Below are 69,263 nucleotides of genomic sequence, written 5' to 3' on the forward strand. Positions count from 1 at the left end.
TATGAGCAATCAAAATACGTACGTTATATCATGTTAATAAACTAATGATCAGCATGTGAAGTGGCCGAGAAAAGGACAACTCTAAGATAATGTAACGTAGGTTTAGGTATAGATATAAGCTTCACATTGGAACAAAATAATTATAATAACAATACAATGAGAAACACTAGGTATACAAGAAGGCACAAGATCTAATTTTCTGGGTACAGCAACTCCGAATATGCAGAGCCAGCTATATGCAGAGGAAAGCGCTCCCTTAAAATGATGACATATGGCACATCCATTTAAGTAAGTATGTAGTAACTATAAAACTTTCAAGCTAGTTATATTGCCTTTTCCTTCTCGCCATATAGTGGTTCGCTAGACATGAAACATGACAAGGTCAACCTTATTTTTCGAACTTTTCTCGATTGTTTCATCCTTTTTTTCAATCAAAGTATACACCATTTATATGATCTTCCATGTGGATGGTAACTTATTTATTCTACTGCTGTAGAAATCAGCGTACAGGGATCGATGAAATTTCAAAAAGTAACTTCGATATTATGTTGAAATTCGGATAAATTTCCTAGCAGTAAATCACTGTGATTTTTAGTAAAAAGAGGTAACTTGTAAGAGCAATGTCTGAGAGTATAGTATATGACAGAGCCCACAACCCCAAAGCCTGCGCTTCTGCCATCGTGATTCTTATGTCGTTGTCATGCGATAGGAGTGCTTTGCTTTCGTCTACTAATCTCGGATGCTTTACACGGATTTTTTTCATTCGTTTCCTTCAAAGGTTAACGCTAAATTTCCACCGTAATAGATAAAGTAAGACTCATAATGCTACACTGAATAACACCTGCATGATACCGCTAAAATGGTAAATTATATTTAGGGTGATGTCCTGTCGGGTCAGCTGTACCTATATTATGAAATAACCATCCGCGGCTATCGGGAAAGGTTTGTTTCTAATCATAAATTACAATTCGATGCACGAATGGATGGATCACTGTTATAACATGACAAGGATCAGAAACAAATTTTTCAGTGTCTTTGTTTTTAATTTTCGCTTAGATCATGCGGCACTCACTTTTTTAATTTATTTATTTTTATCTTATTATTACTTCAATAAAGATGAACGGATGGGGTATTGTCACATACACCAAACCTGAATGCTGACGCTCTTGCACTTTGAAATAGGTCAGCTTCAGCCACAGGTCTGAATACCTCGTTACTCACCTTTATTGGGGTTGTTTCATGGGACCCATTTTAAATGGTATTCTCGAATTTTTTCAATCGACGACTCATCGCCGTTCTAGCAGTAGGTGCTTAGTCGAACACAAGGTTTATGCGAGTTGTTTTTACCGCTGTGGTTTGAAGAAAGACTTCATATTCGTGGACCACTCGTTTTTATAATAAAGACCCGGGCGATGATATCCAAGTTAGCGGTCTCACACGCAAGCGTATCTTAAATTCAAAGAAAATATCATGAAGTCATAACGACCTGATAAAACAACAATATATATATATGTGCAGCTATTTCTAAAACTCCGCTGCTACTGTTCATTATCAGTGACAAACAAAGAACTCCAATCATAGCGTTTTTGACCGTTTCGCTTAGCTCTCAGTAGATCAGATTTTTTTTTATCGAGAGATCTTTCCCCGATTTGTTTCTGCACGCAACTTTCTTAGCTAGATTTGTCACCGACCGTCCGCTGTGGTTTTTTTTTTGCAGTGTGGAAATGAGGCTATCCTGCATTTCGAACGAACTGCTCTTCTGCCTTTATTCGTTAGTTTCTTTGTTTTCTTGCATTTTCTTTCTGTTAGCCCCCCTCAGTCCTCCTTCTCCCTTCTTATTGGCCTGCCGCTGAAGGATGAAACTTTTCATGGTCTTCACGCCGCTTAGCCCTTTGCGTTTCCCTGATTTTCCGCCGTTCCAGAACGTTGCCCTTATTTTCAGCAAATATGGACGAACAAATTCACCCATTTACCCTTGCCCATTCTTTTTTTCTGTTCCTCTTACGATGTACCAGCCGAAGAGCGACAAAAGGGCGAGAGAAGAAAAAAGCAATCACGTCGACAACGGCTTTAACTTAAACAGTAAAAAAACAAATCTTCAATGCCGACGCGTTGCCCTTGTCCTGGAGAAAGGGAGGAAAAAGAAAAGTGAAGGTGGCTAAGAAAAAAATGAATAAACGAACGGACGCATGTCAAGGGTATACGGGGACGAGAACGGAAGAGGTAGAGCGTTGAGGATAAGCAGCGAGCTTATGCAAACGAGGCAAGTGATTCGAACATGGGCGGCGGAGGAAGAAGGAAAGGGGGCGAATAGTTGGCGGTAGATATGGATATTTATGTGGGCATCAAGTAAGAGGAAGCGTACGGACCGGGCTTTGGGATCTTACTTTGAGACGCATAAAGGCTGGTTAGAGGGAGAAAACGAAATAGGCGCAAGGGGACGCGACTACGCGCTCTGAGTGCGACCCAAGTGTACGAAGCGGCGCGACGTTTGCTGCTGCTGTAGCCGTTGACGTCGGGCCAGAACATTTCTCTGTTTGAAATGCCGGCGGCAGCGATGAGGCTGACGGTAACTGGCAGGGCAAGAAAGAGCAGCGGCTGCGGAAATGACAGTGGTGAAAAACGCTGCACGATTTTCTTCTTTCTTAAATTATCCAGAGAACTTTGACAAATGGAGCGAATCGACACTCGGCTGTTCACTCTCTTCGCCATCGTGGGGATATTTAACCTCCATCTTCCGTTAGTTTCCGTTTCTTTTTACCGCCTTCGCGATCTCATTTCTGCCGCCACCACTTGAGACTGCTTCTTTTCCATCTTCATTGAAGCCGTCCTTTAATGAATTGATAAATTTTTCTAGGTCTATCTTTGTACTACGTCGCTGAGATTGATCCTACAGGATACGGTGGCATTGAACAGGTACGTCGTCATACCGATGCAGTAACATTTGAAGACGCTGAAATTATGAGGATCTAGTGAGGTTTTTCTTTATACTTGTTAAGAGACTTATGTTTTTTGTCGATAGATTGTTTTACTACAATTAGTTGCTTATTTCTTGTTCTTTTTCTTAGTAACTATGAAATCTTTATTAATAGACAACTTTAGAGCGGTCGGAAAGTTTTCTGGCTTGAGATTCGAATTGGTTGTACGTACGATGCAACCTAAAATGTTTAAGGTATATAAAAGAGGTGAATAATAATAATAGTGCGTGGGCTTTTTTATTTCATTTCAATAATGTATTTATTTAATTTAAATATTGCTATTCATGGAATGAGTAGGACATCATCTTTTGAAACGTAAGTTGTTTGATTTGTTCTTATGTCAAGTGTGACACAACATCTAGACAATGACACATTAAGCAAGGCACATAGTACACTAAAGGCCCAATCTTGCTCCTAGTATTATTTCATTAGCAACGCCTTTTCAAAGGTAACATGATAAACAAAAAGGCTGCCACCGTTACTGAATGGACTTTCCAATCGTTGTAATATGACTTGATTACAATCGAATGGCACAATATGACTATACTAAACTTCTTCAAATTATCGGATAGCATAATAACTATATCAATATTGCCTCTCGTGTGGAGGAATTGTCTGTATACCTTAAAATGTTATTACCTCTCGTAAGAGCGTATCTTCATGTTTTGAGTACGATTTTGTACCGATATGGCGAACATTTGAGAAGGAAGAAAGTCAGTGGCAGGCATACCGGGTGTGACACAGGCGACGGTCTTGGGGTACTGTCTCTGCGTAGGTTTAGCGTAGTACGGAGATCTTTTCGGTGGACCCCCTGTCGCGTCCTTCGTGCGCTTTCTTATTATCTTTAAAAAGCGTATAATGTTAATTCACTGTTTCACTCTAGATTATTCTCCTGGTTGGGTATTACTGGAGGGAGTGACACTGCGAATTGTTACCCTGATAGCTGGTTCATCTAGTGGATGCATTTACATCGTAAACTTTTTAAAGAGCATATTCTAGTTGCCTTTAACTGTAGTAACGCAAATTAACTTAAGTTGACACGAAATTAGGGGCGTCACTTTGCAAAGAGATGAAATTCAACGAGACACCAACCGTTTCTAGGCCTGTTTTAAGGAAATAGCTAAGAGAATTCAGTTATCACGTAGTACAATAGAAAATGTTCTGAGTGACTCTTAAATGGAGAACTTTGAAATATGTTTTTCTACATATTCGCTGTCCGGAATTATGCGAAAACGTCTGAACGGATCTTTGACAATATCTTGCGAGGGATTCTCAAATTAGCGTACAATTATGGAAGGACTATTATTTAAGTTTAAAAAATCAGGAGCTCAACGGATATCCGGTGTGAATGTCCCACTCCTTGAGGAATCCTATCTTGCACTGATCATTTTATTCTTAAATGTTGTACCATTATTTTTTTATTAGAATGTAAAAACAAATACAAAATATGAATGATTGTAATATCTTCCCATATTTAAGGAAAATGGCAGTTTTCAGAGTTGTTTTCAATTTTTCTCTTACTTATGACACGTATGAGCTGCGTTTTGCTGCTTCCTTCGGAACTCCCTTGTTCGTTTCGCTTTTCGCGTACTTGCTGCTGTTAAGCAAACCCTAGCTAACGTCGTAATTTCCCGCGACCTATCGATTAATTGACCTCCAACAACTTACAAATTGGCGAAAATTCGTTACTGTTATCTAGATTTAGGTCGTATTTGCTGATTGCCTTCAACTTTATATATTTTCTACTTTATCTAATCAAAATTCGATAGGACACACTATCAACTTGATGTCGCTGGTAATTTATTCGTACTCTATATCGGCAACTTCCACCATCATATGCACACAGTCACAGTTTAGTACCATTTCTAGAATAGCTATGCCTTTTTGTAGATAGGACACAGGGGTCGATTATTCATAGTCGATTTTACATAAATAGTATCTTTATGAGTCTTCCATATCAGTCGTAGCTGGTTTCACGTGAGACAGACATATCGAACTGGTATTTGCACAGGAACCGTCTCCACTGCTTAAGCAAAATGATTCAGGCTCGCGTGTACACATGAGAGCCCCACTTGTCAAATGGAGACCAGAGCCTTCTAACAGATCGCACAGGCTCAAGTAATTAATGCGGCTATCGGAGCTGACGATTGGCGTGTCGGCGAATTCGGTGTGAAAAATGACTTCGCACTTCAAAACGTTCGCATCAAAAGACGACACAAATGAAAACAACATGGCGGCAATAATAATAGTAGTAATAACAAAAAACCGGTAGAACATCGTGTCGGCGAAGTCACACAGCCGAAACACGAAAATAGCACTTCAAAAGCACAAATAATGACTGTGTTATTAATATTGCCGTGGTCGACTCTCTTCCAGGAGCAAGAGAGAGAGCTACGATAATGAAAATAATATCAAATAAAAAATAGAAATCGCAGATAAAACGAACGAAACATAATGTTTATAGGTGAGTTCCTGTATCTCGTTATTATGATAGAGATATGGAACGAGGTCGTTTAATTTGTGCTATATGATAATCCCTACGAATTTACCCTAGAAGGTAAACAGCTGACGTTTTAATCTATGATTTCAATCTACGTTAGAACATATATAAATTGGATATGAAGCAGATTACCTTATTGTATCGATCCCGGGTACCTACTCGAAATAAACTCTACGGTTGCTTCTCAGCAAAGGCCCTTTGCTGTTTTAACAATACTGCCTGGTGTCACATAATATTTCTCACTCAGACGGGATGAAAAACAGTGTTTAAATGGGATTTCTTAAAAAAAAAAAGAAAAAGTAATTTCTAGTAGTAAAAAAACATAAGAAATAAGGGAAAATAAAAATCATCTCTACACGCTTTGCGTTTTTTCGAAAATGAAATAAAGAAAAAGTATCTTTTGAACCATTCAGTATATCATCCGTGTGTTTGGGGGGGTCAACAAGCCTTAACCTTGCGTAAACCGTCTGCCGAATGCGACAAACGCACTGCTAACGTTAACCTTGACGCCCGTCATGAGTTACTACTGCTGGTGAATCATGCCCGTGCGAAATAGCGACAACTTGTATCAGGACAACAAAAGAAAAAAAAAAACTAACAGACAACTAAAATACTACGAACGATTGTTCGGTGACTGAAAAGACAATAATTCGATGCCCGGATGTATCCGGCGAGCCAATGAATTGGAGATACGGCGCTGGCGCAGCAAAAAAAAAACCCACTTTAATCCGTACAAATGAAAAAAGAAATTGGAGGATGGTTGCGTCCATGACGACGACGAGGATGACCGCGCGCTGCCGTGCTGATGACGAGGGCAACGAAACGCTCTTGCGCATTAACTAAACGAATAAGCCTGCACGTTTATGTCAAAGGCAAGTTTGACGGAAACTAACAGGAGCGATAGAGTTCAATTTACTCTGCCCATTTGTGTTTGTACGACTGTGAATGCTTCTGAATGTGTTTATATCCTTACTCGCATTCATTTGCTTAACAATTGGCCTGTTTCTATCTGTACACACGTAACAAAATCAACAAAAGGAAATTGCACCTATCATTATTATTACCGTTGATGTTATTACAATTACTTTATTCTACTCTTTTTTTTAATAGGCCAAAACAAAACCAAAGGAAGAATAATGAACGGATTTAACGAGAGAAGCGGAAATCGTTGCTACACATGTTTACCGACCTCTGTTTTAGCCGTAAAGCTTTTCCTGCAGCCCGAGGAGCCGATGCTAGTGTTGTTGGAACTCTCATTTCTCCATTCCCATTAAGCCATTATGAGTTCCTTCTATCAAAGCACATATCTATCCATGGATAGGTATTAAGAGTTGATTCGATACTGCTGCAACTTGTGTTGTCTGTGGGATAGTTTCTTCGGGTGGTAGTTTTCTTTGTTCGCCCTATTTTCGTCTAAGTACACTGTGAAACCATCGATGAGCAATGTTCTGTACAGGATGCCCTGTCTTAGCTCTACCTTCATTATTTCTCCTCGTAACTACGAGTGACTTAGGGGTGCCACGTACCATTTTTGATAGACTTATTTAGTTTTCGTAACACACTACTTTATATTAGGAAACTCGATTTAGTGTATTTTACGCTTCTTTTTCGTTTCATGGCAAGAGAGTTTGCCACCGAGAAACCCTGTGCCGCGTATCACGGCGTAGTGTCGTTTGTTGCAAGTTTACTGAAGGGACGTGTGGGGGTGAGTTTCGAAGATGTACATATTGAAACAGTGAGATGAACTGAGGCATCCGTGCCTGATCAGAAGAGCTGATCGACATTTTCGCGACTAAGTAAATATCGTTATTTCCATCGCAAGCGGCGAGGGCGGAAACGTTTGATTGGAGTTGTCCGCTCTTTTCCTTTGCCGGGTAGGTATAGAAGTAGTTGAGTAGATTGTGCCTGCGCCACATACTACTTGTGCTGCCGATGAACAGTCATCTTAAACAGAAACTTGTTCATTTCATAGCGAATCCTGCCATTGAACAAATAATAACAAACGCTGAAGCCGAAGGTTGTCAATAAGGGCATGCACACACGAGTTGTATGTACACCATTTCGATCTCCATAGAACTTCGTGGAAACTCAACGGTGTATGCACCCCAACTGCAATGCTGATGCTGCATTGTAACTACAGCATTTCTCGAATACTTCAAGTTGAGATGGATCGTGTTCCGAGTGAACTGGCACAAGTTTGCGTGACGAACTTTTTCATTGTTGTGTCACGATCGAATCGGCCTAGCCATGAGACAGGCTTTCTTCAGAAGCTTTTAGGATTGTTGACCTACTAATTATGCGGCAGTTTAACGTTATTTTTATTAGGGAATGGTACTGCGGTTTGTATCGCGACTAACGCATACACTCTACTTACGCAGTTACAGTTAACCGTCCTACCAATCACACTATTAGATATCTTTTATACCATATAAAACTAATGTGAGATGTGCATAAATAGATCAGAATACGAGTTCGTTTTGGTGTTTCCAGTTCTAGCGTCCATATATTTCCCCGAAATGGTAAGCAATTGATAGTTCTGTGATTGTTACCCAATGCAGTCATAAAATAACTGTCTCATCGGGTCACAATGAAATGCTACAAGGCCTCATTAGGCCTAGCTATTGTCAGTCACAAATCATTAGCTGCGTACCCGTCATTCCCTATCCAGCACAACCGTATGGCAAAGTTTGCAGCCCAAATAGACTTCGCTTGCGAAGAATATCATTGGGGTATGCCATCCTTTCGTTGTTGCATTAACCAATAAATGCTACTTCTTCAGGTAGGCAAGAACCTTTCAATCAATGGACTAGCAAGCAAACGATTGATCTGTGTAAAAACTATCGAGGTTGAAGACAATCATATCAGCTGAACGCTTTTCTACACCGGGATTCATCTATTGAACATATTATCCCTAATTTTAATAAGCAGTAACAAACGAACTCAGATCTAACATTAGAGGTTGATCTCGATTCTATTTTCTGTACGCGGCAAGGCGGCCTGACACAGAACGAATCGCAGCTAGTCTGCAGAAGCTCTGTTGCCGTCAGCAACTCGAATTTCGGTGCTCGATGTATGTATTACCTGTATGTATTACGTAGCTATCGTCTCCAATATTTGTTAAGATTATTTCTATTTATTGTATGTAAAAATAATCAATTTACTATTATTCTGCTACATTGCCCTTTAAATCTATCAATTATTGTTATAATATTCCTTCTGAACAACAGTACACGATTGACGTAAGCTAGAAAGGCCCGTTGCTTGGGACGCGACACTAGGCAACGTTGCGGGAACCTCGTTTCTTCATAAGCCTTGCCAGAAGAAAACATTGTTATACGACGTTTTTATTAAACTTGTGTGGTAGATACCTATATTCATAAGCGATCTATTTACGCACAACTATCCACGTATCGGTCGTTCAGCCATCCTGAAAAGAAACGTCAAATTTTCGTCGCTTCGTCATCATGGCTTGCATTCAACATGAAGGGAAGACAGATGATAGATTTGCTTCGCTGAAAACCCCCATGATTCCGCGTTATAGATATCACAGACCATGCTATACCTGAGAATCGCTTGCTTCAACACAGAAGAACGCGACGATTCCAGTGCTAAATTTCAAAAATCGTTAAAGATTTTTTGCGAGCTGGAATAACGCATTTTCAGAAGGCGGCGTTTAAGGTTTTGCATCACTGAACACAAGTGCTTATGAATTTAGGGCCCTGTATTTTTCGCTTAGGCTGTAACAACGCCCAGACGATTCTAAGACGTTTGATCAAAAAAAATCATGAGGGGAAAGTACACACTCTTGGATGGAGAGAAAAAAAAGTTCACTTTAATTTTAGCACTAGATATCATTTGTTTGGGAGTCGATTCAGAAAGTATAAACTCGCATGCTATTTTCGAGTACATGTGGAAAACGACCCCATTTATGAGAATGTGCCTGCGTACGCTAGGAATCAAATTATCTGATATCTGTGCAATGAGACTGTAATTTGAATAATTTTTTTATCTATTAAATTTACCTGTATAACTGAAAAACATCAGGTGGAAAAAAGGTAAATAAACATAAATATATAGTCACTCGAGTAACGGTTGCGTCTAATTAGGAACTCCCCAATTTCGATACAGAATAACAACACGACTATAGTTTTTTATATTTTACCTATAATATACTCGAAATTGCCTTTCTCTCCTTGCCAAAAGTAATATCAGCAATGTCGGAGTTATTGGCTCTTCTTCATAAACTTTTCGCTTCTCACTAGATCCCTCAACTACCTATGATTAAAAAGTTGATCATTGATAAATACATTTCGGTCCAAACTGGGCTTTTGTGTGTAGTTTTGAGTAGTAATATACAAATAAACGATGTGTACATGTCATCTTTAACGATTGTAACACTGGACACTATTTCCTATTAGTGTACATTTCAGACTCCTTTTTTTGATAAGCAAACGGATTTTGAAAAGGATGTCATATCATAATAACTACAGTTCAGGATATGATTCACCTACGTACGGTCGTTAGACGTTCAGTACATATATCATAAAACGGTAAGCGTTTAGCTAGCTATACGATAGGTTTGGAATCGGCAGCCGTTTAACAACCAGATGATACTATCGTTAACAGTCTGCTCTCTTGAAGTGATTTAGAAGAATATCCCTATCCCTCATAGCGACTGACTCGGCTGAGGTAATATTTAACCCAACATGGATGGGTAGCTAAGTAAATTCCTCGTGTCTTGCCTCCATCAGCCTAAACACACTAGTTGTTATGGCCAGCTATCCAGAAGCGGGCAGCCCAGTTGCTGGGATTCCAGCAATTAAGGGATTTTCGCCCTCGCTGCTGTTACTGTCTGAAGAATGTTCACTCATACGAACGAGTTCCAGCAAGTTACTATAACGTTTTAAATAAATAGTATATATCATGAGCGTGGTAATAAACTTAAATTCGTCCAGACTCTAAGCTGGCGGCGGCTTTTATAGCGTTTGATGTTCTGAATAGTTTCATCGTTTTGCTACTACGATTGACTTTACGGAAATTGTATTATAGCGCATAGTAACAATTACTTGGTATTAGTAACAATTATTAAGGTGGCGCAAGATGGCTCTAGTTCTGGGCCTATTCTGATTTGAGATAAGCGATTACCAGGAGCCAGTAATGACAAAAAAAAAAACACAAACTACGGCCGACCAGTCTCCTTTTATCCTTTCCATCGATGGGAGCCACGTGACACGCACGTATGATAAAATATATCGTCTAACTTAGTCAGTCGCTATGCTCTCGTCGTTGATTGATAAATATCGATGATTGATCTCAACGTATATTATTGTTGGGTTTCTCGTATTATGGTTACGGACCGTATCGTATTTTGTTACGCTATCGCACCTATGCCATATTTAAATATCTTCTCAGGGTTGAAATGACATCCGGGTAATAGTACAATAGACTAGTTTCAGCTAAAGCCAAACGTTACTGATAGTCACAGTCGGTTTGAAACGAGTTTCACAATCAAAGCCCATACGCAACGACGAAATCTGCTCGCGGAACCTTCTGCTGATACGTACACTATGACTATTTGTCTGTGAAGGATTGTTCGAAGAACAAGAGGATCGTCGTGTTTACGTTCACTGCTTGGGCTTTGCTAGCCGCGTTATGAGTGGGAGTTCGACAACCGGTTACAGACTGACCAGTTTGTCGCTTTTTGGTAATGTCGTCAATTTCACTTGGATATTCCCACTCATTTACTCATCCCCGCCGTAATGTACTTTTCGTCGTTAAGCGACGCGTCTCGCCAGCCGTACAGCGCGCAGAAGTTAGGCCCATCGTCAAAATTAATCGCTACACGTCAGGGTTTCTATCTAATTTCCGGCTTGTCGAGTAATTGTCACTTGTATAAGAGTCGTTCATAGTAGTAAATAGACAAAATGTTACCAAACGTAAAATAAAGCCCGCTGGTAAAAACCGACGTAGTTATTATATAGCGGTAAATACCTACCACCTATTACGAGCATCGTGGCTGTAGCGCTAGTAGCAATAGTAAACAATGGTGCCCATATTGAGAACGTATACCTATGAGTGTGATAAGAGCACAAATAACTTTCGATGAATCGATAGATCTCCCAGTATCCAATACGTATGACATTACGCAACTGGCAAAATCATAATAGTTAATGTGAAACGTAACAGGTATTGGTGGAAACATTTTTCGTGGCTGTCCAAATAGTGAATGGATAGAAGAATACAGGTTTAAGTGAAGGCCTTTTTTTTCGAGAACATATTGTTAGTAGGCGGGCGGGCGATCGACCACGAGCACGAAATGCCATTACAAGGTTTTGAGTTTCGTAAACGAAATCTACACTAGCTTCGATTGATGATCTTATATAGCAATTGCAGCTTTGAAGCGGTACGTATTTACGTAAACGAGAAGTGATTTTAGTTGCGAGAATAGTTGTATGCCACCGCGTGTTAGAGAAGGTTAGATTCAACAGGAAGGCACTGCTTCGTCGTAATGCTGAAAGTCGATGATCTCTGGAGCAGCCTCTAACGACAATACTGGATGTAAAACTTTCAATATCTATTACAAGTATGTTGGAACGTGATGATGATTCTAGCGCGCACGCACGCACTGCCACTAAGAAAAAGGACTATATTATACCATCGCTGCTGTTTATTGTAGAAAGTCTGACGAGAAAGAACGACAGTGACCAACTGGATAACATATATAAATAGCTTACCGGACCGCTTCTAAAGCGCATTGCATAAAGATGCGCTATCTCCCGTGTGTCTGTTAGGTTGCAAAATATTACATCACTTTATAACAAAAATGACCTCTGACCTGGCGGATTCTGTGAATTATATAGGAGCATTTCTCCCAACGAATTATTTAAAGCAAAAGAAAGATCTGGGTAACGTGTTGACCGGTGAGCATTTAATTGATTCGTCAATTGTTCCCGCGGCGGGTAACGTGACACAGCTTATAAAGCGCCCGCTCGTTGACTGCAGTTGGATCATCACTCCTTAATAAACGCCCGATATTAGCATCTGCACTGATCTTCAAGAATCCAAGTGATTCGATAGAATAGGCCTCCCTTAAAAGACAAATGATGAAAAAAACCCAGAAGATAATTTGTCACCTGTTCGCTTCGATTAGTCGTAAGATATTCACCCCCTTCCCGTCGTAATGATGACATTACAGAAACCTATTAGGCCTAAGTATATGACTCAATGATTGAGGTCGAATGGTTGCTCGTTCAGACGTTGAGGATCATCTAGGAGAGCTGTACCTAGGGCCGAATAAATTTGTCATATAGAAGTCAGGCAAGGAATATCGGTTTCAATCATACGTCGAAATGCAAAATTTATGGCGTAAATAAGAGCTTCCTCATTCACTTCATTATAATAGAACATTATAAAAGATTTCATTTGTTAGAGCAAAAAGGAGAATAAGAAAATATAATAAAAACTCTCAAACACGTTTCAGACACTGTCAAGAGAGTCCTGGTGCTGTCAGAGTGTATAGCTAAATACTATACTAACCTCAGCAGGTAGTAAAGTGTGTAACCTATCTACCATGTAATTATAATAGCTTTGATTTGTTTTTACAATATAATAACGAGCTACACTTGGGCATTTAATGAGCATACGCCATATTTTTTAACACCGTAATACGATTTTTTACATACGACATAAGCACTGCTTAAAAATGCAATTAGAAGCCAAATAACATATTTGGCGCTTGCTATAATAAAATGTATAGGTTTTCCCAAGACATCCTTGCAAGCTTACATATATACTTTTCTTTTATATAGCCGTTATAACTGTGCAGCGATGATCATCGTTTTGTGGATCCTTTTTGTGTCATTGCTTGAAACTAGGCTTTAAAGGCTACTTAATCAGGCCGTAAATTTGCTGCTATTGTTCGAATCCCGTATTCATAAGGGATTTGTTTTAAAAGAAAATTATATACTAGAATATCTAAGAGTGAACATTCTCAAAAGAGCTCATACTGAATCATGCTGGAGTACTAACTCTATTCAACGTCTTTAACGTTTCCATATTACTAGCAATCTTCCAGACCACAACATAAAGTCAATATCATGATTGTCTAGCAGTTCCTGATACTAAAGAGGGAACCCTATATGAAGAAGCTGCACGTAGATATGGCAAACTACACATATACATATTTTGCAGGACTGTGTTGGTAACTTTAGTCGACAAAAACGACGACAATTATTCAATTTAACTGTCCGAGTACGCGGAGCTCGGTAACGTCTACTGCAGTCATAATAATAACCGTGCTAAATTATCGACACGCAAACATCATTGTGCCTGATCTTCACAAAAGGAATCAAGAACGCGTATACTGTCCCTACCGTTTACTCAAAATCTTTCATACACCCCTTTAGCTTCTGTGCTCATCGACAGCTTGCACTCGCATTTCATTAGCTGATTAATGAGAAGAACAACACATTGACCGTGCGTTATGTCCTTTGCAACGGCCGTAGTAAAAGTGATTTAATAATGCTGTCAGTGATATATGCTCCGGCAGCACAAATAATAGCGTTAGAGCATATATAAAAAGATGAAGATGAAGAAATATAATGGCGGTGGCCATCCAACCTTTTCCGAGGACATCTGGCCTAATCTACTAAAGCATATTCTGTGCCCATTGGAACTCCTACTCTCACATCCCTGATCTGCCGACGAGGCTCGCTAAGCGTCTAGCTGCTGTGTCTTTGCTGGTAGCAGTCGGCCGCTGCTTATCTGCCGCCATTGTCCGTTCACTGCCAGCATGTTTGCGGTGAAGCTTCAGCGTAACTTTCTCTTTCGTGCGTACGTATTCAGATGGTCACACACACATCGATTTACACATTCACTCCCTGCAGCAGGAGCAGCCGCTGTCCGTCTGTGGTACGGCCAATGACGAGCATCTTGACAGACAGATAGACGGGCAGGCCCAAGGGAGCAAGCAGCTCACTGCTTAAACGCGATGCGCGATCGGTGCAGAGCAGAAGAGCTACGAGGGGTCGCCCCAGTCCAGCGAAACTCCGTCGTCTTCGTCGACAATCGCTGCGACGTTTGGTGCTTGTTCAGCGTTGTTCAAGCAGCGTTAGACCGTGTTCGCTACTGCGGCCGCGAGGCCGCAGGGTTCCAGCTGCAAGCACAACCGAGGGAGGATCGATTGGCCCCTTCTCCTTTCACTCCGCAGCTTCTTTTGGGCAGAATGCCAACCCTCTTTTGGATCGGGTCGTTGGACGACAGCTGCTCTGAGGTGCGGAGAGAAGGATCGAAGCCGCGGTGAGTGACAGTATGTGCGAACGAACATGTAAAGAAGCCTATCTTCCCCGTGGTGTGTCGGAACTAGACGCAGTGAAAGCGACGCTCCGGTATTCGGGCACCTCGATGGTAGCGGCGGCCGCAGCGGTGGCGCGAGCGAAAAAGGCACAGAAGCACGTTGCACCACATCGGGGCTACAGCACACGCCGTTAGGCAACGCAGCGCGCGGCCACAACGCCTTTTTACACGCGCAGCTAACCGGGCAGTGATTCTGACGAGAAGAGACGACAAGAACATCTTGGAATCACAACCGCTGCAGGCAAAGACATAAACTAAACACTTAAAGGCATATATGCACGAGTGATAAGTACTTCGCGCGTAGTGGTGATATCAGCGTATCTCGATATCGTTGTGCTCCTATCACAGAGGAAACTGTTGGAAAAATAGTGCGAAAGCTTGCGGACTTCCTAGCAATAAGCTCCTTGAAGGTGTACGCGATAGTACGAGGTACAGGATTGTGCAGGGACGTACCAAGCACACGATAACGCTCTTTGGGTAATTTGTGTCTTTCTAGTAACGGCTGTGTGTATCACGAGTTTTCGTGCGCTGTGTATTGCGATTAGTACCTGAAGTGCCGCTGGACATAAGGAAAAAAAAAAACATTTTACTTAGTTATTCGTTGATTTCAGTTTCCTTAACCTACGAAGACCTTTTCAACACTTTGATAGCCGTGTGCCGTTCGACCTTAATTAGATTGAGGATTCACAGATTGACCCGTTAATTTTGGTAAGTTAGCATTAAGACATAACGCTAAGACAAAGTAGAGAACGCATTCACTATGCATATATTCATATATACATATATAATATATACATATATATCTTCCTTACTAAATTGGCAGTTATGGAAAGTAAAGAACTTGGCAATATCAGCGCGGGCTTGGTATCCGTGTAACTTTCCGCATAAACTTACTGAGTCCTTAAGGACAGTAAAAGTCCTGTAAATATGCTTGACCGATATAAGCAGCATGAGGCAGACCTCTACGAGTTTTATTTAAATTGGACTCAATTTTACCGCGGTGAGTAAGGTCAAACATTTTAAGCCAACATAAAGTTGAAGATGCTTCAATTAAGGTGTCCCTCTTGGTTGCCCGTGTTAAAACTATTAAGTCGTACCTCTGCGGCCGACCATTGACAAAACAGTTGGCGGGTATACGTACGATTGAGTAAAAAAATGCCTTGCGATAATTGGTCCTGTAGAAACCTTCATTTTAAATTTCGAATTACGCGATATTTGGAGGTAATCAGATTTCTGGTTAAGCAATCGTTTTGTAAGATATGTCCTTCGCTGCATTTTATATATATATACTTTACAATCCTTCCCCTTTAGAGAGAATGGATAGGTTGCTGTTCAAATATAACTAATTACTAAATAAACTACCTTGTCCAACTCATGATATTTATTTACATAACAGTAACCTCCTTTCCAATCAATTTTTTTTCAACATTATAGAAATTAAGCTGAAGGAACATAAAATTGATTTAGGATGACTCTTAACCGTTAACTGTTGTGCGCTTACTTATTGAATTACAAAAAATGCTTAGTTAACTCAAACTTAAGAAAACAAATGAATTCTCGGTTTTTTTTTTTAATATTTGCCACTATTTACATGTTTCATGTGCCTTAATAAAAGTTCGGCCATATCAACTTTAACCAGGAAGTTGTATTCACTAAAGAATTATCAAACGTCAGCAATCGTTAGACCAAGATAGCGAGTGAGTGCACTTACGGGTGTTGAGATCCGCCAGCGTATTCAAACAAAATAACACGCAAATAATCCTGGACTATTTTCCTTTTTATTGTACTGAATCCCTTGCATTCATGCTCTACGCTAGATAAGTTCGTCTCGAAAGCACCCGTTACGCGTCCTTCTTGGTATGGAGACATTACGCATACATTATGCACAGCAGCCTGACCCGATCGTTGACCCGACAAGCAAAACGTTTGTTTAATGCCGTCAAAGTTACGCGAGCGATATTAGCGGGCCTAGATTTTATTGATTATTAAGTCAAGTTCGAAAGATAAAGAATGGATAGTATTATCTGTGCTTCTTCGGAGTGTGAGGAGTCTCAGGCTATGGCCATGGAAGACAGGTGGGATCTGTTGAACGCGCATCGCTCTATATAGACCTCGATGTTGACACAAACGTGGACGACATAGGCAGTTCATTCTTTTGTCGAGAGTGTTAAATGTTTATACACAATCTTTATTGTCGTTGTTTAGTATTCACTACGTACTTTTATTATGTTTTATTTAACATCGCGAGAACTGCTAATGTATGTCATTTGTAATTTCTTAAAAGTTTATTGTACTAACTTCTATAGTTCTAAAGACAATTGCCAAAAGTTGTTGTGTTGTAGTTCTTAGTCATTACTTCTTTCACTACGATGGAAGTTTACGGTCAACGCTGGTACAATACATTGTTGTCCTTAAGGACATGGCATTTCTGTTGTGTAAATTAGGCGTACCGATGGATTGAAGTACTGCAATTGTCCGATACAAAAACGCACAGTTTATGACTGGCCATAGCGAGCAGTATCCGACCCGGTGCGTCGCCATTAAACTGGGTAATCATAAATAAACCGCTACGCCATATATACCTGAAGCTTTTTTATGGCTCAAGCGTCCGTGGTATCTTCTCTAATCACGGTGGGTTAGATGGCCAACAACAGTAGCTCGTATCGCCAGAAGATATAAACCCGATTATCTCGTAGGAATGACAAAACATTAGTTGTTAGGTATGAAGAGACTTATGCGCCACACAGCGTCGAGTTTGTTGCTGTTGTTGCTGTCGATCGATTCGAACCTATCATAATAAGCATTGGACAACTTGACAGTCAGGCCAACTTGAATATTTCTACCATTAGTCTATGAAAACACCTAGTATGTTTCGCAGGTTCTGTCCATTTGTATGCGAACTTCAACCTACGTATTAAAGGATATACATCACTCTCTAACAGCTGAGTCTATCGTCATCACGATAATATGCGACTAATCAGATTTACCTAGATTTCATCTCTGTCTGTCATCTGTCAGTAAAAATGTATTTCCTTAGGTAACGATGATTCCAGTTGCATATTCTAGCTTGCTTTGTGACAGCAGTGAGGTATACCTCTGCTTTTGTCTGCTTACCGGGTCTGTGTGTTTGTATGGGTGTTATAAGATTAGCATAATGTGATGGTGCAATTGGAACTTTGCGCGCTAACTACTACTTTTTCGCAATTAGTAACAACTGTTCAGGCAAGCCTTGTCTCGTCAGATGCCAAACGCCCCAACTTAGCTTGTCTGTCTGTCTGTCCGTCCATTTCTCGTGTTGCAGGACCCGTTCCGGTGATATTTTATCTTGTTACGCGACGTCGATCGCACCGCTTTCGTGCGGCTGATGCCCACTTCTGCTTTTACTGTAGCTAATGCTGCCACTGCCAGTCTGGCCGTCGCTGCCACTGGTGTAGTTTTGCGATATTCGACCTTTTTCGTTACGTTTTTCAAACACCACCGGCAGCGGCATTACATATATTGGCCTTAGATGTCGGAATTAGGCGACTCGGGTAAGGGAGAGTTACATACGTACCAAGTCAGCTCATGTGGTTCGCAGAGTCGTCTGCCGCCGCCGCCGCCGCCGCTCAGCTGTCCGACCTTCCGTCAGCGTCTTACTTTGCTACCATCGCCGAAGCAATTGCCGTTGTCATTCCCTGCGAGTAAGTAGGCCACTGCCGCAGTGAATCGTTAAGCTTCCGAATGACATCAGACAACGCGTCTAATGCTAAGGCAGAAACAAGCAGCAGCAGTGGTACGTTAAGAACGCTCTAACCAATGCACGTGAGCCTATTTAGCTAGGTCCTACCATTGGTGCTATTGTTGTTGTTATTATCATAATTATAGTGACGTATCGGGCATAACAACAGCGATGGTAACGTGCGTACTTGTCTGTGACGCGCATTGTCGAATTGTGTTTCGGTGATGTTGACGCCTCGCCTGCGCGTTTACCATCAGGCTGCTTGTTTGTCAACCTATCAGCATATAGCGTCGTCAGTCACCACATGGCGTATATAACTATCATGGTGAAGAATTGGACGATAACTATTTTCAAAACCTTGCGTCGTGTTCGTGGCGTGATGCCCCCCATTTATAGCGGATGCATAGCACATAGTATTTAATTCACAGGTATTCTCTCAGCATATAAGCTCTAAACGTGGCCGCATCATGTGAACTTACTAAAGATAACAACGAACTTTCCTGCCAACTGATCGTACATGTCGGGGATGAAAAACAACTGTTGATGATGCGTGACGCCGAAAGAGGTCATGTCTTTTCTCTTAACGGTACAATGCACACCCCGCCGACTGTGGAAGCCTATTCTTTAATACGTACATACACTTCGTTAGACGAAATATCGTTTTGAAGTGGGTGTGCCGTATAGACCATTAAGAGGGTCTGACCGTATCGGCGATGCTTCAACAATATAATTAAGCCATGTAAGATCGACGATGGCTCCTGTAATGGCAAACAACTTTGCACACAACGAATCGAACCATCGATATAGAATCACACACAAACGCATTAAACGATACGTGGTACCGTATCAGAAAGTGACGCGCCGATTTGTGTAATGACAACTGCGGTGCCATTCATGCCTGACGACTTGTTGGTGTCGGTGCGTTTAGTTGGACGCTGACGGGCAAACAAATCCTTCGAAATGTTTACCTATTCATACGATTAGTCTTCATTCTTCAGCGGCCGGCTGGCTGGCTGGCTAGTTTAATTGAAGTCAAATATGAAACGGCATATATTTAGAAACGCTAGTTTCGAAAAAGCAACCACAAAAAAACATTGGCGATCGGTATACCAACTAAAACATAATTACTTCGCAGTGGTACAGTATTAACAGGCAAACGTTCAATATGGCTCCAAGCATTAACATTATCATATGTAATTCTTGTTTCAGCCCTTTTATCTTTTAGTATCAACAGTAGTATTATACCCCTGGGTGAGCGTGGAGTTTTGCCCCCAGTCACGTTCGTGACAGACACCTACACCGTTTTATCATCCATTCAGTTTCTCTTTTAACTTATAACCGCGCCACTAAAATGAGAGTCAATTACACCATTTTATAAAAATGTTCATGCATATTTCATCCTGGCCTACGTCGCCTGGTTCTAAAGAAGGACGGTAAAATTCGAAGTTGCTAGTGGACGGCTGAATGCTATCAGATGTTTATAGATCTGATAGTCATATGTATAGCTATCAATAGATTTCGTTCATTTTACGAAAGACAAGCTCTGCCAATACAATATAACAGGATGTTAGTCAAATCATCATTAGCGTCATGTTCACATTACCCCTGAACTTGACGAGCCTTCGCATTGAGCATCTGTTACCTAATAATTATGCAACGATCTGATGCCGCCAGAGATCTGCTGAATTCTATATGGCTATAGTTTATTAGTGACGTATCAGGAACACGTAACGCAGTGCTCCCGCAAATAATATTTTAATGAATAATGAAGCTCAATGTTTTTGGAAGGTGGAAGAACGGCCACATTTTGTTTTTCGAGGATTAGACGACAGCTAACGACGAACTAACTTCCGCCCAAAATGCTTAATAAATTTGCATAGGGAGCATGGAACAGTGGGATTAAACCATAGCTTTTCTTTGCATCCCAAGCGAACTAACCTGAGCAATTGAAACAAAGTTAAGAACCTATTCAAGTGCTAGCTTTAATCACGTGGGCTACAGCCCGCCGTTTTAGCGGCGATGATTAGAAAAATTGGCCGGAGAATCGCAGATAGAGATAACACTGTCTTTCTCAGTTGTATCACAACAAATCATCGCGATCAGATGATACGATCATGTGGGTCGATCTATATGAGGAGGAAACACTTGCACATGCCAAAGCAGGTGAACAGAAGTTCGAGATGACAAACTTTGCAATGGATTGCATACGACGCTATTATATATATATATATATATTCTGCTAGACTGTTACAAGCGTTATTTTGTTGATTAACGTTACAAAATTTGTACGTAGAATTCATCTCGAACTAGTCTGGAGTCAACTAACGGCACTCATTTTTTACCCAGTTTCCGCATTTTCGGTATTTGGGTTACAATGTGAAATGCTAGCCCTGGCAGATAGAACCTCTGGGCTAGAACTCTGCTTTTGCGAAAAACCTCTTTGGTTGCGGCAATACTGTCTTGTCCTTCGCGTTTTTACACCTGGTTACCTTCTCGATGGTCTTCAACTCTCTAGTCTTCATTCTTAAAATGTTTATACCATTCACGCGCTGTCAGCTTTTGCTCCGAACTTTCTTGCTCATATTCTCATTAATCTTCGATGAGTTCCCATGCTATTGTGGCCTTAAAGGAATCAAACAATGACCAATTTAGCGCTGATTTTTGAGATCATAAAATATTTTTTTCTGAACTCATTTCTTCTCGAGTAAATTGACAAGTGCCTAGAAGAGTATGCATTTATTAGCCAAACTTCGTTTGTTACTGGCGCCTAGTTAAAAAGTTATTCAGTTTCAAAATTCACCGGATTCGCTTGTAACAGGCTAATATTATAACGTGCATCGTGCAAATAGATCGATGATAGTCACATTGCCGTACCTCGAAAATTGTAAGTAGTATGATATATCTCGACTTGAGAGGAGCCTTTAGTACTAGAACATTTACTTGAACACATTAACTAAGAATCACCATTAACGTGGCAACTTTTTTATGTAAACAGGTCGAAGTTGAACTCGTAGTTATATGGAACTATTCTGTTTGAAAGTTTTCAATAAGTTTACGTTGAGACATATTTTCATCTAAGGGATGCTTTCGTGGACTGATAGTCAAGTGCCTATTTAGCAGAGAAAGACGGTCAATCTAATTAACACGTGTGCTGTCTATTGCATCTTCCACTTTTGTAATGGCAGTGGGTATATATATTGATGCCAAAGCCACACTTATTATGGCATTCTAACGCTAATGAAAAAATAAACTTACATTGCCAATAATAAGTTAAGCGCGTCACAAGCTTTGTCACAAGGGCCTTATCGACTGAGCAACCGTGGGACTGGATTTGATTATAAATTTGGTCCTATGATTTGCTGTTAGTCAAGTGGCTATTTTCCTTGCTCTTTTCCTTTGTCTTCCTGTTCCGCTCAGTCCGACAACCTAAACAGCTCATAATTAATCGTCTAATTATCTTTCTACTACTATTAACTGTGTTGTGGATGTTGTTGTTAACAGCGGATCGCTCTGAGGTAACACAGTGACGCACAGACGACCGCTAGTCAGCAGACAAACAGAAGTAACGCCCAGGCCTGCAAAGGCAAAGGAACGTAGAAAAGACTTGACCGATTTTTTGGTTCCTTGTAACGATCTGCAGAATTATCTCTATTGTTCCGTTTATCACCATCGCTGACCGTCACCACAAACGTTGGGAACTATTTATCATAACATGACGTAGCGTGAAAACAATATTTGCACTAATCCGATCGGCAACAAGGGTTAGTGTTTGTCGGAGCTGGGGCTTGCGGCTTGATTGGACCGCCCGCCGAAACGTCGTGCAGATTCCTATCATTATGTAATTGAATCAATCATTATGTCATTAATATGAAGTAAATATAATTGAATACTGATAAGGGCACGTTCCTCCTGCCTTCGTTCTAACAAACCTCAATATTTGCATATTTCAGTTCCATGAATATTTAGTAACAAGCCAGTATAATTATATAATAACGCAAATAGCTGCCACTTAAATTATCTTTTTGTGTGCTAAGAAAAAAAAGATTTAAAATTGCCTTTAACTTATTTGGAAAGAGACAACTTACGACTAACTAAACCCAATGTCGAACCCAGTGAATGTTGTCGATTGTGCACTGTTTTAACTCGTTGACAAAGAAGAAAAAGCACACCCCGCAGCTATGACTCGAAAGGTAACACCACATGGAATGTTTCAGCGATACTGCTTCTACCTACATGGTTTGCCCGAAAACAATTCAACTGAGCTTGTATCTTGCCCCTTCTAGTCTGAACATTCTTACATATATTTAAAGCGTATCGTAACCTATATGAACTACTTTTAAACGCATACCATATGTTAGTATGTCGTATGCGTTATTTAGATGCATCCCTACGTATCTGCTACTGAAAGAATGGTCACAACCTGGGACGTCCAAAGCAATTTATTTTGTTTACTGTTAAAAGTATCCATAAAAATGACGGCATCCGTTTACCAAATAGGTCGCGAGTACGGCCATGCCATGAGGATTCTCCACATAAATCTATTATATACGGTGATGAAGGTTTGATGCCATAGAATGATCAGCCAGAAGGTGCTATTTCCTTGACGGCTGCTTGTTTGCATTGATAAACACAATTGCCCTGCTCTTCCAATCGTGGCTATTAAACTGATTAATCAGAAGACAACGTGGCATCTTATTTTATCAATTTGTTATTCGTGCGTGTGAGTATACGAGTGAGGCTATTTTAAAGGGCCTCTTGTTAAACAGTGTGCCCTTTTGACATGAATGATGCGCAAGGAGTGCCGCTCCTTAGAGCGACGCACAGGAGGGCGTCAGAGGGGCGTGGGAGTGTTTGTTCTCGTGTACTCTAGAAGGGCACGCGAAATGCACGTCAGGAACACAATTTGTGTGCAGTAAGCGGGTGGGCGGGCGAGCGAGCGAGCGAGCGAGCGAAGAATTCGCAGACATTTCCTCTTGACTTCACTAAGTACCATAATCTGAATTGCATAAATGTTTGAATCTGTAAAAGCTCAAATTTAATTAACTGATCTAATATTTTTGACGTATATATTAGGGATCAGAGTAGGGTTTTAAAGAATAATTGCAAGATATATCGCACTTTGCCGTTTTCCATTCGTCACAGCTGAACGAAGTGGATAAATATGCAACCATCACAACTTAATAACACTTTTATATGAACGTATTTCAAACGCTATCTCAAAATGTTTATTTGCACAATAATAAGCAATTTTATAATTGGATTGTTTTCTAAAATTCTAATAATTAGAGAAATAAGATGTAACCAATGAAGGATAAATTTAGAGCATCTATAGGCGACTTCTTTGGAGTGCTGATATTATCCCCGTTCACAGTATACATGCTTGCATGCGTTTTTCTTTTCACCATATAATGGCACGTGAAATCTCTAGCGATTAGATGATTTTACAGATCAATAAACGGACGATCAATCAGTCGACCCGTCGTTCACTCATTTCAGGGTCCTGCGGCTGTGCGTGTCAGTCTGCCTTCGGTGTGAATTCACGATAACACGCGGATACAGAGAAAAAAACACCGAACGTCATTACTAAATAATCTGGCTTCGTAATTTGCTTTCATCGTGGTCGCTGTGCTACCGCTATTGAAGCGAGCGTCCGCATATACTGCCGGCCATCTTGTTCTAGCTGGTGACCACAGGCAAAGATCTTTTTTTTGCGTTAGCCCTGATAAGGGCAAAGCGACGCAATCGTCGTCCTGCTGTTGTGGTCACCTATAATTTGATTTTTTCGAATTATGTATAACAGATAACTAGATATATAGGTTGCTTGTTCACTCACACATCTCAATGGGCAATACTCGCAATATCATGGGTGGACGGACTCAGGTAGTTTACAGATATGGCTATGGATGTTACATATATATAAGTGACTTCTATATCGCTGTGATCAGAGTAAAGGGGATTGTAGCAAAGAAGCATCGATCTATTTTCGTTCTGTCGTTGTCTCAAGTAAAAGAAATCGTAGCATAACTGTAAACAAGGCACACATTTTCGAAAAAAAAATCGATTGAAATCGAATTTGATAATATTATTATTACTATTACGGTTATTACAATGCTTAGCCAATATACATTTGGCAAATTAGCGTCTTGATGCGAGTGACTGCGCCCGCCGGTGAGGGCATATATGTTTATATGCCAGCGGCTACGTTCGCTCTGTGCATGTCTGTGAGTGATCTGCTGGATTTAGGTGGACGACAACCGAACAAACAACCTTGTTGCGTGTAAATGACAATGAGGTGTAAGGGGGGTGCTTGGAAATGGGGGGGGGGGGGGGCGGACATCAAACTGCTGAAGTCGTGAACCTGGCGCCTTGAAGCGCCACGAAGACGACACATTATTCTATTTTGGCTCAATACCCCGTGCTTCATGCGCTTCCTAACTAGCTTGGTCCGTATCAAGGTAGATCGCTCTCACTCAGCCCCTCTCTATTCCTTTATAAGAGACTACTCATACAAACAATCTCATACGTTACGTGGGATGCAAAAATCACACGTGATCATTTGCGGAAACATAGACTGTTGTTGTCGTCGTTGTTGGCGGTAACGGCAGCCCCAGGTGACTTTGAGAGCTTGAATGATATCCGCATCTTGTAGAATAACAACAAATCCCGCATCAACGTTTCAGCGGTATCTCGTTCCTTGAGCGCTTCATCAACTTGGCATATTGGATCAATATAAAGATACATCGCTGCGTATCGAAAGTATTAACTAAGGATTTTCGTATTTTACTTTGTGTTCAATACGCAATACATAATGGCTATAACTAACCTTCAATTACAATACAATAGGAAGAATGATTTTTGTCGGAATGATTTGCATCGGACATAGGATGTAGGTTATTGCTTTATTTGGCTGGCTACGTAACTATAAGAACTATAAACTATAGTGAACTGTTGACGTTCGCCTTTTTTTCATTCATATTTATTTAGCTGTACAGGTTGGCACCATTTCTCGACAACTGACAGAGCATCCGCACACATAGCAGATATAACTCTTTGATTAGTAATTTATCGAAATCGTTCGGGTATAGTAACAAATATGAAACGTCAACTTAATTACTCGCTCTGCATTGTCGCTGTTCATCATGACGGGCATGTTCCAAAAAGCTCTCGGCAGTCAGTGTAGTGATTGCTATTATTATTCTTCAATCAATGCTTACTTTATGGTACATAAAATATATGCTGCTTTGTCACACAGTGGTACTTCGTTTCTTTTTATTTTACCTAAACAGATGATATCTTCTTCCGTTGTTGCTCGCAATTGTCTACCGTGTTACGGCTGCGGGCCTATTTTCGACCCCAAAGTCCCGCTAGCTCAGTCGTTTCTTATGATGCGCGAATCTGAAGTTCGCCAGTAAACCCCTTCGATACGGCCAATGCTGATGGGGCTAATCATTGCATCGTCTCACTTGGGATTGCGTTTGTTTTTACCACAAATTTCCTGTTGAGATCGGGACGATAAGTTTTCTGCGTTTGTCTAGCTGGCAAGGGGTTTCCTATGTCCAATTTCGCACGAAATTCACGAAAAGAATGACGACAAAATTATACGAATGCTAAGTATTGATGCTAGCACTAGGCCTAGAATCTCAAAATTAACTGTAGTGGAAGAGAATCGCTGCCTGTGCAGCCGTCAGCAATGGCTTCGTCGCCGACAGTCGGATGATGCGCCAGATGTCGATGAAGTTGCTGGAATCCACCGCTGATTCAGTGATGTTTCCGTAATTTCCTTCGGATTGACCTAAATTTATAGACTGATACAAGTGATTTTGTATTTTTTTTTTGCTAATATAAGCTAAATTTTTATGTAACGGTTCCGTCATTAATAGTACTGATCTTGTAGAAGCGGCACGTTTTCATATCTACCAAACCTGAATGCTATGATCACTACCGATCAATAGCGATCGAAGGTAGCGATCTATTTCCATATATGGATATTGGCCTTTTCCGTTATTCGATGTTGCACGTATTGTACGTGTATACACCCCTGGAAGAATTAAGCGGCCATCGATGTCTGAACCAATTCTGCAAGCACCAAATGAAACCGGACGCCTATATCTACTGCCGGCTGCAGGAAAAAAAAGGTGAAAATCATGGGTGCGTCGTACACAAATGGCGACAAAGATTTTACCCCTTTCTTTTGTCCGCACTACGATGATAAACACAGGACATTTTGACAAACGGACCGAAGTCGAACAAAATTACCGAATCGCTTTTCGTACTGAGCCATCCCGCAAGCAGGATAAACAGATCCTTCCCTCCTGCCTATCGTTGTAACTGACAAATGTTTTAGTAGAATGGATTACAGATAACAAGTCAACACACGGTCGTCGTATATTTAACATCGTATTAACGATAATGAACGGATGATGGCCGCCGCTGCGCGCATCCTATTGACAGGATATGTTATATCTAACGCAATTGTCCCGTGTTGTTTCTAGTTAATAATATGTATACATGATACGTAGCTATCTGTTAAATTTCCGAATCCGCCAAGTCGGCCGTGTACCATACGAATGATTTCGGAATAGGTAACTGCTGTCATCCTCGTCGCTCGCTAGAACGAAATTAAAAAAAAGCGACAGTCTTCGTTTTTGCGCAATTTTTCATTCCACAATTTGAAGATGGGGCAATGCTGATTGGTCCCATTCTAACTGATTTACTCCTCTCCGACGTTGCCAACAAAGGCTTGATCGTTGCGGGTAGCTTGCGTGTGGTGCTATAAATGCAAACGTCAGATGTAATCACGTTCTCATTTTTGGTTTTCACGCCATTCCTATTTTTTTGTGTTTGTTGTTTTTGTCGCTGTTATGGCTTTTCCAACTGGCTCATCAATTGGCTGAGGAAGGAAGGCAGCTGCAGGAATTCGTTTTTTATTTGCCCTGTTGTCAGACGCTCAATTTTTTGGCTTTCCTTCTTAAATTGTTTTACCGTTATTCGACATTGGGCTGGTTGGAAACACCTTGTTAGTTCGTCGCGAGCTGTTTAAGATACGTTGGGTTTGTTTTGTATTATTTCGGTCCAGTGCTCCTTCCAATGTTACTTTTGAATCATGGAATATTTTTCGCCCGTTCGTGCGTCTTTCACTCTTACCGTCCTGAGATCCTTGCTACTGAAATAATTGCATTTGTAATCTGCACGCCTTTCCTCCATTTGGGATCAGGACTGCTCAAGTACTCCTGTCAGCGTGCTCGTCACTGCGCTTTCGTAGCTGACTCTGACTGAAATAGCTGGCAACCGTCTGCACTAGCTTTCGATCTCGCCTTTTGACAGTTCTCAATCACTCAGTCGCGCGGTGAGTCAGGAAACGCGTTAATATAACGTAAACAGAGACAGGCAGAAAGATATACAATACGGGCAGGCCACACGTTCATGTCACGGATCGCGGCAAGTAAAGGTGGAAACAGGTGGCTCCCTCTGGGCACCGTTTCTCCAAATATATCCCATCGCCGCCATGCGTATGCTGCTGAGTATGTACGCAATAGATCGCTACTGCTTACACCTATACAATTATCCTTAAGTAAGCTTTCTTTTGATCAGACATGTTACCTAACTAGCTAAGTACCATTTCCGGTTTTAGACCTCGTTACAAGTAATTTCGCTAATTGTACAAATTAGTTCTATTTCGAGATGGTATAGATCGAAACTAAATATCCTGGACTAATGCTTGTTACAAGTGAATTGTACTACATCGCTGTTACGCTTAGCACCGGACGCCATTTCGGATATACGGTTATAACTTGTTTTGTACAGCGTCGATATTCTTCCTCTGTGATTTGATCTTCCGCTGAGCTTTGATTGACAAGCGCTGGCCTATTTTTCGAGCACGATTACACTACGCGGCGACAATGAAGACAGATCATAACCTTTTTTTGGTCATTGGCCACTTCAGGACAGGATGAAAACGGACGACTGATTATCAACATATGATCGATTTCCTTACTGTATGTGTGTGCGAAGGATTAGCCGTAACTAACAGTGACGAAACGATACAAACAATTTATTATTATAACAAAGATTATTAGCTATACATCTAACAACATATGGCACTCGTACACAATATACTAAGCCATAAGATTTCCAAATCTCCGATTCATTCGTTTGCGTGATCTCTTGCCATCGCTGACTTTCAACTTACCTGCGAGACGTATCCATTTTGCAGAATGAATAGTTAATATATCTTTTTCGTTGGAAAACTACTTCAAGCGCGTCTCCAAACGATGATCTACTACAGCATACTCACAGGTGAGCTAGACAAAAGTGTATTTAATTGAATGTTTAATATAAAGATCAAACGAGCTGTTGGAAGTAATTGAATGTAAACGTTTAAGCTTTCCAGTCTACATCGGTATATCTCAGCTTGAAATATGACTGAGTAACGCCGACCGCCATGAGAAAAGTAGTCTAGTTGAAGATGATTATCAGATGATTTCACTAATAGGTCGCACCTGTCTTCCGCTGACATAACGGAAGCTTTGTATGTCGGTGATATAACCGCTGCAGAGCTGACCTTGTCGTATTTTTCGCACGCTTCCACCTTCGGTGACGGCTTGACAGTAGTGATCTGAGATGGTAACCCCAGACCCCTACCGTTTAGCGTGGGAAGGGGGTCTGGAGACAGCGGCATTTTGTGCACGGCGCATCCAGACGTACGGCGTCTAGCTAGACGGTCAGTCGTGCTTTTTGTAGTGTCGGAAGCGGTGTGTTCGTGACCGGATGCTTTCTGGACGAATGGAAACGATACGAGTCAAAAGTTTTCTGATAAATAGCGTGAAATCGGTTGGTCGGTGGGTCGTTCACTTGTTTGAATCTCCACTGGCCCGTATATCCACTTACCGTCGAAGATTTTCCGGCAAGCTGCCAACAGCTAAAAGCTTGTAACAAACACATTGCAAATAACAGGTAGTAAAAGATAGGCCGCCGGTAAATTCGCGTGGTTATTTTTTGCACGAATTGGTGACGTTGAAGTGTGCGTCGACTTTTTTTTTGCTCAGTTTAATATGTTGCTTGGTTTAATGCGTTGTATCATCTTAAAATAAAAATGTTTGCACATGTACATGTATGATTTTTGCCATCAGTTCAGGCGAGAAATACCTTTCAAATTAAAAACTAGTCTCGCCTGCCTTAGACGCTCATGTAAAGCTAGGGGAAAAACATTGTTTTGCACAATTCTTATCACATGGTTATTTTCAAGTGTTTTCGTGAAAGAAAGATTGGCAATTTCTGAAAGCTGCGTACGATGTTTATATTTAGCGGGTGTTCATGTGAGGTGCGCTCCATTGACATACACGAGGCGCGGACCACTCGATCCTAATATTTAGGACGCAAATATATATCGCAGAATCCACTACGATGCAGTATTTTCTGTGGTAATTGAGAGACATGAGCGATCGCAAGACTCGCATCCTTTAATCCCTAATCTTCGCCGCTATGGGCATCAGGAGAGAGATGAGAAAGTTCTCATACACTACAACAACGTTACAATAAACGGCTGACAGATTTCTGAGACAGTATCGAGCGAACTTAATCACTGATAGGTTAGTTGTGTACAAACGCATTAACTCAAATAGGAAATCTCATAATTACTTAGCTTCGGCGTTTTCTTATCGTCTTTAACAGACAGACATTAGCACTCGATAAGTTCAGATCTACTGGATTAAACTATTATGTGCCAAATGAGTAGGTGCTGAAGTCAATCATTCGTTGGATAGATTTTGATTTGGGGAGATTGAATAAAAGTCGGATGAGCTGGAGTATCTATCTGGCTACCACTTAATGTGGCCGTTTTTATGAAATATTGTACACCTGATGTTATAGCTGTAATAAAATTAGGCGATAACGGCATATAGTGCCCAGGGCACAATAAGGGCATGCCCGATTATATATATATATATATACGCTTAGATATGTCATAATATATGCTTGGTGCAACTCAGGCTTTCGTTATATAGGCTCACTTGGACGCTTCTTATTCTTTTCTCGGTAAGTAGAAGTTCATTGCGGAAGTTTCAGCGAAGACTCACAGATCAAATAGCTTCCTGCTAAAGGAACAAAAACTTGGCGACTCCATTTAAAATCGTTGCCGCGTATAAAACGAAACCTCGGCCGAATTTCACCAGCAACGAACGAATTATCGTTGCTGCAAAGGCAATTTTCTCAAGAAGGCAAACTTTGTTTGTGCTGCTATATAATACATTGTTGGCTATACATGCAAAAATATTTCTACTTTCGTATCTATTATATGAATACATAAAAGCATTTCTGTGACTAGTGTTCAGTTTATGTCATTTTAGTAAAAAATCATGGCGGCCAAACAGTTTCTCTTGAACCTGTTTCACTTTCTTAGTCTCAAATATATTGTTCCTATTAGTATTACAAAAAGAAAAAGTTAGTTAATTATATATTAAGAAATCGTTCTAGAAACCGTGTTTTTTGGCCCGTTCGTTTACATGAGATCATATATTGAGAGGAGTAGAATAATGCCCACTTTTCCAACCAAGCTCATCACTACATCACTGTACAATAATACTTATAACATGAGTATCATTAGAAGTTACGGGCACAGAAGTTTAGGTGGATGTTATGCTGCTTTTTTACATCATTTACACAAAAAATTGGTCGGCAGTTAACTGAGAAAAAGTTCCCAACTAATATTGTTATTTAGCACGAGTTCGACGTAGAAGAAATGTGTGGGCGTTGTTTGTGATTGTGCGAAAATGTTTCCAATGGATGGATGTTGTTATACCTTTAAGTAAAAATGATGTGAGGAGTGTTGCTACAATACTTAAGAATACAATTTTACACGTTGCCATAAAAAGCGAGAATGGGGCAAATCAGATGCAACGTCAGCTGTGACTTTTTGAGGAGCTAAATTTCGAGCTATTTCAACGGAAAAAGGCTAATTTCGATCGATTTCTATGAATGCCATCGTTCCGTCGTACGGGTTACTTCGTTCGAAGAGGTTTTCGATTTTTGTAATAATATACTTATTGATGCCTAAGAGCGCTCGATCGAGGTGGTCATCTTCATTGTTTCTATGAGCTGTCAACAGCCGCAGCTGAGTGTGGCAATTATATATAGTGAACAAACAGACCGCATATAACAAAAAAACAAAGCAGTCATAGCATTGCAACGTTGTGTAGAGTACCCCCCGATACCTCAGCGAGTAAGCACGCACGTCATATTACTTGTTTTATAATGATGCTACAGAAGGCTGACTTGTATTACTAGAGCTGGGCGTCAGTCGAGGCAAACGCAGCTATTTTAAAATCAACAATAGTATCGGTAACGGTTTTATGGAACTGGTAGATTCCGTAGAATTACAACCTGGTTGTATAGTATAACATAAACAATCAAATATGCAAAGTGTTATGTACTAACAGAACAGGCAAAAACAGACGGCAACAGCAGTAGTAATTTTTCATAGCGATAAATTAGCTAACCTGACCCTGATATCCTTGGGTAACAATGCTCCGTCCTCACTTTGACCGAAATCCAGGTTTCGACGGCTGCTTTCATGTCCGTAAGACCAAATCGATTAGTCTAGATGCACTTACCTTTGATTCGTTAGAATACAGTACAAAATACGGGATGAAAATAATAATATTATTATAGCCAAGTTACGGAAATGGCATGATTATGAAGATGTGGAAAAGTTCTCGTGGCAATTTGCCTATCGTCCTGATATCGAGTACGAGCATCTACAATATTTCGATGAATGAAGCATCATTATGCGTGAATGCGAGGCTTAGATGAAATATTCTTTTTGTATACCTTAGACAAATGCTTGAACGGGAAATAGAACCTACCCAGACTGAATTGCTTTTGTTACCCAAAGGCACGTTGTAGTTAATATTTTTTTTCTATTTTCAACAACCCTTAACGTTCGTCATTAATCTTCTAGGAATGCCCCCCCCCCCCTTGGGAAATCAAGCGGATGACTGATAGCTGATGATAACTTACTCGCCTATAGTAAATTCAGTCTTAGCCTAATTATTATCCAGGCGCTACTTTGTGAACTAGAGCTATCAGGAAACGCTCGTCAGAACAAAGCAGAAAAGTATATTTACTAACGTCCTAAGATAGTCAGTCGAGACTACAATAAGCAATAGATTTTTCTAACCCATATATCCTGTAACTCTAAGTAGATAACGCACCGTCCCCTTACTGGTGTCCTCTACTAGCTGTACATCAATTTGTCTGTTTTAATTGCCACGTTAACGTGTCTGAGACAGGATATGTCGATGTGTTGTTACTTCGTGAGGGAACTCTGCGAAGGCATGGGAAGACCCGTTGCAACTCTCTGGCTAATGTAACAAAAAAAATCGCCGAAGGTTCGCGTCTTGTTGACCTAAGCGTAAGAGGGAATTTCAAATATACAAGTGGTATGATGGTGTATCTTGCAATTATTGTCATTGACAACGTACGCTTTAGGATAAGACCAGAAGAGGGTTGAGAACCCAAGAAGTGGACCCAGGAAACTGGCGAAGTTCCGTCGATGCGGCTCCTGCCGCTGACGTGTCGGTATCAGCGGTGCTACTCATAATTCTGCTGTGATTGCTATTTCAAGTGAATAAAAGTGTCGTTTCCTTTATTCCCATGAGAGTCAGTGAATATGAAAATAATCGCTGTGATAGTTTAGGCTATTTATTGGCTTTCGGGATGGCACACGGTGTTGTATTGATTCTCAGATGGGCGCATTTCTTCATTGAGCCTCTATTGTTGTTGTCAGAAGAAGGCAGCGACAAGGTATAGGGGGCGGCGCTGGTGATGGTAACAGCAATAGCGCTAATATACCCATCTGAGCCCAAAAACTGCAGCAGCAGCGCCACGCGTGACTGGGTCAACAGCATCTCATCTAGTTCATGTTGGAATTAAGTTGTTTCTACGGAGACTGGTGTACATTATTCGCTGCTGCTGCGTCGGCTACCGCTGCTGCTGGCACAATGAACTCTTTCGGATTGTGGGGGTGTCAGGCCAGTTGTTTGACGTCGGCGTCGTCAATTGATTAGCTGGATAGCGGCTACAGCGTCAGACTCAAGCGGATACGCTTTGAACCTCACAAAACGAGCAAGGTATTAGCTAGAAGTTGGACATCCGTTGCAAGGCCGAGCCCTGATCCTTCAGCGCCAGGGCGTAGAGTGATGATCGCTTCCTTCAGCAGCAGAAAACATAGTCTATCTGTAGCGGTAGAGTGAACATTGCAACGATAATTTAGCCGTAACCGCCATTGTCCAGCGATAACAACAACCGTATTATTATCATTATTATTCACCACGCCTATGGGAACTGCGGTCTTTTTTCTACAAAGAAATATATCTATGTTTGTCCGTTATTTGCTATCATTTCTACCTAAAAATATACACGTTGTTCTGTCAACCTATTGTTAAGGTCATTAGCTTGCTCAGTTGATTGTGACTGACCTAAGTATAAAACTATACAGACTGTCGGGGTCTGTCTTTTACCCCATCTATAAAACCACTCCCAGAGAGGTTTGAGCTGCGCTGAAATATAAATATTGTTAAAATAAGATTGGATAATTTGAATATAATAAGCTTTTCTGATACCATGTTAAGTTATTGCCACAGCTATGACAAGGTGGTCTGCGTCGGTAACGAGTGATATGTTTAGACTAAATATGTTTGTTATCATATTTAGCGAATCTGCAGTAAATATGTCATTGTTTGATTTCTATATAGACCTGTATCCATTTGTACTACCTCCTAATTTCGAACTAGTTCCTACTTTCTAGAAGTTTTCTAGGTTCGCAGGTCTGGCCGTCCCAAAATGATCTCTCATTGGGGCGAATTGAGCTGATCTTTTGTGGGTCGCTAGAGCTCCATCCCGAAAACATTTTCACGGAACATAGAGCCGATTAACCATGTTGTTTTTCGTTTTTAGTAAAAATTTTGCTTTTTCCCCATAGGGCGTAATGTAAAAATCGACGGTAGACGCCCCTTTTTCATTTTCCGTCTTGGAAGACAACGCCGTACTCGTTCACAAACATCTCGACGACCACCAACATCATTCGCGCTTATATAATCATTAAATATATATTTTTTATGGAAATTGTATTGCGTGACAAAGTGTGCTTAGTTTGTATTGTATCGCGAATTGTATTGTGGAAGAGGTTATTAAGTTTGCCCTAAGTAAAATTAAATGTATTTAATAACAAACATGCGTATGTTTATATATATTTCAGTTGAGTTAAGCTAATAAATGCCTATACTGCCCTGTTTGAACGCGGGAAAATTCGATAACGTGCGGTAGACATTTAAGTAATCTGTATTCCACTCAGTTACAGTCAGAAAGTTAATTATTTAATTATGTAATATTACATGGTTTAGCTGATTAACTTGTTTCCGCTGGGCAATCCGCAGTCCATAAAACAAGCTGTATGCAGTAAATTGTCATATCTAACAAAACAGCAAAAGTAGTAGTTTGCAACGGTTTCAAGAACGTTATTTTTGTTTGTTAGGGATAAGACTCTTTTTTTTATATAAAAAAAAGATGTTTATTAGATATAAATATCTGTGTGAGCAAAACTATACAAACAAATTGCAATTATGTATTTTACTCATATCTTTACCCGGTCCTAACGGACTTTTCTGTGGAGATTTCTCAGTGTCAACTTCCTTTTTAGCCTATGCTACCTTCAAAGGAACTTCTATTTCTTCTCCAGTTCATCTTACTCTACCGTGAGTCAAACTTGGATTTACACTTCATACGACAGAGTGCATTCCAGTCTGTAGGGTTACAGACTTTTACTTGCCAATAACTACTATAATGTTGACCATATCAATTTAGAAAACGTAAGATAATCATCTTCGCAATGGACCGACCCAACTCGAACATTCAAGATAAATCTATGTTAAATCTGGAAGAAACAAATCTATATAGACACTCATTTGAGCTAGGCCGATAGTTTCAACGAGGCCAATGAAGTCACTTCTTTCCTTCTTTATTGTCGAGGGACGTCGCGGTAGTACGAATTCTAAATGGCTTGTAAAGATGATTATAATGGTCAGTCTGTAGCGCTGATTGAATCATCTATGAAACACTATCAATGTTTTAAATTACTTCGACAAGGCAATAGAGAAGTAAGTGGGTAATCTGATGACATAAAACCTTGTGTCTCACTTAGAAACCCGATTTAAAGGATCTTTTTTAATTTTGAAAGGCATTAGATATACCAAAGTGCATAGCACACGGAAACGTGTGGATAAGTCAACTAAAAACATTCATCGGTTTGGTATACGTTGATACCTGCTGATTTCGGCCGTACAATAGTAGGTATGCTATGTAATTGTGTACGCATATATTTACTTTCTAGCCCTAATAACATATGCAAATTATTTTGATTAAAATTAAATCACCCTAATTTTTACTCTAATTGTTTCAGCTATACTCGTGTATATATATATATATTCTATAACAGTTCCATGAACGCTGCTCCATAAACCTTCTATTTTGTCCCCAAATACCGTGCGCGTTGAACACTCCATCGTCATTTTGCATGCTACATTTAGGGGACTCCTATTGGCCACGGTGAGTGATTTTTAAACAGTGATCGTTATTCAGATTGACGAGCATGACATTGAGGGTAGCGTCGCCCCCGTCGCCAATAAAATGTCGCCCGGAATAAAGTAATTATTCAACTCGATGGAAATTGAATTTAAGCCGAAAGAGATTATGTACCGGCGCCGCTCTCTGCTACGTGGAAAATCTATCTCTTTCCTTACGTCTCCGCGTTAGTCGGCCACTTTTCCTTGGCATTGCTGCAGCAAACTTTCTCCACGCCCAAAACCCACCCCCTATTACTGCTCACATGGATACATTATGTACGATGAGTGCATGCGTAGGTTACTGTTGCTTAGCGTCGTGCAACGAAATTTATGCATGGAGTTTGTCATGCGAAAGAAACGAAATCGAACGCTGTCACGTGAGCTGTTTGATCAGCTAGTTTTCAGGAAAGAGCCATCATCGCTGTTGGCCCCATTACCTTGGTGTCATCTTTAGCGCTGATGGGAACATGCGACGGTTCCTCATTGAAAATTTCAGCAAAAACTGGTCGACTTAGTGCTCTGCCGCTGTTGCTACCGCTTACGAGAGACCTTTGAATAGATTTGTTTCAAATTGGCTAGTAACGATCGATCATTACCACCGCAACCGCTACAAACTTTGCAGATTGGCTCGTTTTTACGTCTCAATGAGACCCAGACTCGCGCATTTGCGAACAATGACTGTCGGGACTCCTAGAGGACGGAAGTCACAGAAACGGGCAAGGCGACACCGGTCGCTGACGCGGATGCTGCGAAGATGGTTCAAATGACTGCGGTATAAACGAAGGTTTATGCCGCCGTTATTTACCGTTCGCTCGCAAATAAGTGCGTTCTCTTGTTCCTGCCGCCTATGGGGCTTGTGTTTGGTACATAAACGACCCACGAACAATGAGAAAATAAAACGGAATCAGCAGGTGAGAAGCACAAAGCGTAAAAAAATTGAAAGAAAAAGCCAAATCATGCCGCTTTATATCGTCGATGAATGGCGGACGGAACGTACGAGAGCAGGGAAATGCGACGCAAGCCTAAATGTAGCGATCAACTACTATTCAAGTGAAGCTATTTGGTATTATCTTTTGTCTTATTTATATATTACAGTTTATTATACGTTACCAGCAGGCACAATGGAATATGGAATGAAATAAATAAACTACGAATTCAAAATTGCGTTTCTATCATTGCCATAGTTAACCAAGCTAGTTCACGCAGTATACTATAGAAGCGATTATTATTATTATCATCATTAATTTCAGAGAGATATTTCAGAAGTTATCGAGGTTTCAGATCTGAGACAAACTAATAAAACTCATGGACTTTGGCTACATCAGATCGTGTGGCCATTGAAATATACCATGATTTTAGCTTAACACATTTTTAATGTGGCGATAAAGCGCAATTCGTGTGAATTTCAGCCGATGTTGTATAAGACGCCTAATATTAGTAAACAAGATTGTGATCGCCTAGGCTATGACGGGCACAAGATTTTGCCGAAAAAGCGCTTAGTCTACTCCTCGTGATAAGCAAGAGAAGGGAGCAAAGTAAGTTGTTACTCAGTCACCGATATTCGGTGGAGGCCACTTGGCCAATCGCTTGCGCTGTGTGAATGTAAAAAGACTTCATCGAGATCTGTTTGCTCACTTTTTAAGCGCATCGCTCGTGAACCATCATAAGCTAGCGGGGGAGAAGACAGTCTGTGGCAGGGGCTGTTTCTGTGCGCATTTGGCACAACACGTTACAACATAAAGAAAGAACAAACGTAACGATGATCGCATTACAAGCAGTAGACAATGCGACTTGTCAGTGAGTAGGTCAGACAGCAGAACTCGTATGAAGCATCACATCTGGGCACAGATGATCAAGGAAGCCGCGATCATATCGCTTGGCCGGAAGTAAATTGAATGAAATGATAAACAAACATCTGTTCGTCGTGAAAGCAAGCCCACTTCATCCTTGCGCCATCTTACATTTTCCCAACCCTTCCCAGAGAGACCGAGTCACTTAAGGCCAGCCTCGGTTTTCCGACGTCTCGCTAGTGGAACGTATAGCGGACCTACCTAGCTTTGACCAACTGACGCGAAAACGAGCGAAATTGTTTTTCTTCTATTTTTCCAGCAGACGTCAAACACTGAGACGTAATATAATCCGGAAAAGTCCGCTTGTATAGCACAGCACTACTACATAGGAATGACGGAAACGGAGCAACCAAACGGAGAAACAGGGAAGACTGCGCTAGCAACCGAAATCAACTGGCCAACGGTATCTGCAATCGTTGATGATTGAGTGCCTAAACAAATGGTCATACTCAGCTCTCATTACGTGTGTACGATATTGCTTCTTCTTGAATGAATACCGCAACGTCTCAGGCGTTTATCAATCCCGCCAACTATCTGAGATACGTGTGTGTATGCGTTTGGTAGTTATCTCATTTGTTGAAATGTTGTCCTAATATAATATTGTTTATGGGCTATCGTTGATTGCGACGAGAATCAAGGTATCTTGTGAGAAAAAATAATGAAACAAGCAACAAAAAAAGGGGGCAATTGTTGATGTTTGGAACTACAAATCATATGATCGAATGGCCGTGTCTCTGAGTGGAGAACCGCAATGTGAGGCTGACATTATGGCACCTCGACGTTGCAGCCTTTTTCGAGAAGACACACACATAGACGGTATAAATATGTATCAATTTGTATATGTGTATACATACGTACACATACAATATTATTACAATTCCTTATTCAAAGCAGGTGTTGATTGTATGATACGTTGTTGTTGTTATTGCTACTACTGCTGCTGCTGCTGCTGCTGCAGTTATTTGAATTGATATGTAATTGCCCAGTGGCTTTTCAGCAGCAGAACACAAATAATACCCATACGTTTGCTTATTTGTGTTTTCGTCTATTTGTTTACGAATGTACCTGCTGTCGCAAATGCGTCCAGGATAGTGGTGCAGAACATACAGGAATTCGGTCGGGTTTGTTCTTCTCTTTAGCGCCGTTTCGGCAAAGCCTCATGACGATGATAACTTTACTAAATAGCCCCGTTCAACGTGCGAGAAGTCAATCCCTAGCGAGATTGCTACCTTAATAGTTAGAGGTGATTGGCAGCGATCGCCACCAGCAGACTGATCATATAAGCTGGGTCCTCTGACGAAGATCGGCTGTCGTAGCGAACAGATCTATTCTGCCGGTATTGCTATCTTGGGGCCACGCATGGCATGGTGCACGTAGGTTGTGAACAAGAAAAATCGTCGTCTGATTGAATAAAGCAGCAAGAAACAGGCACAAAGGGCTCGTAACTGAAAACGGTGCATCGATTTGCGTAGAAGACGGATACACGGACTTATATAGTCACACACACGCACATGGACATGCCGGCTACGAGCGTACGAGGGCGATTGATGTAGACCAGTGACTTCGTTGTTAAAACGGGAGAGAAAAAGGCCGTCAGAAGGTACTAGAAGAAACGTAAAACAATGAAACATACACGAAAAGCTTACCTAAATTGTGACGATGTCATTGCAGTCATCAGAACAAAATAGAAACGAACTACAGGATAAGCGGTATTGCAATGACATTTGTTTCTTTCTATACCTGTAACGAAACGAGCGTCGAGCAACTGAGCCGGCAAGATCAGTACCGCTATTCAGCTTGACATATCGTTTTGACGTGCTGGCACCGGCTGCCACGACAGGCCACAAAGTTATATCACGCAAACGGACTCGTACATTCGCATATGCCTTCTATCAAGTCTCCGCTGCTCTAAAATGATTACCGCCGCCATCGCTGATAGTTGATGCTGTCGTCGAAGTTGCCAGTGATGCCTGTTAGAGATTTTCGTTTTTGCAGGTTCTGCTTCCCCAGTACCGACAGCGTTCAGCGGCGTATCTTCTATGAAGTTCATTCGTAAGAACAGTCCGGTAAATAGTGAATGACGCGGTGAAATTATCAGGGCACCTTTAGAATGACGGCCTTGCGTAGACAGCCGCTTCTTGCGAGACGTACACGCTTTGATACCGATAGACGACACTACGAAAGACGGATTCTACTTAGACGCTGGGACGCTAAAAGCGACACAAAAAGAGGATTTGGGTAAACACGTAACAACTAGTCCTTTAAATCATGACAACTGCTCACGACTGTGGCGGTGATGGTCCGTTGGTGAGTGTAGTTCTTTGCACAAAGATGTCCGCAGCTATTTCTCTTCACAGCTGATCCCAACGGCTGAAACTGTCGCGAATGTCATTCCTGTTTACAAAAAAAAGTTACAAAAAAGTCTATCAAGGATTCTGTCAATTACGTGGAGAAAGAAAGCACGCAAACAGCTCTACTTTCTCTCGGGCCCCACGGCGGGGCAATTCTGAATTAGGCTTACTTTCACTTAACACTTGTTCCTCGTACATCGTTACATTTCTGGAAAAGTCATTCGCAGGGGCTGCGAGCGCATGTGACCCCAGGATACTATTTTGCTTTGTTTCGAACGATATCATGGCGCCGTAGCTGAAAAGGCCTTTTTTGGATTTAAAAGTTGGGGTGCTTCGAAGTTACCAAAGATGCCGACAGCCGCAGGCCAACAGGTTGAATGACGTCTGGCCTGCATGACATAGTTCTCGAGAAATTGTTTCAGTTTGTCCTTTCTGCCGATGACGATTTGTTCGAAGAGATGACCTACCCTGTTCCTTTATAAGCCCGGTGTTTTGACCTCCACATCCACCATAACGTTGGAGTAACTGCGCGGAAGAGAAAGTATAAACGTTTTTTGTAACGATATATTGGCAATCAACTTTTTCAAGTCAAACCTCTGTTCGAAACAAACATTTGTACTCAGTACATGTTACACAAAGCGTCCATATAACTGTTTTAATGTATAGCACCGCCCAAAAAATTTTTGATAGAAATTACTTTGCCTTATTATATTAATCGTTACTCTCTTCTTGCTATAATCCTTATGATCATGGATACAGCTATTTACTTCGCTGGGTAGCCGGCATTCCAACGAGAATGATGCAATAAGATTACAAGAGATAAAAAAACTAGACGAGGGAGTGGGGCGGAAAATAATGAATGCCATGCTACTGACGAACCAATCGCTCTTTTAGAGATTCATTTCCTTTGAAACAGCTCATTCGCCCATCCGTTGTCAAAGATATAGACGCGAACACCGCTACTGCCGCTACGATTACTACCCGTTCTTGGGAAATAACTATATATAAACACTTGGTTAGTTAAAACAGCAGTGAACTAAACCTAGTAGAGCTATTAATTCGTTCCCTATCTGATTTCACGTGGATCACTCTAGTCATCATCGCGTAAGGAGCGAACGCACGATGGATTGAAATGATTGCTCTGTAATTCCCCACGCTGGGTTTTTACTTTAGTCTATTTCCTCTTCATTCTGCATCATTTTTGTTTTTGCTGATTGTTCATGGTCTTGGTTTTGTTAGCCCTCGTGCAGTTCCCTTTCATTTGAGCCTGGGCCACGTTGACGCGAACGCAAACGGTCAAGGAAAGCTAACAGACATTAATTTCGTTCTTGGCAGAAGACGCAAAGTGTCGGTGTATGAGTTTCTAATGAGGGCGTTCGCTTGTGTGTATCTGTTGGTTTTTGACGTTTTTATCGTTGATGCTCGTTGTTACCGCCGACACTGTTACCATTGTTGTTATTGCTGCCGTTCTAACTGGTGGTTCTTCTTCTAGCCCTTTTTCTTCGAAGTCTTCTCTCTTCCGACGTTCGCCGCTATCAGCACCCCGCTGTCAGGGCGCAGACGCTCTGCAAGACGGAAGCAGAACGATGACGACCACGTATGAGGGGTGGTTACTGGTACAGTGGCGGCGGCAGCAGCCGCAGAAGCAGTGGGAAATGGGAGAACTGCCCATGAACTAGCTAAATCACGTAAATTATGCTACGATGATATCGTGACTCTTGCGCAAGTGCCGGGTAATGTATGCGGCGTGTGTTGGGTGTCTGGGAAATGTTATGTCTCTGTGTTTTGGTTTCGGTAACAGTATTAGTCCCATGGTCGAACCGAATCCGGTCTGTGTGCAGATATTAGTAACGCCACCGCTGCTAAGATCGTGTAAGCTCGCGTTTTTGCGCGTTCGCGCTCTTGAGTGAAGGTCCATAGGATTTCATGTCGTTCTATCCACCAGCGGCATCGGTTTGAGTCGACAAGTGTAGGCGTGCGCGATTCCTTTACTCAATTTCTTCTCATAAGATAGTGAAAACGATACGACAAAAGCAAAGCATATAAAGAAGCTATTCAGGGAAATGAAAACCGCGAAGAGAACAGGCTCTGAGGTAAGGCTACGGTTTAGGGTGACAGATCTGGAAAAGACTCACTTAACCAAGGCATAAGAAACTAATCAAGACCCAAAACCGCACGGATGCTTCAGTACTGGGTAGCAATTGCCAAAACTCAGAAACTGAGGGCTCATTACGTCTCTGTTAGTTCATTTCCCAACGGCGGAGGCGGAGGCGGAGACGCCACAATCGCCTCCGTCTCCATCGTTCCAGAGAAGAGACCCAACGTATAAATCATTTGCAAGCTATAGTCATAATGTAGATAAAAGTAATCATACCACCGAGTTCGATATATATACGTATAGTGTGCGGTAAAACTCCCTATGGTTCGTTGTAGTTAAATTAAAACACAGCAAAATCGAAACTACCGCGTCTGCGTGATGTGGATATTAAATAACAGGGTGAAACGTTATGCTGTCTTTTACTCGGTGTTTGCCAATATATTATGATAAATCTATTTTTTAACAGAATTTCATTTTCTACGAAAACCATACAAAAAATGATGATAGTATGGCTAACATAGAAAAGTAACGTATTAGATAACTTCGATTAAGCCCGGGTCCGTAGGAAACAAGTTCGATTTATGGACGACGTTTTTATTAAACATGCGCATTGAGGTCGCCAGGGGTGCCATCAATTAGCTTCCAGTCGAAAAACAATGAGATTAATTTATTGTTTGAAATGTTTTTTTTGAAATTTTTTATTGGCACCTGTTACGTGTTAGAGTGGAGCTCTAAACTGGCTATCGAAACACTATCTTTATGCCAATGGAGGACCTCGTGATCAACAGCCTTTATACCTGTAGCGTAAAATGCCTCTAATAAAGTCTCATATGTACTCTTGAAGAATTAATCTTGATGAGCTGAATGCGCGCAGCTGAAGAATACGTACTGCTACTGCGAGTACGGATAAGACAACTAACTTTCTAATGTTCTCACCGCATCATTGTAGTCTATCTTCAGTAGCTACCAGGCTACAGAGTGAAGAATGTTTGAACGAAGATAGTAGTTGACCATTGACCGAAGCTCGAGCTGTTAATTTTATATTTCCGTGTCTGCAAGCCGTTACGTTAGACTGAGCAACTCAACTCTATATATATATATCTGTGTGCCATAATTACGACGATGCCTTTACAGTTGTTTTAATATATATTCTGCAGTAGTGATCCTTATGACTCGATTTCGACCGTAGTTAACTGTTTCGCTTGGTTTGACCCGTGAATTTAACCATGTTCCTGTTAGTTCAATACAGTGACTCATAAACAAAGGATAAATGATTATAACTTTACAATCTTTCTCGCAAAAAATCGTCCGTTTAACTGGCAAGCTGACTAATGATAAACAAACACTTATTAAGTGTCAAGTAATTTTACATTTTACTTACTTGTTAACGGGCTTTGCTGCCAGCAGCTTGCCATCGCTAACAACTGCTAAGTCCAGCCTTATTGGTTTATTACGAGGTATGCAGGTGGTGATACGCTATCATAACTTATCTTAACGCTAAAAATATATCTATATACGTCTAGCTATGTGATTTATTGCCCATAAAAGCAGGGATTTATCGTTTTTGTAGAATGATTTCCAAGTTATCATCGCATGTTTATAAGCCTCAGAAAGTCCTTGTCCTGTTGATTCATCCGTCTGTCTATTTGCTCTAAGCAGGTGTTACTTATTGGCTGGCTTGCGATTATTATCTCTCTGTCTCTGCGGAAGCATCTTTACTAAATGCAAAAGTACAGGCAGATTTCTCTACTATTACCGGGGTGTGGTTAGCCATTTGGCGTCTGCTTTTTTTTTGTATTTATTTTTCGACGTCGCTACAGTTGCGGCCCTATCCAAATGGGGCACACAAACATCAGGCCGTGCCAAACAGGCATCCCAGCCAGTCGGCTCTCAGGTGCGTCGACGCTGTTAGGAAGGTGGAAACGTATGCCGCCCGATAGCAGCTCGGGCTTTATCAAATTAACGTTCGCAAAATATTGCCCCAATTACTATAAGAGACACTTAATATCTTGATCGGCTCTGGCGCTTTTTAAATAATAATAATGATAATAATTAATTATACTGTACAGTCAGATAACTAGAGTTATGGTGGTGCTAGATATATAAAGTCTCAGAGAAAGGTCGTATACACGGGAATTCATATAGCTTTGCCAAGTAAGTGAAGGCGCGACCAATCGACGTTAATATTCCGTTTTGTGAACGTACACGGAAACGATTTTGTACTTACGTTGTACTTTTTTGTATTTTTCTATGTTCGTTTATTTGTGCTTATATAGTCATCTTTGTTTGACTGTAAGTATGCCTCAGTAGAGTTTAGTTTAAAATATATCGGTTTATAATTAAAGTAGGGATTGCTCACACTGGCAAAAACTTTTCTCCTTGTAACTAGAAATTTTATCTGTTCATAGCTATAAGCCTACCACGTTCTAAGTTATCTATTTTATTACGAGGACTATTAACTAGAATACACTTTCATTGCGAGATACAGATAGCGTTACTCATGAGATTCGCAAATCGTTTTCAAAGTTAATAATAAATGAACAAGATACTAATTATAGTAGTAAATAAGCATCGACTGTTTTTCTAAGTTTACACAGACGCAGGAACATATTGTTCCTATAGTTGTTTTTGCTTTCCCCTCACACACAAATAACTTGGAACTTTCTTCATACATCTGTTTGAACAATAGCTGTCATTCCAATAGCGTACACAAAAAAGACCGTTCAAAGTATTCTATACTCAATTATTTTTAAAATTTTTGTTTTCTGCCGGATACTACCCTCAAGCTGACTTCGAAGCTTACCGGATCCAGTTGAAGTAGTCGTACACGTTCACCTTTGTCTCTCAATATGGCTCTGTTGGATGTTAAGCGACAAAATCACAAATAAACCAAGAGTCGCATTTGTTATCAGCTGACGATCCGTGAGCGGTTATCTGTTTTGTGACAGCCGTCTATATTGATTTGGCGAGACGCATTATTAGAGATCTAAAAAAAGCTTCTCTAACCCAATGAATACGACAGCGATAGCTGTAAGACACGTTTTTGGTGTATGTTTTCATGATTTACCTTTGAAGCAAGGTCACCTCTTGTTTTCAGATGGAATTTATGATGTATCAGTAGATTTATGCACTGTTTATCTTAATTATTATAAGCAATCGATTTTGTGGGATCGTTACGGTACGATAGATTGTTTTCGTTCTCTATTATAATTCGGATAACGTTAAAATTACAAAAATAAAGAAAAAAAAAAAAAGCTGTGCAAGAAAGCCATTTTTGGTGCCGGTATGTTCTCTTTAGATATTATAACGACCCTATTTAATTTGTGAACCCTGCTATATTATTTTTGCCAAACCGAAAATGAATAAGTAAATAATTTTTATGGAGTAATAAAAGAACAAAACGTGAACTGTATCTCTTTGACAGTCTTCCACCGTTTTCCTTGCCCATATGCGTGCACTTTTTAGGTGAATTTAAGGCGTATGCATATGAAGATTCTCAAGCAGACCAACGCATATACTTCGAAACAATCAATGATCGAAACAATCAAAATTCAATGGCGTGGCTTCACTAATTATTTATAAGGGAAAAGTCTTCTAGCTTCACGTTCACCCAGCTAGTTCTTCACCTTGAATTCTATATGTTCGTAGGCACTTGGGAACGTGAAATGTCTGTATTTCATCTTGTTTTCTTCTTGTAAGTAGTTTTTGAACAAAGAGTCCGACTCAATTTCGTGTTGACTTGAGTCACATGTATTTTATCCTAAATCCTTTTGATTGTCTCTATTGAGGTGCTAAAAAAAGACCATTTCGGTCGAAAAACTGACTGGAACAATAGCTCAAAATAAGCAAGTTGAGGACGTTCCGTGAAGAAGTTTATTTCAATACATATGACGACCACAGAAATGATGAGACAAGATTTCCACAACTCGGTCTACTGGTAACAACTGGTAGCTTTAACATATGGTTAATATGGAAAACAAGTCAAGCCCTTATGTGTTTACCTAGATGCTGTCACTTACAAAGTGAAAACATTTAAATTCGTAAAATAGATACTCCTCGAGATACAATATAATATATCCCCTATCGTGTTTTTGACGATTTTTGAGTAGCCAGATCCTAGAACTGAAACTTATCCTGAAAGTTTTGTAAGAGCTTCAAAGAAGCAAGTTATGATTGGATAGTAGGGACTTCATACAGCAAAACTGGCACAAAATATACGAGAATCTTCGCCTTAGGAGATCATTTTTAGGATCGGCGTGGGAGCCGATTACGGCAAAAATTTTTAACTGCTTTCACCTCAAAATTGCAATTTTTAAGTAACAGGTAAATGAATTTCCCTTTATGAAATTATTTGCCCTAGCAAAAGTAGATCTCAGTTCCTTCACACGAAAGCCTTTATATATATATTAGGATGTGACAAAAGAACACAGTAAGCTTTGAAATGGAATAACTTTTTGTTGAATTAGTTATGATGATTCTTTAATATGCCTTATAGACGGTGTCCATCATCTTTTACACATTTATCCCAGCGTTCCTCTAGGCAACCATACAGCTACCACTCGCGTTCCCACATATAGTTTCTCCATCTACAGTATATCTATCGTGAAATACATTTGTCCGCTAGTTCTTCTTTGTAGGGCTCGGAAGGCCCCATAATCGCATAGATTTAAGCTAGGGCGAGTTATAGCCAATGTTGTATATGTTTTTTTTCAATCCAGAAAATAATTCCGGCATGGCAAATAGATGTGACGTTGTCATCAAGTAACCAGACTGCGTGCCTTCGATTGTGGTTCCAATGGTCAATGGATCTTGTAAAATACTTGAGATGGTGAGCGAGTATCGTTCTCGGCAGTTATCTTATGCAGATGCCCCTGATGTCGATTGCCAGTATTACCGTCACTGTGTGCGCGAACCTACCCAATACTGCCACCGAATTCAGGTTCTCTTGAGGGCAACACCGTTTTCTTGTCTGGCTCCTTCCTAGTTAGCGGCGTAGGTTGAGTTATGGCTCGTCTGTGGGGGACGTACGCTTCACGCGGTTTTGGAATATACCAGACGCATCCCCAACTGACTCGATGCTAAATCACGGGAAACCTACTTTTCACCTAGTTTTTGCATTTTCAGTATTTGGGTTATGATTCTATAACATGTGAAATGACAGTTGTTACCGACGAAACCCTTAGACTCCGTTTCGTGAATAGCTTGCTCGACTACGGCAATGCGCTCTTGTCCTTCGGATTCCGATGTTTAATTATCTTATCACTAATTTTCAATGCTCCAATTTTCGTCTTTTAAGCGTCTATGTATTTAAGCGTTTATGTATTATACGTTTGCGTAAGGTCCCCCTGCCTAACGTCTTTATCAATCTCCGATAAATTTCCGCACTTTTAACGCGATTTTAACGAAACAAACACTTAATAACTAAACGTTGATCCATAGGTTAAAAAGTGTTTTTCTTCTGAGCTTATTGCTACTAAAGGAAACGCAGGCAATCTTCTCTAACAGGATTCTAGGTGACCGTGTTTTAGCAGTCAAATTTCAGTTGTTAGCGGAGCATGGTTTTAAAGTTACTCAGTTATAGCTTGCCGTATTCACCTGTGTAATGTATATAGGACCTAGTTCGGAACATCGAAAAAATAGGCAGATATCTTAGGCATGATGGTTGCAGATTGTGTTAATGACTTCATAGAAAAATCACATGGCCATGAAGAACTGTTTTTGAGGCGTTATTAACAAGTATGTATTGTGGTGTGTTAAACAGGTGGTCGTAATGGAGGAGTAAAATCTATAGTCGATAGTTAACACTCGCACAAGAGAGGTCCGGGCGCGGACCAAAATGAAGGTCTGCGCAGTTCCTTCGGCATTCGTATTGGCCGTTATATGTAAGTACTATTTGTCACTGGATCATAACTTCAGGGTAGAAAGCACCTAAGAAATAAAAAAAAACATAGATTATTAGTTACTCTTTTGCTTTAAATGAGAATGCTGTTTTTGATATCCTTTTATATCAGACTATAATAGTTAAATTATTAATAATTTCAAACGAATCATCACCATAAATGTGTGTGTAAGTAGTTATATTGATTTCTCGATGAATGAATCAGGTCTTGTAACAACAATGCCGACTGAAAAAAATCGCCACTAGAGTGAGTTATTAGAGAGGGTTACTTGTATGATTATTACGTCGTTTTTTAGAAAAACCCCCAGTACTATAGGGTTACCTCGGCTAAACCCCCAAAGTGGGCTATATCTAAAAAAAGTGATATTGAGCGCATATTCACAGAGCGCAAATGGCGTAAGACGTTAAGGAAACCTCTTCGAGAGTGAGACTGGCTATTACATAGTTATAATTCGGCTGCATGCCTTTGATTCTGTTAAAAGCAGGCTTGCCTTATTTTTTACACTGGACGCTCAGAACAGTACGAGGAAGCTCTGCTTTTTAGAACTATTGGAGATTAATAACCGCTTGACTCATAGGCTATTTGATCTAACTGCAGGATTCAAATGCTGAGCGGAGGTTCGACATAGTATCAGGTTGAATAGGCTCGATATAATATAAATATATAGTTTACTAGCAGATAAAAGTAGCTGATTTGTTCTAGTATATCAAATTGTTTTTATCGCAATCAAACACGACGTACTTGGTAGTCTACGGAGAGTTCAATATAAAACTGGGCTTTAATGAAAAAAAAATTAGGCTTACATGTTTCAATTAGCTGGTAACAGAATACAAATCGATAGCTATTTTACCTGTATACAATAGACTAGGCCACGTCTTCAATATGGCTAGACTGTTAGATCAGCCGTGATAAAAAAAAAATGAGGTTCGATGGGTTGGAGTGAAGTAGATTCTTCCGCTAACTTGTTGTGTTCTATACTGTGCGGCTACTAAGTGTATTTTGTGCTCTTCGTTATTTGAAGTTCTTTTTGAAACACTACGGTGTTCGCTGGTAGTTTCCAGGCCTAGGGGTCCGCAGGAAGGTTCCTTTCACGTATCTATTAAAAGGGAAATAGTGTTTTTATAAATATCATACATTTATTGTATAAAAAATATAATACTATAGATGACATAAAGGTAATATATACGTATATATATGCTTCTCTGTCAAAGGATTACAACGTATGTCATAAGTTAATTGAATGCATTGAGCTCGCATTTAGGTTTGTTATTTGAAAAAAATAGAGTAAAAAAAGTAACATTTAGTGTGCATACTATATAACACATCGGCGGTTTACACGAGGCTGCCATACATGACTCCTTATACACACGTCACGATTGTAGACATTACCTGTAATACTTATCACAGTGAAAAATCGCAAGAGGTCATCGTCGTGATATACTTGAAGCTACGTGTTACCTTGCGGAACTAGAAGGCGTGCTCATCTACTGCGCGGAACGTTTGAAGATGTATATTCTGAGCAGATTATTGGAGACTTGCCATTTATTTAATTGTAAAGGGCAATAATACATTTTCGTAATTCACGCATTTAAATCATATCAAAATTACTGGTGATGCTTTCAGGTGTCTGGGTACTGCAGATAGAACGGGCAACCGGTGACAGGGAACTGATTGCGTCGGCAGAGTACGACGACGAATCGGAGCAGGACGACAATCGCCCCTTAGCCTCACAGGTTTTAACACTCAAACTCACTGCATACTATAATGTTATATATAATTAGTATAAATGTATCTTTCAGTGATAATACCTTCGAGATAGGCTCGACTAAACGGTAGGCCGAGCTCTATAAACAGCCGAAAATGTTTTCCACATAATTTGACGTTCACAACAGATTTGCTTCCATTGGAGGATCTAATGTGCCAATAAATTGATTTCATTCCTAGTAACGTAAACTAATGCTTCTCCATATGTTCTAAATTCAGGATGACAGCAAAGAGATTGCCAATAACTCTATACAAGAACGTTTTCGTGTCATATAAAGTTAATTAAAGGGTTAAATATGAGATTTCAATGTTACTGGCTTCGAAATCTTGCTCCATTAGTTCTGATTCCGTCACCTCACAGTGTTACATAGAAATAATAGCTGCTGCTTTTCGTATTGTCTGCTTCTGTCTTGTTTATAAGATGTCTCTGTCCCCACATGATCTGATGAGCATTTTAAATAGACTTGAGCAACTCGATAAATTAAAAAAATTCACTGTTTATTACGCGCAAAAGAATCATTTGCTACTTCCCTTATCTAATTTTACAGTTGCTTATAGCCACTTGCTATAGTTCATTGCCCTCCTTGTTCTTTGTCCTTCAAGTATATTATTATCGATCTGATTAGATAGAAAATATTTTATCCTAACTTTGAGTTGCCCAGGTGGGGATGTCTGGCGATAAGGAACAGTTTTTACCGATTGTTTTACTCCAAATTTTCCCCAACGTCAAAAAGTGATCCTGTTCGTTTTCCTAATTTGTTTGATTGTGACGAGGGTTTTATAATTACAAGATAATTATTTGAGAATAATAAGGACTCCACAGATAGAAAGTGATTTAAATAGACGCTGACCGTTAGACAAGGTCACGGCCTTATCTGGTAACTTGACTTCTTTTAAAGCTACAGTTTAGGCTAAGTAGAGTGCATTCTTTAGACCGAAGGGGCTATTTAGGTTTGAAAGATCACTTTTGAGAAGCACTTTTAGCTATAGGGTCATACTCATCTCGAATTGTTTCGGCAGCTCATTGGCTTTAGTGAATGATAGAGTGCCGGCTATACGTACGTACATCTTTGTAGTCTGAATTGATAATCCAATGTTATGATCCGAACAAAATTGTAATAGCGCTTTAACAGCGCTGATCTGATGCTTAATTATCAGCAGATAACTAAGGGACGAAGTATCAAAAATGACAAGCTGCTGAAGAACGGCGGTAGCTGAGCATACTTCTACAAATATTATATACTATGGTTTCAATTCGGTAAAACTTTCGGTACAAAGACATTGCCTTAGCAGGCTTAGTATCAATGCATCATAAATAAATATTTAAGTAACTGTACAGGCAATAAAGCTCTATTGAATTCAAAGTTTTCGGCCAAGTATCATTCAAAACCCAACTGATCTTGTTCCCTCTTCCTTGTTACGTATTCGCGGATAGAATGCGGATAATCGTCCTTATTGTATAGTGTAGTTAGAGGAGGCGCAATATTGCAGCACAGAAGCAGAGGTGAAAAGGTGTAATTGTTATTATGGCTCGTTCTGATCGTAGTGTTCTTACCGTAAGCTCAAATAATTGAGATTAAACTTTTTTTTTCTTCATAAAACTAACAATGGAGATCACCCAGGATCACTCTGTTTTATCGCCTTTAGACTAAATTTCTAAAGAACTTCAACGTAACTTACTTTCTAAAGTTACTTTCTAGTATAGTCATATGTGGGATGCTTGAGCCTGAAGTGGGCGAGAGCTGAGTTCACTAAAAAGACAGCTACGCTTAGAAAAGATCACGTAAACACCCCTTTTCTGCCCCTCACTCTCTTTCAAGTTTACGTTGTAGCGCGTCACAAACCTACATGCATGATACAACAAATTTATTTCGGGAATTCGACGGCGGTAGCAAAATTTAGCCCATCATCTTTCGGCTGTCTTTAGTCACATCTATTTACAATGCATCCTTGCTATTCCCTTTCAACCCGTCCCTCGTAAATTTTATCTGTTGGTTACACAAAGACCGTATGCACCACGCAGCTAACGTATACAAGAATTTTCCATTTGGTATCATCCATGGACGACACCAAATCCTAAAAGGCAAGTTGTTGTCATACCATAACATCACTCGACAATATATGGCTAGCTGTCATACAATATCACAGTGTGTGTACGTGTTCCTTAAAATTCCGCTGTCTTATCCCGGAACAGCTTTGACAACGCTAAATGCTTTGAATTGGATACTACAGTTATAACCAAAAAAATGCTACCCTTCAGTAGATATCACTTTATCAATATCCAGGTTATGGTGTCTTAACATGTCAGATAGATGTAGTCGGCCATAGGCCTTTTTCTACCTTATCCAATAATGATGTAACGATGTTATCCGTAACCACACAGTTCTTTGAAGGAACGATATAAAAAGGATGACCGAATAGAACCTTCGTTCGATGCAGATCATAACTGATGACAATAGTTAGAACGAAGAACTGATTACTCCGGTTAATTGATATGTGGACCTTCAGTATGTTCGCAAATTACCTGGTATACATCGCCAGATCCTGTTTAAAACCGCTAAGTCAAGGTTATATATATTGTCATTTAGTCACACGGAGTCTGACAGTCGTTATGTCAACGCCCTTTTGCAGTCGCCCGCTATCGTATTCTTTTGTTGTGATTGATGTTCCTTTTGGTTATCCGCCATTTTGTAGTAATGCCAATTTCGAATTTCCAGAGAAGATCAACTGGTAAAATCGCATGGTGTTTAAAGTATTTCAGCAGGATGTGTTAATTTACTAGCTAAAAAAACAATCGATGCGTTTCTCAGTCTTATATCTATTCATTTTCTTAGTTTAACAAACTTAATCGAACAATCAAAGTATTTGTCTAGTCTTGCCTAGTCGACAAATCAACTATTTGCACCAGATTTCCAAATTCAGGAACACATCAGGTTGTTTGGGTTCGAAACTGGGCGTTGACGCACTTCGTTGCGTGGTGGAAGGCAGGAGGCTGAGGCAACACTTAACGGCAGTACCTAACGTTAACTCCGAAGCATTTGCCAGATTTTTGTACAGTGTATTGTATTACAAATGTATGTTTCATAGATATACAAGTATTCTGTTGCACCATTAGACTTAGACAAGCATTAATTTGTCAGTAACATTTGTTTGCTTAATGGTTACAGAACACCGAAAGCAAGAGTCAACAAGCGGGTCAGTACAAGCAGAATGATACATCAAGTTTTGAAGATCGATCCGACGCGGATCCTCTCATGGCGCGGCCTAAAGAGGATCCCTTGCAAAAACTGCTTCCATATATAACATTTGACTGCTTTGGCCGTCTCGAAGGCTATTATGCTGACTTGCAATTTGGTTGCGAGGTTTTCCATTACTGCAAAAAGGAAGGCAAGCGATTTTCGTTCATCTGTCCGCCCAATTCAACGTTTAATCAAAGGCTGATGATTTGCGACTATGACAAGACGGCTAAAGAAACTTGTCTTGAAGCCCCCCGTTACTTCCACCTCAATCAACAGTTATACGGAATCAAAAAAAACTATAAATTCCCTGAGCTTGTCACATCCGAGTCTCAGACCGTGGAAAAGGTCATGATCCTAGAGACAACTACTCCGCTTAGTGCTGAACGCCGCAGCGACGCAACTATGGAGACAACTGAAAAACCTACTCTGTCTCCGGTAACGGAGCAGCCTAAAAAATTGCTAACCCCGACATCAAAACGCGCAAAGATTCGAACAAAACTCACCCGGCCATCAACTGCGGCGCCATCTTTGGCTTCGTCTTCAGACGACAAGCAAAACCCTCTAAAGAAGCCACATAGAAAGAGAAAACCGAGACCTTCGACTAGTCCAAGGCCCGCAAGATTCGAACCGATTCCAGACGAGCCTAAACCAAGCCCCAGAAATAAAGTTCGACCCCAACGACCACTGATGACGCCTGAACTGCAAACAGTCCTCCAAGTTCAACCAGCTCCTCCCGAACATATAAGCCATGCGGCAGCCACGAAACCCGCAGTAAGTGATCTCGAAGAGGTGACTTCGTTTGCTACTTCTGCCCCAACGAAAACCAAAAACGTTTTTACTAATAATGATGTACCTCAGAATTCAAACCCAACTTCCCCTCTATATTCGCATGTACTACTCCCAAATGTTCCATCAGCTATTTCCGTGTTTGAAGATCCTTCAAGATCCCAGTCAGAATTTCGTCCCACAACACCTCCATCTTTACCTCCAATTACGGATGCCGCGGGGCCTCCCTCAATTCCTTCTGTTCCTAACACCTTCTCCGCGCAATCAACTTCTAACTTCCCACCAAATACCCAACTAGACATAAAGCCAGAAAACGTTCGTGTTCCTCAACCTTCATTTGTTGCTTTACGGCCATCGCATAACCACATCGGTCCTGCCGTTCAGACGGAGTTTCATAGACAAAAAGTTCCGAAGAAAAATCGTAAGAAAAACAAACATCCTCCTAAACCAGTGAAGGGCGAAGTATCTGAGTATGATCGAATGCTCTCAGCAGAGCAACCATCAGGCGCCATTCCTTCTCAGACTGTTCAGGGATTCGCGAACCTACCACAGGCACCTGTCCCGCAATCTGACCAAGGTGCGCAGCTGCTCCTTCAACATCAGACATTGCCAAACCAACAAGCGGCTTTACGCCACCAACATACACCATTGCGGCAGCAACCACACATCACCCAGTATCAGGCGCAACACGTGATGAATTCCCCTCCTCAACAATATGAGGCGCCACCGACTCCTCATTTTCAGCAGGCTCCACCGGCTTCAGCAGCATCTCCTAAAAGTGGCGCACGCTTTCCAGCTGAGCAGACCCAGTTTTCGGTTCAGAAACCTACTGCATATTCCAGCTTCGATCCCGGACGTCAGAATACAGCTCCCGAATCTGTCGAAGGCCAGTTTTACAGAAACCCGGAAGAATTACCTCACTATTCAACGGATTTCGGATTTACGTCTACCGCAGCACAGTCCAAAGGAGCTTCTCAGTTCCCTAACTATGCGCAAGACACGGCGCTACGTAGTCCACGGCCCACAGCTGCTCCCCAATCGCAATTTGAATACGTATACCCAGAGATGCAACAAGCCGGTGGATACTCCACAGCACCATATAAATCCTCATTTACCCAGCCACAGTTTGGCCAACCCCAAACATATAAAACACCATTCGAACAAACTCAACCGCAATTTGCGCAAGGAACTCCACCCATGTTCCAGGAGCACCAGAGTTATACACCTATAGCGCCCTACATCTCTGGTTACGGAGGTCTGTTTGGTACAGCTTCCGGTTCCATTTCCGACGGGTAGGTTGTCCTTCTTTGAAAATGTCACTTTTTTAGAAGATATTGTTTCAACATAATGTAATATATGTACGCAAGCTTTATGACACAAAACAAATTCTTAGGTGCTTCTAGTTATTTTATGATAATGCATGGATACACTTTTTTGGCCCAACTTTAGATTCTTCACGAGCCCGACGCCAGCAAGTGGAACATTCTCTTCTACGCCTCTATTTTCGGAGCAACACATACACCATATTCACTCGAGAAGAAAGAGATCTTTGGAAGACGACACTGAAATGGAAGATATCACTAAATATGTAAGCGGCATCCCCCATTCACGGCAACGAAGGCAGTCGATGTTTTCAATGATACCAAACATTTTTTCGAGAAAATCGCAGCGCCCAAGTCACCCCTTCGCGTCTGCTTCCGCCATGAATCCTACATTTTCCGAAGTACCCGGTTTTTATGGCGGTCGTTTCACGCAGCAGCTTACATCCGAAAGCCAGTTCCCAAATTTTAGCAATACTTTTACGCGTTTCTTCGCCGGTCCGTCGCAGCCACCCTTTGGTGGGTCCGGTGGAAATCATCTAAGAGTTCCTCCAATGTCGATGGGATCTACTGGCCTTTTCTCTCATGGCAGGGGGCCACCTACTATTAACATTGGTGGACCTTCGACCTTCACGGCGGTATCACTCAGCCAGGTGCCGAGTACCTCCGAGCTTGCAATGAACAACAATGCCTTCTTCAATCAAGCCACTCTCCATAAACAAAGTCCGACCAAGATTAGTTTGAGTAAACCACCTCAGGGTATCTTAGGAACCGGCAGTGGAGAGGAGATATTGCCAGCACCTGGTACAATGTCACAAACGGACCTTAAACCTAGTACAACAGCATTGACAGCCCCGAAATTGCCTACTGGTATTCCGCCACAGGCGTTACAACAAAGTGCCGAGGTGGTCGAGGAGGACGATAAAACCGCCATTTCGTATATCCCAATGTCAGGTGGAAAGATTACTGTCACCCTTGACTCTATTGAGGAGGGAGGCACTGCCAAGTCCCCAACACCCTTATCCTTCCCACCAAAACACTTGCGGCCCACCGATCCAAAAGAGGTACTAACGCAAATGAAAAAATCATTGCGTCCTAACATCGATTCAGCTGTAGGGGACTTGACATTACCTAATGACTATATTACACAGGTAACGCCCCCCGGCCTAAAGAAAGAGCCGTCGGTCAGTAATGCTGTCAACGACAAAAATATAATCCCTTACCCAGCGCATATGGTAAGGAGCCAAGAGAAATTCCCGAAGTTTAGCACCCTGCTTCCCAAGACACACATTAACTCATTCAGCATACCACAATTCTTAGTTCCGCAGACACAGTTTAGCCCTCAATTGGATTACCCGTTACGTGATTCGTCAACTCGGGGAAACTACTACCAAAATAGTAAAAATACGATGAAACCAGTGGATTCTATTTCAAACTATGGAAGTTTGTCTGACTCTCTAAATCCAACGCAGCGTCCGATTCCAGCAGTTCGCCAATTACCCCCGATGCCGGCGCATTTAGATCCAAACAGGAACAACAAGAACGAAGATAAGGCAAGTATCTTATCTTAATTAAATCACGATACAGCCAAATTATAAACCTATGACAAAGAAAATAGATGTACAGATACATATACAGTCGATTTCCACTGCTGATGTTTTATGCACTATAAACTAGTGCATTTTGGATAGGTAGATCTTGATCTCTTTGTTTTTATCTTAATTTATAGATTCCTTTTTAGCGAGACTATAATTTATTAACATTTTCTTTTGATTTTAACTCGAAGGTAAATTAATATTAAACTGTTGTTAACCTTCAAGTACCTCGAAATGCTAATATTTGCCCTAATATTACTACTTTTGATACCCTTTTACGACCAGCCGAAATACTACAGCTAACGTTTGCAACAACTGCAATATATTTCAGTCACAGAAGAGACGTATAAAGACAAGAAAAAGGCGTCCTAAGCCTTCAACCTCAACCCCGTTACCGCCTTCAATGATCGAGGTAGTGACTCACAGTGATTCGGGACTAAATGTGCACCTTAAACCTAACACTGGAGAACCTACAACGCTTCCGACAATTACCACTACGTCTTCGGATAAACGAATTTGGTACGGAACAACACCCCAACCGCCGCGTTACGAGACGCAGTTCCCTATCAAATTCAACTACATCACACGAGCCCCCATCGGACATGTGTCGCCAACGACTACACGGGCTCCAACCACGTTGTTCGCGCCTACCACTGGTTCGACTGGGAAACGCGTGTATCATAATCTGGTCGTTACTGGGTCATTTGAGCACCGCCTTCCTCAGCGTCTAGATGTAACGAATGCTCCCCTCTATAAGAAGAACATGTTTCCACCCCGTGTAATGGCCACCAACGTTCCGCACGATATGACCGCCTATGCTAAGTACACAACGACGCCAATTCCACCATCTCCCCCGATTATGCGAACGGTTGATTTGAGCACGACTACAATCGAGCCACCGCTTGCAGCGACAACAACAAATACACATTCAAACTCAGTAACCTCCTCGACGAGTACCAGTGGTTCGTCTGCTAATTTATTATCTTCTACCTTTCCCGTAACGACATTCGTTCCCATTTCGACGAATAGTACGACAACGGAAAAGCCCGTCGTCGTTTACCACGTTACAACAACACCATCAGCAACAACAGTGACAACAGCAACACGGATAACCACAACAGAAGCACCTGTTACCACTACGACCGCAAAAGTAACATCAAAGGGAACAACGACAATCACCAGCAGACCTACCGAGCCGTCCACAGCTCCTGATGAGATGTTCGATTTCTTTACATTCCCTACGACGGGCCTTCAGAGCGAATTCTCTGTACCGAAGGCCAGTCCGGCCCCGGTTTTCTTACCGCAGAGCGATATTTCGCTAAATCACGATCGACAAGATGAGATCATCGTTATTGACATGGAAAAGGACCACGAAAATCTGACGGCTTCAGCGTCTACGGCAAGCATCTCTACTTTTAAGCCCGTTCTTAAGGTGTTCTCCAATCGTGCAGGGGGGACATCGTGGTACAAATTTAAAGCAATGATTACCAGCACTACACCGCGACCACCGTTGAAAATGCTTAACGCAGTGCCAATTCATGACGGTTACGAGAAAGGCTTTCCTTTCGAGTTTTTTACTGACTTGAGCCTTCTATCAAAGACCACTGGCCGCCCTAAGGTTGGCGTTACGGACTTCCCTCAGCCAGTATACAAGCCACAATCCAGCACTGAACATGATCAAAATGGAATTCGAAGAAAGAAATCGAAGTGAAGATGCATCGATAAAGATGGTCTATTTTCTCCAATCTATTCACCATATCATTGTTTGCTCTGAATCAGTTATTAGAAAATATACAGACAACTTTAAGAACATCATGTTTAGCTCGAGCAAACTTAATTACTTAAATAGGTTTCGATACGTTTCCTAACAAAATGTCGTCAAGCAACTTTAACTTTGCCTGCGTACAACAGCAAGCTCGCCAGCCCCTTCTAACGATGACGAATGCACATGCAAGCTTTTATATCATAATGTTAGATACTTAAACAGCGACGAAAAAAAAAAAAGATACAAAGCCAATGCACAATCCCCAAAATAACCTCTTGCTACATACAAGAGATTATTTCGGGGATTCTCCGAGACGTCCACTGAACTCCCCTCAGATATTGTACGATTTCTCCCCCCTTACGACGACACGAGAGTTGAATAGATGAACTAGTTAAGATCGAGCATAGCAGAATATGGGCCCCAAACCGGTCTTCGTGCTATCGGGAGTAGCGATGGAAGAGTATGTACTGACCTAACACGCAACTGTGTCGTCAAGATTTTCGGCAGATAGATAGTTATTTGACATGGTCGATTTGAACGGTATACCGAGGCCCGTCGATTAGCAGCAGTAATCGTAGTAGTAGTAAAATCTGTATACCTCTAAGTCAGCGTTGCTCCGATAAGCTAACATATCTTACCACATCCCGCCCATCTGTAAATATTTCCTGTTATAGCAGTTCATTACCTTTGTTACAAATGGTGGCTCACTTACTACTATTAAAATTTTTTAAATATAAAACAATAAAAGTTTATTGTGACAAATATTATTTATTGCAGTAAAGATATTTTGACAAATAAACCTTGTTTGTTACAAGCTCTCTAGCGGAATCATTTTAGCGATTCGCGTAGAAAACTAGGAACCACCTCTTAACGAGTATGAAGCACTAGAGACGCTGCCTTCTTACGCACATGGCAGCGGGTGCCGAATGTAGATGTCGCCCTTCGTTAATGTTATTTTGTTAGAATCGAGCGATCGCCCAGGACCCGCTACTAGGCAACATATCGTTTCATGATTCGACAGGCTATTTCACTGTTATGGTAACATAATAAATTAAGTAAAAAATCGTTTTTAGTTACTCGGTATGGCCAGAGCTAAGTGAGATACGAGAATCTTAGTTGAAACTCATAGAAAGTTGTTATGCGTTTGAAACCGATCTCTGTTTGTGGGATATATATATATATATATGTGCACTAATTCAGGCCTCTATATATATATATATATATATATATATATATACGGCTTCAAATGATGTAAAAGGCATATGGCGTGGCATACGTATCTGTTTCAGAGTGAAAGTTTCGTGGACACAATGCATCGACTGCCGATACAAATATAATAAGTTTCTAATATAAGTTCTGCTCCTTTTTTTTCGAGTTTGACCTTCAAAGGCTGTTTTTGCGGCCCATAACGCCTCTGTATCAGTTTAGGAAAATCAAGAATAAGAGATTCCCAATGCACGAATCAGAACTATATTAAAAGTCATTCATTCTTATAACCATTTTCTGATTTTTACAAGATAGCCTTGAATGTTATAGCCACCTCGTATACTTACATTCGGCCTTCGAAACGCGGTCTATAACTATAATGTACTAAATTGGTGACTGCTGCTGCTTCTTGCGTTGGCTATCATGTCACCTCGTCTCTGTGGTGGAGTATGGAGGAAGCCATCAGATCGTGGGCATTTGTTTATGGGTTCGTTTAGGCTAGTCCAGGCTAGACTAGGTTTGATAGCGTCCTAACGACAATAGTGGATGTAAAGTTCAAAACATGAAGAAGCAGCAGTCACCGAGTTGAATCGCATAAAGCAATCGTTCGATCATTGACCGTATAGATGGGACACCATCTCTTTAGCTAATATTGAGCATCACGGATGTAATCTGTATCAACTAGGTTGGGTTGGGTTGGGTTGAGCTCGTTTTGAATTGTTTCGAACTTTTCTGGGTAAATTTTTTTGTAAATTTCGAACGGGAATTATAAATCAAACAGTTTGATGCCCAAGACTGACAATCGGTAAAATGATCGACCTCTTCAGATCAATCTAAACGCTTTTACTCTATTACTTTTCCCATGTACGTATCAGGCGCTCTGCTCTCTATTAAATTCTATGATGTAGTACAGGGTCCAGGTTGCATAACTCCATTTATAGCTGTAAATTGTCTCTTAATAGTAACTTCAATACTTAACAGCGTGGCACATGTGGGCGTGACGAATGTGTCTCATTTCTTCGGATGGAAAAAGCCTCTAGGCCTATGTGCTTATGCGTTCCTGAAGCGGAAAGCAGTGTCAGCCATGAACACAGGAGGCGACATGATTAACTAAAGGACATACTGGGATGACTAAAAATAGCTCTTCTTTACCCGATTTCGCTTCAACTTCTGACACAGAAATGATGAGTTTCTTCTTCGAACGAATGATCCATCTACTTCTGATCAAAAGAGGATCGAGTTCCACATATTAACTATTTTAAATCTTGCCCAAGACGCTATTTAAACTTATAGTGAAGCAGAAATCGTTAGACCTGAGGTAATACTTTTGTTAGGCATTATCTTTTCAGCTTTTAGATTATATGTATGGTATTTGTGTTTAATTTTTATACCCCTTCAGGCACCGTCAAGACCATATTGTTGAATAGATCTCGCCTCGCTTGACAAGATTTAGAAAAGCAACACCGGGACTCAGAATTCTAATAGGATGGTATACTTAGAACTCAGGGAGTTAACTCTACACGGTAATGAGCAAATTGGTGCGCTTCAAGTCAGCGGGTAGCTTGCATTTGCTACTACTGGAATCCTAGAAAAATTGCTAGACTTTTCATTTCTCCCTATACTAACTGTGGCGTAGAATCAAACAATACGCTATCTGAGCAGTTATCAGTTAGTATGACGGGCTGACCTGCGGTTAGTAAAGTCAGATAGATCATTCTCGCTCGGAAATAGGTTTAATGGTGTTTCTCAACGATTGAGAAAAGCTTATCTCCGCTTGAACTAAGTCCCTCTATCATGCCTTCTCGCAGTTATGACGAACGTTTTCATCGATTCTTACTTGTACCGCTTGTACACACAAATACTCTAACAGTGACTGCTTCAATAACACAGCTAGTTCCAGCATCCAAAACGTAGACTTTTATTATTCATGACCTTAAACAGTTGTTTCTAATTCTACGTCCAATACTGCCGTGAAGCATTGTTTCAGACGACTGGCTCCGAGCACAGGAATCATGGTTTCCGATTGATCCGTTATGATGACCTTAATCTCAGACTTTAGTAAATTCAGAATTTGGCTATGGTATTTTTCGATATTTTGATGAAAACATTGAAAACGTTTTGAGGATGCCCAACTTCCATACAATTCTATACTATTTGTGTACCTCGTACAAATATGTACAGCTCGAATCATACCGAACAACGCTGAGTAACAGGGCACAAGGACGATTTATATATAAAGTCATTGCAATATATCGTTGTACTCTACTCAGCTTCATACACTAACTTCCTCGGATACTAGCGGTTTCTAACAGTAAGCTGAAGTGTCCTCCTAAAGTTTTTCGTAGTGAGCGCATGAATTGGCTTGAGCAACGATCCGACCCCGGAGGTAAACAATAATGATTTAGCAATCAATTACCAATGAATGCGTTTCATATTATATGAAATAGACTTCAGTGCCTGCTTTGGCTGTCGATAAAGGCATCTTCATGAGTGCTAATCATTGGATCTAGAAGCATGACCAAGGAAGCAATAGGTACCGCAACTACGCAAATTCGTTATCGCACGCTTCCTGTTATCGTTGTCGTTCTTTTCATCTTAATAATAATACGACTGTCTGTATTTCGATTTAGTTCCACTTGACTAGGCTTCTCGTGAAAACTTGTCCTCGGTTAGAAGCCTTTTGAAGGTGATCTAGTGCTGGAAAGCAGTTTTTATCCGAGCCTTCATCGTATTTAATAACTACTGCCTAGGAAATAGAATACCGGCAAAAATCCATCTAGCTCATCACGATCTCTTGCAAAAGGTTACACTGAGAGCGAACGCTACTTGACGGTACCTCCGAAATTGTTAGATTTCTAATTCGCAAATCAAAATTTAAACTGTAGATTATTTTACTAAGCTCTGTTGTGTGTGTTTGCATAGTATATCAACTATATGTTAGATAAAATATAAGTATGCAAGAAAGCACGTACGATGCGCTATTAAAATTGAATAGACCTTCCCAAAGCTGAATATCATGATACGGCCGTAACCCGTAGGTCGTGAGCCATCAGTACAAATTGCTTGAGCCATTACCCTTTGTATCGATTAGCCTCGCCGGTATGGGGCGAAGAAAGCAGTTTGATAGGCTAGAAACTACCTCCATTATGATAGTTCTCTTAGTCACAACAATGGCAATCTATTTCAAGTGGTTACTTCAGATATAACAATCATATTGGAAAAGTCGAACATAATGCGAAAGTATACCTACTGCGCATATTGGTGTGAAAAAAAAAAAACAGCTCACTCTGGAGATTAAATAGGGACGTTTTCAGAATGTGTGTTTTGGTTACTTCCGTACGGGCGAACACAAGATGCTGGAACCGTCGTTGAGAGTTTGATTCAAAATATGGTAAAGACCCACTCATCTGCTGGGCAATGTAAACTGGGGACATAATGTCCGTTGAACGTCTTGGTTTAACCATATCTCTAACTTCCAATTCTGGGCATATAATGTACAGTAGGGTGGTCTAAGCATGGTACCTTCTTTAGATGCTACTTGTGAGAAAGTGAACTCTTAAAGACAAATATTTAAAAGACAGCATTGACTGAATAATATATTTATATTGCTAATAGAAAATAGTGTTTATTTGACTCAGCAATAAATTGGGTATTTGGATTTTTTTACCAACAGCAAAAAAAAAAATGTTTCTGAATAGAAGCCTCTCAAAAGACGCACCACATGCAACGAGTCCTTCGTGATCTCTGTGTGTTTTGGGGTTTCGAGTAAGTACAGCCGAACCCGGTGTCTGCCGCATTGATTTTTTTCTAAAAACGCATTCTTATGCTCGAAGCCGTAGGCAAACCGATAGGTGTTCACGTGCGGTGGACGTAGTAATACTGTGCATATTCAAAGTTTTCGCAAATTTCGGTCAGAATTTCTGTTATTGTTACTCCCTGAACAAGATGAGCAGATAAGCTTACTGTAGAATAGCTTGGTCGAGTCTGCTGATCACTGTTCGGATCAGGATGATGAGGAAACGAAAACCGCTGACTTACCTCCACAATGCAATTAATTTTACTATTAACTATATTATAATTGAATTATTCCTGTTCTGCGTTTGATAAGGACGTGACACGGAACGCTTTAAGTGTGAGTGTTCGACTGGCCGTTTCATAACTATTCGGTGGAATATAGAGATTGCATAAGCGTGTTCCGCTATCAACTGGGTTTAGGTACCTAATCCGATTAATTTGTTCCACTTCGTACACGAGTAGTTGCTTCTTCAAAATGCCAAGCGATATGAACAAATAGCATAGGGTCAGCCATCTACTTTATTTGAAATTTTAAAAAAATTTGCTTTTTATTGACGTAAAACGATTTTTTAGCTGCATTACTAATTTCAGGCCCACCGTTTCTATACTGGGATTTAAAATAGATTAAGGCCTGTCCACGGTGGGTTTGGTGCTTTGTTTGACTCGCCTTCGCTACCTTAATATAATATCACAACCAGCTTGTCAATTGTTGTCAAGAGAGACATATCCCTTAAAAAGCTGTCGTCTTGCCAATTACAATAGATGGCTCAGTAAATACTGATTAAAGTGAACCGGAAAGGAGTTTGAAAACGAACGTGTACTGCTCTACCGACCAACCTTAAATACTTATTTTCAGTATATAATTTCATATTTCGTCTCTTTCTCTGTTGTGTGCCCGTAACGAATAAAGCTAACCTTTGTCCTTAAGGTAAGGTAAGGTAAGGTTTGTAAAAGCATTTAGCACTAGTGCAGCTTAGGAGCACTATCTGCTTCGCTAGATATAGTGGTTATTCAAATTTTTATTATCTATAGTAGAGGCTAGCATATGCCAACCAGTCTTTTCTCGAAGTGCTCTAACACGAATATATGCCTTTTGATCCTCGTAGGACATACGGGTGCGGTATATCGTAGTGTATGGAAGAACTTCTGTGCACGCCGAGGTGACAGAATCTGTATCGGTATTTATTTGTGGGACCACTGCAGTTGGCAACAGTTGCTCCATCCGTCCGATAAGGCGTCTTTTTCCGTTTTATATTGAGCTCTGAGATTGTTAAGCGGCGACATACACTGGATTCCGGACACGTTCGCTTCTGGTATTGTGTGCGCCGCTTCTGGGTAGACAATATTGTTACCGGCCTTGGAGCAGTCCTGTTGTCTGCAGACAGCCGGTAACTAGGTCCAGTAACTTAGGTCTCTTATGAGCCAAAAATACCATACACCATTATAGCCGGAAGATTTGAAGAACACGATAATCTTGATAACTTACAAGCTAAAAAAACCTTTACATCTATATGTGTGAGTGTTGATATCGTACAAATATATATATAATATGGTATTTTTGATTTGGGTAACTGCAGATTAGCTGGCTATCTGAAACAGGTCTACGGTTTTCTCTTTTTGTAAGCGCTCTACGTTAGCCATAATAAGTGGTGAATGGTGTTCGTGTTAGGGTCGGCCAGGACCTGACCCACAAGTGACTCCCCATTGTATAGCGCCTTAGGTGTACATGCTATCGTTGTAAATAGCGTCGTATATGAACATTTCACTGCATACTTGCTCGCTGCCATTCCCCATTATTGAGTTTCTTCACAGCTACTTCGGATGCTGTTACCGTCAATACGACTACTATAGCAGCCCTCGGTATTACGACTGTTGCTGCTCATGAGCTGGAATACGAATGCGAGCAGTTTAGTTGCTGGGGCTTGTATATGACTTGTCTGTGTCGACCTGATGCTGCTATTATTTAGACTGGAGTGGCAGTCGCTGCTGATCCATTATCGGTTTCTGCGCATGTCCGTGTGTGTATGTGTATTGTACATTCTATTTTGCGGTCGTAATGTTAGTGACTGGACTCATGCGGGTATGTCCTCTACAAACCATTAGCGCCAACCAACAACAATGGCTATTCTAGCCTACGTTGAGTTTCTCTCGTGCCGGACCCTGTTTGCCTCTCGGTTTATAGACCCGCTACAAGTTCACCCTCTACCCCCCTAGCCCGTTCGCCGTTATCGCCTCTCTCCCTAAATGACGTCAGCATCGCGCATGCGCTCCTTCTTCGCAGATACGGAGCGGTAAACGGTAAACTAAACGCGGAGGGTCGGGACGGGCTCCCGGCATCGCAAAAGAGTTGGAGTTTTCACCCTGCACCGCCCGGTAGAATGGAGTAGTAGTACCAATCTTGTAGACAAAGAATACTAACGCAGAGTAAGCGTCAGCTAGCACTGGCCAGTCGGCTGTATTTAGTATGCACACTGTGTTTCTTTATCGCGTCGACACCTGATTGTTGTGCTGGTCTTGTGCTGTGTGAACTTCATTGCAGTGTGTGGGCCCATTCAAGGTGACCTCTTGGACGCTGGTATACTCAATATAGACCTACGACCTAATAAAATCGCTGCAGATCGGAGCGTTGCCTGAAATAAAGAAAGGTCACCGCGCAGTGTCCATTCACCGGCCAAATTAGCTAAAGCGATCAGAGCTGACAATTTTCTTCACCGAAATTTGTCCTTAATAAGGTCAGAATGCGCCCAAGAAGTTTGTTCGCTCTACAGGTGGGCTTTTGTCGTCCACTTTAAGAGCGTACAGCTGTCGTCGCAAGTTGGCAGCTACCAACATTACCCGCCAGTACATGAAACTTCGAGGTAAGTTACTTTGGTGACCCCTCTCCTTGCTGAGAATGATTTGGACGCAGGTTAACCATTTGATAGATGAATTCGAACAAGATCTGTGCAAGCTGATCGGTGGACCCCAGCTTAAAGTTTTTTTTATTTCCTTGCCCTATTACTGATCTTTGCATCAGCCAACGTCTTTCGAGTTGTCATTTAGTAAACGATAAAGGCCTGATTAACACATTTACCAAGTAGAACTTGTGTAAAATTAGATCTAAAAAAGGCTAGATTAGGGGCGGGGGGATGAAGACTGCGAAATGTTCAACGGCGTTAATTGCACGGTGTAGAAATTCAGTTTCGTATAACGTTTTATACAATTATTGTGCTATATCCTCCCGATTCAATAGATGGATATAGCAATGAGTGCCGAACAGGAGCGACTGCTTTCAAGGGCATTTCTAGAAGAGCGTCATGACTATCAGGATAACTTTCAAAGCCAGAAACGACGCAAATCAAACAAACGCAGTAAACGCAAGAAGAAAGGATTTGGGGTCCGAGATAACCTGGAACATTTTTATAATGAAGAAGTAGACGAATGGAGTGCGGATGGAGTTATCCTCGAAAACCAGACCGTACACAGAAGACTGCTCCGACTTCCCGTGTGGAAAGGGATTGCTTACGCGGGTCAGTATTGATCTTGTCTATCAGCATCTAGTCAGGTCTTCTTTAGTTCTTTAGGAATGTAAAGAGACTACCAAGGCTCTATATACTGTGGGCATACCTAAAAAAATAGAAATACACAGACATTTTCACCAGATCTTCTGAAGAGGGCACGAGCTTGTTTCTAAGTTTTCCTCTAGAACTATAGGCAATACACTGCAAAAGTCGGTTGTTTAATGAAAGTAGCGTACCTTTACCAATTGCAGGAGCTGCTCTCATGTTTGTAGCTGTCGTATTGTTGGCCTTAGGTCATGGAATTCCAAAGCAGGATCCCGTTTTAGGCGATAAGGATGGCATCGAACTGATCCGCACATCCGCGCTGAAGTTCAATCGCTTCCTAAGAACGTGCCAGGTTGTAGGTCTTGCACTGTTTTGCTCCGGGGGATTCCTCGTCGCTGGAGGTACGAAGTGAACAATACTACTAAATCCCTTAGACAGAATGCCTTTCTGTAAACAGCAGTTCCGATGCCAATGTAATATATCGGCTCGTTTCCTATTCACTACATAGTTTCCACTTTGTCACCATTGCTTACAGCTGTATAGAAATTATATAGTGAGTTCATATTATTATAGGCCCGATATATCAAAGATTGGTTTGTTTCAACGCAAACCTTTTCTTGTATTCAAGCTTAAATAAAAATAACAGAGAACGTTTCGTTCGCTAGATTCAGATAAAAATATTTCCGCGTGTAACTTCACGACGATAAAAAGTGGTGGGTTATATTAAAAATAACTGTTTAGGTTAAAAGTCATGCATCCGACATTGAACAAACGAATTCAACTTGAACTACGGATCTCACGCTTAGAAGCGGCGTTTTGTCTGGCGGTAGATAATTATTTTTTTTCAATTAGATCTCGTAAACGGGCAGCAGCAGTAGCAGCAGCAGCAGCGATCCGTCATTTGATAATTATGCTCGACTTTCTATTAAATCGAATAGAACTATTGAACTAAGCCGTTGAGCTCTAAAATGTGATCGTGCTTTGTCGAACATCTAAAATATTAGGCAAACGTATACTTACGTACGTACTTGTTTGTTCCCAAAGCAATTCTTCACGAAAAGAACTTTTACGTACTATCTTCTGATTCTGCCATCATGTTGCATATGTGAATTTGATCTTCTGAGATGTTTTCGTACGTTGAAATTTTCTGCGAACTAGTGTAGTTCAGTCATGGCTATGACATGATCCCCTGGGAGTCTTGTTCTTGAGCGCCACCTGCCAGTTATTGATGTTGTTGTTCCATTTATATACTGTGATCGTTCTCAACGCTTTCATGTAGTAACAAGCGCTTTTCATTAGCTGCCCTCGTTAAGGGAACACACTATAGTAGTTTCAGCCTGGACTTTACTACCTAGAGCATTGTAACCTGGTCAGACTGCCCCATGTCCGTAGGACTTGTGGCTGAACGCATGCTCATTCTATAAAAACTATCTATAAGGTCTAACAGTACGTCACAATCATGGCCCTGTTATTTGGTTCCATGTTCCGCCCCAGGTTTGCTGATCGGCACTTTCTGCGCATCGGAGAAGCTGGACGGTTCTCGACATTCGCTGGTCGAGTCATTTGTCGTGTCGGTACAACCGGACCCGCCGCGGATTCCTCAAGAACGTAAGGTCCCCGCAACGGAGAACGTCGCCTCGGTGCAGCCATCAGCTGCCCCAGCCTCATTACGAGGGCATTCCTTCCAGAAGTATAGTCAGTAGAATTAATAATAGTATGGTGCTATTTGTTTTTCTATTTAACGAAAAATACCACCCTTTACTAATCACAGTGGTTTAGATGGAACATTCTCACAACTCATCCGCACCTATTAGGTCCCCCACCATTTATTTTCATAGTGATCAGCATTTACAAATGTAAATCAGGTTAGAGATAATGTTATGGA

General features: G+C 41.0%; 2 protein-coding genes across 4 annotated transcripts; both read left to right on the forward strand.

Annotated features, from left to right (window-relative positions):
- The first annotated feature begins 14,874 nt into the window (after window positions 1–14,874).
- Window positions 14,875–59,648, forward strand: LOC111260611 (uncharacterized). 3 transcript variants are annotated; one of them, XM_022833503.2, is made up of 7 exons: window positions 14,882–15,540; window positions 48,226–48,346; window positions 49,988–50,097; window positions 53,296–54,138; window positions 54,538–55,445; window positions 55,603–57,025; window positions 57,399–59,648. In XM_022833503.2, exons 2-7 carry the CDS (start codon window positions 48,301–48,303, stop codon window positions 58,776–58,778), a joined length of 4,710 nt encoding a protein of 1,569 aa, XP_022689238.1. In that variant the 5' UTR covers window positions 14,882–15,540; window positions 48,226–48,300; the 3' UTR covers window positions 58,779–59,648. The 3 variants fall into 3 exon arrangements, with proteins under 3 accessions (XP_022689234.1, XP_022689238.1, XP_022689236.1); XM_022833499.2 differs by having other exon boundaries at window positions 14,875–15,540; window positions 53,296–55,445; XM_022833501.2 differs by lacking the exon at window positions 14,882–15,540 and adding an exon at window positions 42,219–42,459 and having other exon boundaries at window positions 53,296–55,445.
- Window positions 59,649–66,142: 6,494 nt separating this feature from the next.
- LOC111260610 (neurensin-1) lies at window positions 66,143–69,073 on the forward strand (the record flags this gene model as incomplete). Its single annotated transcript, XM_022833498.2, is given in 4 exon segments — window positions 66,143–66,691; window positions 67,066–67,342; window positions 67,585–67,779; window positions 68,873–69,073. Coding segments are annotated over 3 exon segments (673 nt in total), but the record flags the coding sequence as incomplete, so codon positions are not given.
- Window positions 69,074–69,263: the final 190 nt, after the last annotated feature.

This window comes from Varroa jacobsoni, unplaced genomic scaffold (genome assembly GCF_002532875.2).
Source record: "Varroa jacobsoni isolate VJ856 unplaced genomic scaffold, vjacob_1.0 scaffold_461, whole genome shotgun sequence".
Lineage (NCBI taxonomy): Eukaryota > Metazoa > Arthropoda > Arachnida > Mesostigmata > Varroidae > Varroa > Varroa jacobsoni.

Bases quoted from the DNA above. Each gene is read 5' to 3' on its own strand.
- LOC111260611 (XM_022833499.2), top strand. From the start codon at position 48,301: ATGAAGGTCTGCGCAGTTCCTTCGGCATTCGTATTGGCCGTTATAT. The intron at 48,347-49,987 runs GTAAGTACTATT...TGATGCTTTCAG, and splicing joins ATTCGTATTGGCCGTTATAT to GTGTCTGGGTACTGCAGATA. The intron at 57,026-57,398 runs GCAAGTATCTTA...AATATATTTCAG, and splicing joins ACAACAAGAACGAAGATAAG to TCACAGAAGAGACGTATAAA.